The sequence below is a fragment of the Struthio camelus genome, chromosome 21 (genome assembly GCF_040807025.1).
Source record: "Struthio camelus isolate bStrCam1 chromosome 21, bStrCam1.hap1, whole genome shotgun sequence".
Classification (NCBI taxonomy): domain Eukaryota; kingdom Metazoa; phylum Chordata; class Aves; order Struthioniformes; family Struthionidae; genus Struthio; species Struthio camelus.
In genome coordinates, this window is record NC_090962.1 from 7,885,173 (window position 1) to 7,949,012 (window position 63,840).

Genomic DNA, 63,840 nt, shown 5'->3' on the forward strand with positions numbered 1-63,840 from the left:
GGCCTCGGAGTGGCTTTCGGGGAGGGCGAGGGGCCTCCGAGTGGCTTTCGGGGTGGGCGAGGGGCCCCCGAGTGGCTTTCGGGGAGGGCGAGGGGCCTCGGAGTGTCTTTCGGGGAGGGCGAGGGGCCTCCGAGTGGCTTTCGGGGTGGGCGAGGGGCCTCCGAGTGTCTTCCGGGGTGGGCGAGGGGCCTCTGAGTGTCTTTCGGGGTGGGCGATGGTCCTCCGAGTGGCTTTCGGGGAGGGCGAGGGGCCTCCGAGTGGCTTTCAGGGAGGGCGAGGGGCCTCCGAGTGTGTTTCGGGCAGGGCGAGGGGCCTCCGAGTGTCTTTCGGGGTGGGCGAGGGGCCACCGAGTGGCTTTCAGGGAGGACTAGGGGCCTCCGAGTGGCTTTCGGGGAGGGCGAGGGTCCTCCGAGTGTCTTTCGGGGAGGGCGAAGGGCCTCCGAGTGTCTTTCGGGGAGGGCGAGGGGCCTCCGAGTGGCATTCGGGGAGGGCGAGGGGCCTCCGAGTGGCTTTCGGGGAGGGCAAGGGGCCTCCGAGTGGCTTTCGGTGTGGGCGAGGGGCCTCCGAGTGGCTTTCGGGGAGGGCGAGTGGCCTCCGAGTGGCTTTCGGGGAGGGCGAGGGGCCTCCGAGTGGCTTTCGGGGTGGGCGAGGGGCCTCCGAGTGTCTTTCGGGGAGGGCGAGGGGCCTCCGAGTGGCTTTCGGGGTGGGCGAGGGGCCTCCGAGTGGCTTTCAGTGTGGGCGAGGGGCCTCAGAGTGGCTTTCGGGGAGGGCGAGGGGCCTCCGAGTGTCTTTCGGGGTGGGCGAGGGGCCTCCGAGTGTCTTTCGGTGTGGGCGAGGGGCCTCCGAGTGTCTTTCGGGGTGGGCGAGGGGCCTCCGAGTGTCTTTCGGGGTTGGCGAGGGGCCTCCGAGTGGCTTTCGGGGAGGGCGAGGGGCCTCCGAGTGGCTTTCGGGGTGGGCGAGGGGCCTCCGAGTGGCTTTCGGTGTGGGCGAGGGGCCTCCGAGTGGCTTTCGGGGTGGCCGAGGGTCCTCCGAGTGTCTTTCGGGGAGGGCGAGGGGCCTCCGAGTGTCTTTCGGGGTGGGCGAGGGGCCTCCGAGTGGCTTTCGGTGTGGGCGAGGGGCCTCCGAGTGTCTTTCGGGGTGGGCGAGGGGCCTCGGAGTGGCTTTCGGGGTGGGCGAGGGGCCTCGGAGTGGCTTTCGGGGTGGGCGAGGGGCCTCCGCGTGTCTTTCGGTGTGGGCGAGGGGCCTCCGAGTGGCTTTCGGGGAGGGCGAGGGGCCTCCGAGTGGCTTTCGGGGTGGGCGAGGGGCCTCCGAGTGTCTTTCGGGGAGGGCGAGGGGCCTCCGAGTGGCTTTCGGGGTGGGCGAGGGGCCTCCGAGTGGCTTTCGGGGAGGGCGAGGGGCCTCCGAGTGGCTTTCGGGGTGGGCGAGGGGCCTCCGAGTGTCTTTCGGTGTGGGCGAGGGGCCTCCGAGTGTCTTTCGGGGTGGGCGAGGGGCCTCCGAGTGTCTTTCGGGGAGGGCGAGGGGCCTCCGAGTGTCTTTCGGTGTGGGCGAGGGGCCTCCGAGTGTGTTTCGGGGAGGGCGAGGGGCCTGCGAGTGTCTTTCGCGGAGGGCGAGGTGCCTCCGAGTGTCTTTCGGGGAGGGCGAGGGGCCTCCGAGTGGCTTTCGGGGTGGGTGAGGGGCCTCCGAGTGGCTTTCGGGGAGGGCGAGGGGCCTCCGAGTGTCTTTCGGGGTGGGCGAGGGGCCTCCGAGTGTCTTTCGGGGAGGGTGTGGTGCCTCCGAGTGTGTTTCGGGGAGGGCGAGGGGCCTCGGAGTGTCTTTCGGGGAGGGCGAGGGGCCTCGGAGTGTCTTTCGGGGAGGGCGAGGGGCCTCGGAGTGGCTTTCGGGGTGGGCGAGGGGCCTCCGAGTGGCTTTCGGGGTGGGCGAGGGGCATCCGAGTGTCTTTCGGGGAGGGCGAGGGTCCTCCGAGTGTCTTTCGGGGAGGGCGAGGGGCCTCCGAGTGCCTTTCGGGGTGGGCGAGGGGCCTCCGAGTGGCTTTTGGGGAGGGCGAGGGGCCTCCGAGTGTCTTTCGGGGTGGGCGAGGGGCCTCCGAGTGTCTTTCGGGGAGGGCGAGGGGCCTCCGAGTGGCTTTCGGGGAGGGCGAGGGGCCTCCGAGTGGCTTTCGGGGTGGGCGAGGGGCCTCGGAGTGGCTTTCGGGGAGGGCGAGGGGCCTCCGAGTGGCTTTCGGGGTGGGCGAGGGGCCCCCGAGTGGCTTTCGGGGAGGGCGAGGGGCCTCCGAGTGGCTTTCGGGGAGGGCGAGGGGCCTCCGAGTGGCTTTCGGGGTGGGCGAGGGGCCTCCGAGTGTCTTTCGGGGTGGGCGAGGGGCCTCTGAGTGTCTTTCGGGGTGGGCGATGGTCCTCCGAGTGGCTTTCGGGGAGGGCGAGGGGCCTCCGAGTGGCTTTCAGGGAGGGCGAGGGGCCTCCGAGTGTCTTTCGGGGAGGGCGAGGGGCCTCCGAGTGTCTTTCGGGGTGGGCGAGGGGCCTCGGAGTGGCTTTCGGGGAGGGCGAGGGGCCTCGGAGTGTCTTTCGGGGAGGGCGAGGGGCCTCCGAGTGTCTTTCGGGGAGGGCGAGGGGCCTCGGAGTGTCTTTCGGGGAGGGCGAGGGGCCTCGGAGTGTCTTTCGGGGTGGGCGAGGGGCCTCCGAGTGTCTTTCGGGGAGGGCGAGGGGCCTCCGAGTGTGTTTCGGGCAGGGCGAGTGGCCTCCCAGTGTGTTTCGGGCAGGGCGAGGGGCCTCCGAGTGTCTTTCGGGGAGGGCGAGGGGCCTCGGAGTGTCTTTCGGGGAGGGCGAGGGGCCTCCGAGTGTCTTTCGGGTAGAGCGAGGGGCCTCCGAGTGTCTTTCGGGGAGGGCGAGGGGCCTCCGAGTGTCTTTCGGGGAGGGCGAGGGGCCTCCGAGTGTCTTTCGGGGTGGGCGAGGGGCCTCCGAGTGTCTTTCGGTGTGGGCGAGGGGCCTCGGAGTGTCTTTCGGGGTGGGCGAGGGGCCTCCGAGTGTCTTTCGGGGTTGGCGAGGGGCCTCCGAGTGGCTTTCGGGGAGGGCGAGGGGCCTCCGAGTGGCTTTCGGGGTGGGCGAGGGGCCTCCGAGTGGCTTTCGGGGTGGGCGAGGGGCCTCCGAGTGGCTTTTGGGTAGGGCGAGGGGCCTGCGAGTGTCTTTCGCGGAGGGCGAGGTGCCTCCGAGTGTGTTTTGGGGAGGGCGAGGGGCCTCCGAGTGGCTTTCGGGGTGGGTGAGGGGCCTCCGAGTGGCTTTCGGGGAGGGCGAGGGGCCTCCGAGTGTCTTTCGGGGTGGGCGAGGGGCCTCCGAGTGTCTTTCCGGGAGGGCGTGGTGCCTCCGAGTGTGTTTCGGGGAGGGCGAGGGGCCTCGGAGTGGCTTTCGGGGAGGGCGAGGGGCCTCTGAGTGTCTTTCGGGGAGGGCGAGGGGCCTCCGAGTATCTTTCGGGGAGGGCGAGGGGCCTCCGAGTGGCTTTCGGGGTGGGCGAGGGGCCTCCGAGTGGCTTTTGGGTAGGGCGAGGGGCCTCCGAGTGGCTTTCGCGGAGGGCGAGGTGCCTCCGAGTGTGTTTTGGGGAGGGCGAGGGGCCTCCGAGTGTCTTTCGGGGTGGGTGAGGGGCCTCCGAGTGGCTTTCGGGGTGGGCGAGGGGCCTCCGAGTGTCTTTCGGTGTGGGCGAGGGGCCTCCGAGTGTCTTTCGGGGTGGGCGAGGGGCCTCCGAGTGGCTTTCGGGGAGGGCGAGGGGCCTCCGAGTGTCTTTCGGTGTGGGCGAGGGGCCTCCGAGTGTGTTTCGGGGAGGGCGAGGGGCCTCCGAGTGTCTTTCGCGGAGGGCGAGGTGCCTCCGAGTGGCTTTCGGGGAGGGCGAGGGGCCTCCGAGTGGCTTTCGGGGTGGGTGAGGGGCCTCCGAGTGGCTTTCGGGGAGGGCGAGGGGCCTCCGAGTGTCTTTCGGGGTGGGCGAGGGGCCTCCGAGTGTCTTTCGGGGAGGGTGTGGTGCCTCCGAGTGTGTTTCGGGGAGGGCGAGGGGCCTCGGAGTGGCTTTCGGGGAGGGCGAGGGGCCTCCGAGTGTCTTTCGGGGAGGGCGAGGGGCCTCGGAGTGTCTTTCGGGGTGGGCGAGGGGCCTCCGAGTGGCTTTCGGGGTGGGCGAGGGGCATCCGAGTGTCTTTCGGGGAGGGCGAGGGTCCTCCGAGTGTCTTTCGGGGAGGGCGAGGGGCCTCCGAGTGCCTTTCGGGGTGGGCGAGGGGCCTCCGAGTGGCTTTTGGGGAGGGCGAGGGGCCTCCGAGTGTCTTTCGGGGAGGGCGAGGGGCCTCCGAGTGGCTTTCGGGGTGGGCGAGGGGCCTCGGAGTGGCTTTCGGGGAGGGCGAGGGGCCTCCGAGTGTCTTTCGGGGAGGGCGAGGGGCCTCCGAGTGTCTTTCGGGGAGGGCGAGGGGCCTCCGAGTGTCTTTCGGGCAGTGCGACGGTCCTCCACGTGTCTTTCGGGGTGGGCGAGGGTCCTCCGAGTGTCTTTCGGGGAGGGCGAGGGGCCTCCGAGTGTCTTTCGGGGAGGGCGAGGGGCCTCGGAGTGGCTTTCGGTGTGGGCGAGGGGCCTCCGAGTGTCTTTCGGGGTGGGCGAGGGGCCTCCGAGTGGCTTCCGGGGAGGGCGAGGGGCCTCCGAGTGTCTTTCGGGGTGGGCGAGGGGCCTCCGAGTGGCTTTCGGTGTGGGCGAGGGGCCTCCGAGTGTCTTTCGGGGTGGGCGAGGGGCCTCGGAGTGGCTTTCGGGGTGGGCGAGGGGCCTCGGAGTGGCTTTCGGGGTGGGCGAGGGGCCTCCGCGTGTCTTTCGGTGTGGGCGAGGGGCCTCCGAGTGGCTTTCGGGGAGGGCGAGGGGCCTCCGAGTGGCTTTCGGGGTGGGCGAGGGGCCTCCGAGTGTCTTTCGGGGAGGGCGAGGGGCCTCCGAGTGGCTTTCGGGGTGGGCGAGGGGCCTCCGAGTGGCTTTCGGGGAGGGCGAGGGGCCTCCGAGTGGCTTTCGGGGTGGGCGAGGGGCCTCCGAGTGTCTTTCGGTGTGGGCGAGGGGCCTCCGAGTGTCTTTCGGGGTGGGCGAGGGGCCTCCGAGTGGCTTTCGGGGAGGGCGAGGGGCCTCCGAGTGTCTTTCGGGGTGGGCGAGGGGCCTCCGAGTGTGTTTCGGGGAGGGCGAGGGGCCTCCGAGTGTCTTTCGCGGAGGGCGAGGTGCCTCCGAGTGTCTTTCGGGGAGGGCGAGGGGCCTCCGAGTGTCTTTCGGGGTGGGCGAGGGGCCTCCGAGTGGCTTTCGGGGAGGGCGAGGGGCCTCCGAGTGTCTTTCGGGGTGGGCGAGGGGCCTCCGAGTGTCTTTCGGGGAGGGTGTGGTGCCTCCGAGTGTGTTTCGGGGAGGGCGAGGGGCCTCGGAGTGGCTTTCGGGGAGGGCGAGGGGCCTCCGAGTGTCTTTCGGGGAGGGCGAGGGGCCTCGGAGTGTCTTTCGGGGTGGGCGAGGGGCCTCCGAGTGGCTTTCGGGGTGGGCGAGGGGCATCCGAGTGTCTTTCGGGGAGGGCGAGGGTCCTCCGAGTGTCTTTCGGGGAGGGCGAGGGGCCTCCGAGTGCCTTTTGGGGTGGGCGAGGGGCCTCCGAGTGGCTTTTGGGGAGGGCGAGGGGCCTCCGAGTGTCTTTCGGGGTGGGCGAGGGGCCTCCGAGTGTCTTTCGGGGAGGGCGAGGGGCCTCCGAGTGGCTTTCGGGGAGGGCGAGGGGCCTCCGAGTGGCTTTCGGGGTGGGCGAGGGGCCTCGGAGTGGCTTTCGGGGAGGGCGAGGGGCCTCCGAGTGGCTTTCGGGGTGGGCGAGGGGCCCCCGAGTGGCTTTCGGGGAGGGCGAGGGGCCTCCGAGTGGCTTTCGGGGAGGGCGAGGGGCCTCCGAGTGGCTTTCGGGGTGGGCGAGGGGCCTCCGAGTGTCTTTCGGGGTGGGCGAGGGGCCTCTGAGTGTCTTTCGGGGTGGGCGATGGTCCTCCGAGTGGCTTTCGGGGAGGGCGAGGGGCCTCCGAGTGGCTTTCAGGGAGGGCGAGGGGCCTCCGAGTGTCTTTCGGGGAGGGCGAGGGGCCTCCGAGTGTCTTTCGGGGTGGGCGAGGGGCCACCGAGTGGCTTTCAGGGAGGACTAGGGGCCTCCGAGTGGCTTTCGGGGAGGGCGAGGGTCCTCCGAGTGGCTTTCGGGGAGGGCGAGGGGCCTCCGAGTGTCTTTCGGGGAGGGCGAGGGGCCTCCGAGTGGCATTCGGGGAGGGCGAGGGGCCTCCGAGTGGCTTTCGGGGAGGGCAAGGGGCCTCCGAGTGGCTTTCGGTGTGGGCGAGGGGCCTCCGAGTGGCTTTCGGGGAGGGCGAGTGGCCTCCGAGTGGCTTTCGGGGAGGGCGAGGGGCCTCCGAGTGGCTTTCGGGGTGGGCGAGGGGCCTCCGAGTGTCTTTCGGGGAGGGCGAGGGGCCTCCGAGTGGCTTTCGGGGTGGGCGAGGGGCCTCCGAGTGGCTTTCAGTGTGGGCGAGGGGCCTCAGAGTGGCTTTCGGGGAGGGCGAGGGGCCTCCGAGTGTCTTTCGGGGTGGGCGAGGGGCCTCCGAGTGTCTTTCGGTGTGGGCGAGGGGCCTCCGAGTGTCTTTCGGGGTGGGCGAGGGGCCTCCGAGTGTCTTTCGGGGTTGGCGAGGGGCCTCCGAGTGGCTTTCGGGGAGGGCGAGGGGCCTCCGAGTGGCTTTCGGGGTGGGCGAGGGGCCTCCGAGTGGCTTTCGGTGTGGGCGAGGGGCCTCCGAGTGGCTTTCGGGGTGGCCGAGGGTCCTCCGAGTGTCTTTCGGGGAGGGCGAGGGGCCTCCGAGTGTCTTTCGGGGTGGGCGAGGGGCCTCCGAGTGGCTTTCGGTGTGGGCGAGGGGCCTCCGAGTGTCTTTCGGGGTGGGCGAGGGGCCTCGGAGTGGCTTTCGGGGTGGGCGAGGGGCCTCGGAGTGGCTTTCGGGGTGGGCGAGGGGCCTCCGCGTGTCTTTCGGTGTGGGCGAGGGGCCTCCGAGTGGCTTTCGGGGAGGGCGAGGGGCCTCCGAGTGGCTTTCGGGGTGGGCGAGGGGCCTCCGAGTGTCTTTCGGGGAGGGCGAGGGGCCTCCGAGTGGCTTTCGGGGTGGGCGAGGGGCCTCCGAGTGGCTTTCGGGGAGGGCGAGGGGCCTCCGAGTGGCTTTCGGGGTGGGCGAGGGGCCTCCGAGTGTCTTTCGGTGTGGGCGAGGGGCCTCCGAGTGTCTTTCGGGGTGGGCGAGGGGCCTCCGAGTGTCTTTCGGGGAGGGCGAGGGGCCTCCGAGTGTCTTTCGGTGTTTGCGAGGGGCCTCCGAGTGTGTTTCGGGGAGGGCGAGGGGCCTCGGAGTGTCTTTCGCGGAGGGCGAGGTGCCTCCGAGTGTCTTTCGGGGAGGGCGAGGGGCCTCCGAGTGGCTTTCGGGGTGGGTGAGGGGCCTCCGAGTGGCTTTCGGGGAGGGCGAGGGGCCTCCGAGTGTCTTTCGGGGTGGGCGAGGGGCCTCCGAGTGTCTTTCGGGGAGGGTGTGGTGCCTCCGAGTGTGTTTCGGGGAGGGCGAGGGGCCTCCGAGTGGCTTTCGGGGAGGGCGAGGGGCCTCCGAGTGTCTTTCGGGGAGGGCGAGGGGCCTCGGAGTGTCTTTCGGGGTGGGCGAGGGGCCTCCGAGTGGCTTTCGGGGTGGGCGAGGGGCATCCGAGTGTCTTTCGGGGAGGGCGAGGGTCCTCCGAGTGTCTTTCGGGGAGGGCGAGGGGCCTCCGAGTGCCTTTCGGGGTGGGCGAGGGGCCTCCGAGTGGCTTTTGGGGAGGGCGAGGGGCCTCCGAGTGTCTTTCGGGGAGGGCGAGGGGCCTCCGAGTGGCTTTCGGGGAGGGCGAGGGGCCTCCGAGTGGCTTTCGGGGAGGGCGAGGGGCCTCCGAGTGGCTTTCGGGGTGGGCGAGGGGCCTCGGAGTGGCTTTCGGGGAGGGCGAGGGCCCTCCGAGTGGCTTTCGGGGTGGGCGAGGGGCCCCCGAGTGGCTTTCGGGGAGGGCGAGGGGCCTCCGAGTGGCTTTCGGGGAGGGCGAGGGGCCTCCGAGTGGCTTTCGGGGTGGGCGAGGGGCCTCCGAGTGTCTTTCGGGGTGGGCGAGGGGCCTCTGAGTGTCTTTCGGGGTGGGCGATGGTCCTCCGAGTGGCTTTCGGGGAGGGCGAGGGGCCTCCGAGTGGCTTTCAGGGAGGGCGAGGGGCCTCCGAGTGTCTTTCGGGGAGGGCGAGGGGCCTCCGAGTGTCTTTCGGGGTGGGCGAGGGGCCACCGAGTGGCTTTCAGGGAGGACTAGGGGCCTCCGAGTGGCTTTCGGGGAGGGCGAGGGTCCTCCGAGTGTCTTTCGGGGAGGGCGAGGGGCCTCCGAGTGTCTTTCGGGGAGGGCGAGGGGCCTCCGAGTGGCATTCGGGGAGGGCGAGGGGCCTCCGAGTGGCTTTCGGGGAGGGCAAGGGGCCTCCGAGTGGCTTTCGGTGTGGGCGAGGGGCCTCCGAGTGGCTTTCGGGGAGGGCGAGTGGCCTCCGAGTGGCTTTCGGGGAGGGCGAGGGGCCTCCGAGTGGCTTTCGGGGTGGGCGAGGGGCCTCCGAGTGTCTTTCGGGGAGGGCGAGGGGCCTCCGAGTGGCTTTCGGGGTGGGCGAGGGGCCTCCGAGTGGCTTTCAGTGTGGGCGAGGGGCCTCAGAGTGTCTTTCGGGGAGGGCGAGGGGCCTCCGAGTGTCTTTCGGGGTGGGCGAGGGGCCTCCGAGTGTCTTTCGGTGTGGGCGAGGGGCCTCCGAGTGTCTTTCGGGGTGGGCGAGGGGCCTCCGAGTGTCTTTCGGGGTTGGCGAGGGGCCTCCGAGTGTCTTTCGGGGAGGGCGAGGGGCCTCCGAGTGGCTTTCGGGGTGGGCGAGGGGCCTCCGAGTGGCTTTCGGGGTGGGCGAGGGGCCTCCGAGTGGCTTTTGGGTAGGGCGAGGGGCCTGCGAGTGTCTTTCGCGGAGGGCGAGGTGCCTCCGAGTGTGTTTTGGGGAGGGCGAGGGGCCTCCGAGTGGCTTTCGGGGTGGGTGAGGGGCCTCCGAGTGGCTTTCGGGGAGGGCGAGGGGCCTCCGAGTGTCTTTCGGGGTGGGCGAGGGGCCTCCGAGTTTCTTTCCGGGAGGGCGTGGTGCCTCCGAGTGTGTTTCGGGGAGGGCGAGGGGCCTCGGAGTGGCTTTCGGGGAGGGCGAGGGGCCTCTGAGTGTCTTTCGGGGAGGGCGAGGGGCCTCCGAGTATCTTTCGGGGAGGGCGAGGGGCCTCCGAGTGGCTTTCGGGGTGGGCGAGGGGCCTCCGAGTGGCTTTTGGGTAGGGCGAGGGGCCTCCGAGTGGCTTTCGCGGAGGGCGAGGTGCCTCCGAGTGTGTTTTGGGGAGGGCGAGGGGCCTCCGAGTGTCTTTCGGGGTGGGTGAGGGGCCTCCGAGTGGCTTTCGGGGTGGGCGAGGGGCCTCCGAGTGTCTTTCGGGGAGGGCGAGGGGCCTCCGAGTGTCTTTCCGGGAGGGCGTGGTGCCTCCAAGTGTGTTTCGGGGAGGGCGAGGGGCCTCGGAGTGGCTTTCGGGGAGGGCGAGGGGCCTCCGAGTGTCTTTCGGGGAGGGCGAGGGGCCTCCGAGTGTCTTTCGGGGAGGGCGAGGGGCCTCCGAGTGGCTTTCGGGCAGTGCGACGGTCCTCCACGTGTCTTTCGGGGTGGGCGAGGGTCCTCCGAGTGTCTTTCGGGGAGGGCGAGGGGCCTCCGAGTGTCTTTCGGGGAGGGCGAGGGGCCTCCAAGTGGCTTTCGGTGTGGGCGAGGGGCCTCCGAGTGTCTTTCGGGGTGGGCGAGGGGCCTCCGAGTGGCTTCCGGGGAGGGCGAGGGGCCTCCGAGTGTGTTTCGGGGAGGGCGAGGGGCCTCCGAGTGTCTTTCGGGGAGGGCGAGGGGCCTCCGAGTGTCTTTCGGGGTGGGCGAGGGGCCTCTGAGTGTCTTTCGGTGTGGGCGAGGGGCCTCCGAGTGTCTTTCGGGGTGGGCGAGGGGCCTCCGAGTGTCTTTCGGGGTGGGCGAGGGGCCTCCGAGTGTCTTTCGGGGAGGGCGAGGGGCCTCCGAGTGTCTTTCGGGGAGGGCGAGGGGCCTCCGAGTGTCTTTCGGGGTGGGCGAGGGGCCTCCGAGTGGCTTTTGGGTAGGGCGAGGGGCCTGCGAGTGTCTTTCGCGGAGGGCGAGGTGCCTCCGAGTGTGTTTTGGGGAGGGCGAGGGGCCTCCGAGTGTCTTTCGGGGTGGGTGAGGGGCCTCCGAGTGGCTTTCGGGGAGGGCGAGGGGCCTCCGAGTGTCTTTCGGGGAGGGCGAGGGTCCTCCGAGTGTCTTTCCGGGAGGGCGTGGTGCCTCCGAGTGTGTTTCGGGGAGGGCGAGGGGCCTCGGAGTGGCTTTCGGGGAGGGCGTGGGGCCTCCGAGTGTCTTTCGGGGCGGGCGAGGGGCCTCCGAGTGGCTTTCGGGGTGGGCGAGGGGCCTCCGAGTGGCTTTCGGGCAGTGCGACGGTCCTCCACGTGTCTTTCGGGGTGGGCGAGGGGCCTCCGAGTGGCTTTCGGGGAGGGCGAGGGGCCTCCGAGTGTCTTTCGGGGTGGGCGAGGGGCCTCGGAGTGGCTTTCGGTGTGGGCGAGGGGCCTCCGAGTGTCTTTCGGGGTGGGCGAGGGGCCTCCGAGTGTCTTTCGGTGTGGGCGAGGGGCCTCCGAGTGGCTTTCGGGGAGGGCGAGGGGCCTCCGAGTGTCTTTCAGGGAGGGCGAGGGGCCTCCGAGTGTCTTTCGGGGAGGGCGAGGGGCCTCCGAATGTCTTTCGGGGTGGGCGAGGGGCCTCCGAGTGGCTTTCGGGGAGGGCGAGGGGCCTCAGAGTGGCTTTCGGGGTGGGCGAGGGGCCTCCGAGTGTCTTTCGGGGTGGGCGAGGGGCCTCCGAGTGTCTTTCGGGGAGGGCGAGGGGCCTCCGAGTGGCTTTCGGGGAGGGCGAGGGGCCTCGGAGTGTCTTTCGGGGTGGGCGAGGGGCCTCCGAGTGTCTTTCGGGGAGGGCGAGGGGCCTGCGAGTGTCTTTCGCGGAGGGCGAGGTGCCTCCGAGTGTGTTTTGGGGAGGGCGAGGGGCCTCCGAGTGGCTTTCGGGGTGGGTGAGGGGCCTCCGAGTGCCTTTCGGGGAGGGCGAGGGGCCTCCGAGTGTCTTTCGGGGTGGGCGAGGGGCCTCCGAGTGTCTTTCGGGGAGGGTGTGGTGCCTCCGAGTGTGTTTCGGGGAGGGCGAGGGGCCTCCGAGTGGCTTTCGGGGAGGGCGAGGGGCCTCCGAGTGTCTTTCGGGGTGGGCGAGGGGCCTCCGAGTGTCTTTCGGGGTGGGCGAGGGGCCTCCTAGTGGCTTTCGGGCAGAGCGACGGTCCTCCACGTGTCTTTCGGGGAGGGCGAGGGTCCTCCGAGTGTCTTTCGGGGTGGGCGAGGGGCCTCCGAGTGGCTTTCGGGGTGGGCGAGGGGCCTCCGAGTGTGTTTCGGGGTGGGCGAGGGGCCTCCGAGTGTCTTTCGGTGTGGGCGAGGGGCCTCCGAGTGTCTTTCAGGGAGGGCGAGGGGCCTCGGAGTGGCTTTCGGGCAGGGCGAGGGGCCTCCGAGTGGCTTTCGGGGAGGGCGAGGGGCCTCCGAGTGTCTTTCGGGGTGGGCGAGTGGCCTCCGAGTGTGTTTCGGGGAGGGCGAGGGGCCTCCGAGTGTGTTTCTGTGTGGGCGAGGGGCCTCCGAGTGTCTTTCGGGGTGGGCGAGGGGCCTCCGAGTGGCTTTCAGGGTGGGCGAGGGGCCTCCGAGTGGCTTTCGGGGAGGGCGAGGGGCCTCCGAGTGGCTTTCAGGGAGGGCGAGGGGCCTCCGAGTGTCTTTCGGGGTGGGCGAGGGGCCTCCGAGTGGCTTTCGGGGTGGGCGAGGGTCCTCTGAGTGTCTTTCGGGGTGGGCGAGGGGCCTCCGAGTGTCTTTCGGGGAGGGCGAGGGGCCTCCGAGTGTGTTTCGGGCAGGGCGAGTGGCCTCCGAGTGTGTTTCGGGGAGGGCGAGGGGCCTCCGAGTGTCTTTCGGGGAGGGCGAGGGGCCTCGGAGTGTCTTTCGGGGTGGGCGAGGGGCCTCCGAGTGTCTTTCGGGTAGAGCGAGGGGCCTCCGAGTGTCTTTCGGGGAGGGCGAGGGGCCTCCGAGTGTCTTTCGGGGTGGGCGAGGGGCCTCCGAGTGTGTTTCGGGGTGGGCGAGGGGCCTCGGAGTGTGTTTTGGGGAGGGCGAGGGGCCTCCGAGTGTCTTTCGGGGAGGGCGAGGGGCCTCCGAGTGGCTTTCGGGGAGGGCGAGGGGCCTCCGAGTGTCTTTCGGGGAGGGCGAGGGGCCTCCGAGTGTCTTTCGGGGTGGGCGAGGGGCCTCCGAGTGTCTTTCGGGGAGGGCGAGGGGCCTCCGAGTGTCTTTCGGGGTGGGCGATGGGCCTCGGAGTGTCTTTCGGGGTGGGCGAGGGGCCTCCGAGTGGCTTTCGGTGAGGGCGAGGGGCCTCGGAGTGTCTTTCGGGGTGGGCGAGGGGCCTCCGAGTGTCTTTCGGGGAGGGCGAGGGGCCTCGGAGTGTCTTTCGGGGAGGGCGAGGGGCCTCCGAGTGGCTTTCGGGGAGGGCGAGGGGCCTCGGAGTGTCTTTCGGGGAGGGCGAGGGCCCTCCGAGTGTCTTTCGGGGAGGGCGAGGGGCCTCGGAGTGTCTTTCGGGGAGGGCGAGGGGCCTCCGAGTGTCTTTCGGGGTGGGCGAGGGGCCTCCGAGTGTCTTTCGGGGAGGGCGAGGGGCCTCCGAGTGTCTTTCGGGGAGGGCGAGGGGCGTCGGAGTGGCTTTCGGGGAGGGCGAGGGGCCTCCGAGTGTCTTTCGGGGAGGGCGAGGGGCCTCCGAGTGTCTTTCGGGGTGGGCGAGGGGCCTCCGAGTGGCTTTCGGGGTGGGCGAGGGGCCTCCGAGTGTCTTTCGGGGAGGGCGAGGGGCCTCCGAGTGTCTTTCGGGGAGGGCGAGGGGCCTCGGAGTGTCTTTCGGGGTGGGCGAGGGGCCTCGGAGTGTCTTTCGGGGAGGGCGAGGGGCCTCCGAGTGTGTTTCGGGGAGGGCGAGGGGCCTCCGAGTGTCTTTCGGGGAGGGCGAGGGGCCTCCGAGTGTCTTTCGGGGTGGGCGAGGGGCCTCCGAGTGGCTTTCGGGCAGGGCGAGGGGCCTCCGAGTGGCTTTCGGGGTGGGCGAGGGGCCTCCGAGTGGCTTTCGGGGAGGGCGAGGGGCCTCCGAGTGTCTTTCGGGGAGGGCGAGGGGCCTCCGAGTGTCTTTCGGGGTGGGCGAGGGGCCTCCGAGTGTCTTTCGGGGAGGGCGAGGGGCCTCCGAGTGGCTTTCGGGGAGGGCGAGGGGCCTCCGAGTGTCTTTCGGGGAGGGCGAGGGGCCTCGGAGTGTCTTTCGGGGAGGGCGAGGGGCCTCCGAGTGTCTTTCGGGGTGGGCGAGGGGCCTCCGAGTGTCTTTCGGGCAGGGCGAGGGGCCTCCGAGTGGCTTTCGGCGAGGGCGAGGGGCCTCCGAGTGTCTTTCGGGGAGGGCGAGGGGCCTCCGAGTGTCTTCCGGGGAGGGCGAGGGGCCTCGGAGTGTCTTTCGGGGAGGGCGAGGGGCCTCCGAGTGTCTTTCGGGGAGGGCGAGGGGCCTCCGAGTGTCTTTCTGTGTGGGCGAGGGGCCTCCGAGTGTCTTTCGGGGAGGGCGAGGGGCCTCCGAGTGTCTTTCGGGGAGGGCGAGTGGCCTCCGAGTGTGTTTCGGGGAGGGCGAGGGGCCTCCGAGTGTCTTTCGGGGAGGGCGAGGGGCCTCCGAGTGTCTTTCGGGGAGGGCGAGGGGCCTCCGAGTGTCTTTCGGGGAGGGCGAGGGGCCTCGGAGTGGCTTTCGGGGAGGGCGAGGGGCCTCGGAGTGTCTTTCGGGGTGGGCGAGGGGCCTCCGAGTGTCTTTCGGGGAGGGCGAGGGGCCTCCGAGTGTCTTTCGGGGAGGGCGAGGGGCCTCGGAGTGTCTTTCGGGGAGGGCGAGGGGCCTCGGAGTGTCTTTCGGGGAGGGCGAGGGGCCTCGGAGTGTGTTTCGGGGAGGGCGAGTGCCCTCCGAGTGTCTTTCGGGGTGGGCGAGGGGCCTCGGAGTGTCTTTCGGGGTGGGCGAGGGGCCTCCGAGTGTCTTTCGGGCAGGGCGAGGGGCCTCGGAGTGGCTTTCGGGGTGGGCGAGGGGCCTCCGAGTGGCTTTCGGGGTGGGTGAGGGGCCTCGGAGTGTCTTTCGGGGAGGGCGAGGGGCCTCCGAGTGTCTTTCGGGGAGGGCGAGGGGCCTCCGAGTGGCTTTCGGGGAGGGCGAGGGGCCTCCGAGTGTCTTTCGGGGAGGGCGAGGGGCCTCCGAGTGTCTTTCGGGGTGGGCGAGGGGCCTCCGAGTGTCTTTCGGGGAGGGCGAGGGGCCTCGGAGTGTCTTTCGGGGAGGGCGAGGGGCCTCCGAGTGTCTTTCGGGGTGGGCGAGGGGCCTCCGAGTGGCTTTCGGGGAGGGCGAGGGGCCTCGGAGTGGCTTTCGGGGTGGGCGAGGGGCCTCCGAGTGTCTTTCGGGGAGGGCGAGGGTCCTCCGAGTCGCTTTTGGAGAGGGCGAGGGGCCTCGGAGTGGCTTTCGGGGTGTGCGAGGGACCTCGGAGTGGCTTTCGGGGTGTGCGAGGGGCCTCCGAGTGTCTTTCGGGCAGGGCGAGGGGCCTCCGAGTGTCTTTCGGGGAGGGCGAGGGGCCTCCGAGTGTCTTTCGGGGAGGGCGAGGGGCCTCCGAGTGTCTTTCGGGGTGGGCGAGGGGCCTCCGAGTGTCTTTCGGGGAGGGCGAGGGGCCTCTGAGTGTGTTTCGGGGAGGGCGAGGGGCCTCGGAGTGTCTTTCGGGGTGGGCGAGGGGCCTCCGAGTGTCTTTCGGGCAGGGCGAGGGGCCTCGGAGTGGCTTTCGGGGTGGACGAGGGGCCTCCGAGTGGCTTTCGGGGTGGGCGAGGGGCCTCGGAGTGTCTTTCGGGGAGGGCGAGGGGCCTCCGAGTGTCTTTCGGGGAGGGCGAGGGGCCTCCGAGTGCCTTTCGGGGAGGGCGAGGGGCCTCCGAGTGTTTTTCGGGGAGGGCGAGGGGCCTCCGAGTGTCTTTCGGGGAGGGCGAGGGGCCTCCGAGTGTCTTTCGGTGAGGGCGAGGGGCCTCCGAGTGGCTTTCGGGCAGGGCGAGGGGCCTCCGAGTGTCTTTCGGGGAGGGCGAGGGGCCTCCGAGTGTCTTTCGGGGAGGGCGAGGGGCCTCGGAGTGGCTTTCGGGGTGTGCGAGGGGCCTCCGAGTGTCTTTCGGGGTGGGCGAGGGGCCTCCGAGTGTCTTTCGGGCAGGGCGAGGGGCCTCCGAGTGTGTTTCGGGGAGGGCGAGGGGCCTCCGAGTGTGTTTCGGGGAGGGCGAGGGGCCTCCGAGTGTCTTTCGGGGTGGGCGAGGGGCCTCCGAGTGTCTTTCGGGGTGGGCGAGGGGCCTCGGAGTGTCTTTCGGGGAGAGCGAGGGGCCTCGGAGTGGCTTTCGGGGAGGGCGAGGGGCCTCCGAGTGTCTTTCGGGGTGGGCGAGGGGCCTCCGAGTGTCTTTCGGGGAGGGCGAGGTGCCTCCGAGTGTCTTTCGGGGTGGGCGAGGGGCCTCGGAGTGGCTTTCGGGGAGGGCGAGGGGCCTCGGAGTGTCTTTCGGGGAGGGCGAGGGGCCTCCGAGTGTCTTTCGGGGAGGGCGAGGGGCCTCGGAGTGTCTTTCGGGGAGGGCGAGGGGCCTCGGAGTGTCTTTCGGGGTGGGCGAGGGGCCTCCGAGTGTCTTTCGGGGAGGGCGAGGGGCCTCCGAGTGTGTTTCGGGCAGGGCGAGTGGCCTCCCAGTGTGTTTCGGGCAGGGCGAGGGGCCTCCGAGTGTCTTTCGGGGAGGGCGAGGGGCCTCGGAGTGTCTTTCGGGGAGGGCGAGGGGCCTCCGAGTGTCTTTCGGGTAGAGCGAGGGGCCTCCGAGTGTCTTTCGGGGAGGGCGAGGGGCCTCCGAGTGTCTTTCGGGGAGGGCGAGGGGCCTCCGAGTGTCTTTCGGGGTGGGCGAGGGGCCTCCGAGTGTCTTTCGGGGAGGGCGAGGGGCCTCCGAGTGTCTTTCGGGGAGGGCGAGGGGCCTCGGAGTGTCTTTCGGGGAGGGCGAGGGGCCTCGGAGTGTGTTTCGGGGTGGGCGAGGGGCCTCCGAGTGTGTTTCGGGGTGGGCGAGGGGCCTCCGAGTGTCTTTCGGGGAGGGCGAGGGGCCTCCGAGTGTCTTTCGGGGAGGGCGAGGGGCCTCCGAGTGTCTTTCGGGGAGGGCGAGGGGCCTCGGAGTGTCTTTCGGGGAGGGCGAGGGGCCTCGGAGTGTCTTTCGGGGAGGGCGAGGGGCCTCCGAGTGTCTTTCGGGGTGGGCGAGGGGCCTCCGAGTGTCTTTCGGGGAGGGCGAGGGGCCTCCGAGTGTCTTTCGGTGTGGGCGAGGGGCCTCGGAGTGTCTTTCGGGGTGGGCGAGGGGCCTCCGAGTGGCTTTCGGTGAGGGCGAGGGGCTTCCGAGTGTCTTTCGGGGTGGGCGAGGGGCCTCCGAGTGTCTTTCGGGGTGGGCGAAGGGCCTCGGAGTGTCTTTCGGGGTGGGCGAGGGGCCTCCGAGTGTCTTTCGGGGTGGGCGAGGGGCCTCGGAGTGGCTTTCGGGGAGGGCGAGGGGCCTCCGAGTGTCTTTCGGGGAGGGCGAGGGGCCTCCGAGTGTCTTTCGGGGAGGGCGAGGGGCCTCGGAGTGGCTTTCGGGGAGGGCGAGGGGCCTCGGAGTGTCTTTCGGGGTGGGCGAGGGGCCTCCGAGTGCCTTTCGGGGAGGGCGAGGGGCCTCCGAGTGTGTTTCGGGCAGGGCGAGTGGCCTCCGAGTGTGTTTCGGGGAGGGCGAGGGGCCTCCGAGTGGCTTTCGGGGAGGGCGAGGGGCCTCGGAGTGTCTTTCGGGGAGGGCGAGGGGCCTCCGAGTGTCTTTCGGGTAGAGCGAGTGGCCTCGGAGTGTCTTTCGGGCAGGGCGAGGGGCCTCCGAGTGTCTTTCGGGGAGGGCGAGGGGCCTCCGAGTGTCTTTCGGGGTGGGCGAGGGGCCTCCGAGTGTCTTTCGGGGAGGGCGAGGGGCCTCCGAGTGTCTTTCGGGGAGGGCGAGGGGCCTCGGAGTGTCTTTCGGGGAGGGCGAGGGGCCTCCGAGTGTGTTTCGGGGTGGGCGAGGGGCCTCGGAGTGTGTTTCGGGGAGGGCGAGGGGCCTCCGAGTGTCTTTTTGGGAGGGCGAGGGGCCTCCGAGTGTCTTTCGGGGAGGGCGAGGGGCCTCGGAGTGTCTTTCGGGGAGGGCGAGGGGCCTCCGAGTGTCTTTCGGGGTGGGCGAGGGGCCTCCGAGTGGCTTTCGGGGTGGGCGAGGGTCCTCCGAGTGTCTTTCGGGGTGGGCGAGGGGCCTCCGAGTGTGTTTCGGGGTGGGCGAGGGGCCTCGGAGTGTCTTTCGGGGAGAGCGAGGGGCCTCGGAGTGGCTTTCGGGGAGGGCGAGGGGCCTCGGAGTGGCTTTCGGGGTGGGCGAGGGGCCTCCGAGTGTCTTTCGGGGAGGGCGAGGTGCCTCCGAGTGTCTTTCGGGGTGGGCGAGGGGCGTCGGAGTGGCTTTCGGGGAGGGCGAGGGGCCTCGGAGTGTCTGTCGGGGAGGGCGAGGGGCCTCCGAGTGTCTTTCGGGGAGGGCGAGGGGCCTCGGAGTGTCTTTCGGGGAGGGCGAGGGGCCTCGGAGTGTCTTTCGGGGTGGGCGAGGGGCCTCCGAGTGTCTTTCGGGGAGGGCGAGGGGCCTCCGAGTGTGTTTCGGGCAGGGCGAGTGGCCTCCGAGTGTGTTTCGGGGAGGGCGAGGGGCCTCCGAGTGTCTTTCGGGGAGGGCGAGGGGCCTCCGAGTGTCTTTCGGGGAGGGCGAGGGGCCTCCGAGTGTCTTTCGGGTAGAGCGAGGGGCCTCGGAGTGTCTTTCGGGGAGGGCGAGGGGCCTCCGAGTGTCTTTCGGGGAGGGCGAGGGGCCTCCGAGTGTCTTTCGGGGTGGGCGAGGGGCCTCCGAGTGTCTTTCGGGGAGGGCGAGGGGCCTCCGAGTGTCTTTCGGGGAGGGCGAGGGGCCTCGGAGTGTCTTTCGGGGAGGGCGAGGGGCCTCCGAGTGTGTTTCGGGGTGGGCGAGGGGCCTCGGAGTGTCTTTCGGGGAGGGCGAGGGGCCTCGGAGTGTCTTTCGGGGAGGGCGAGGGGCCTCCGAGTGGCTTTCGGGGAGGGCGAGGGGCCTCCGAGTGTCTTTCGGGGAGGGCGAGGGGCCTCCGAGTGTCTTTCGGGGTGGGCGAGGGGCCTCCGAGTGTCTTTCGGGGAGGGCGAGGGGCCTCGGAGTGTCTTTCGGGGACGGCGATGGGCCTCGGAGTGTCTTTCGGGGTGGGCGAGGGGCCTCCGAGTGGCTTTCGGTGAGGGCGAGGGGCTTCCGAGTGTCTTTCGGGGTGGGCGAGGGGCCTCCGAGTGTCTTTCGGGGAGGGCGAGGGGCCTCGGAGTGTCTTTCGGGGAGGGCGAGGGGCGTCGGAGTGGCTTTCGGGGAGGGCGAGGGGCCTCCGAGTGTCTTTCGGGGTGGGCGAGGGCCCTCCGAGTGTCTTTCGGGGAGGGCGAGGGGCCTCGGAGTGTCTTTCGGGGAGGGCGAGGGGCCTCCGAGTGTCTTTCGGGGTGGGCGAGGGGCCTCCGAGTGTCTTTCGGGGAGGGCGAGGGGCCTCCGAGTGTCTTTCGGGGAGGGCGAGGGGCGTCGGAGTGTCTTTCGGGGAGGGCGAGGGGCCTCCGAGTGTCTTTCGGGGTGGGCGAGGGGCCTCCGAGTGTCTTTCGGGGAGGGCGAGGGGCCTCCGAGTGTCTTTCGGGGAGGGCGAGGGGCCTCGGAGTGTCTTTCGGGGAGGGCGAGGGGCCTCCGAGTGTGTTTCGGGGTGGGCGAGGGGCCTCGGAGTGTCTTTCGGGGAGGGCGAGGGGCCTCGGAGTGTCTTTCGGGGAGGGCGAGGGGCCTCCGAGTGGCTTTCGGTGTGGGCGAGGGGCCTCCGAGTGTCTTTCGGGGAGGGCGAGGGGCCTCCGAGTGTCTTTCGGGGTGGGCGAGGGGCCTCCGAGTGTCTTTCGGGGAGGGCGAGGGGCCTCCGAGTGTCTTTCGGGGTGGGCGATGGGCCTCGGAGTGTCTTTCGGGGTGGGCGAGGGGCCTCCGAGTGGCTTTCGGTGAGGGCGAGGGGCTTCCGAGTGTCTTTCGGGGTGGGCGAGGGGCCTCCGAGTGTCTTTCGGGGAGGGCGAGGGGCCTCGGAGTGTCTTTCGGGGAGGGCGAGGGGCGTCGGAGTGGCTTTCGGGGAGGGCGAGGGGCCTCCGAGTGTCTTTCGGGGTGGGCGAGGGCCCTCCGAGTGTCTTTCGGGGAGGGCGAGGGGCCTCGGAGTGTCTTTCGGGGAGGGCGAGGGGCCTCCGAGTGTCTTTCGGGGTGGGCGAGGGGCCTCCGAGTGTCTTTCGGGGAGGGCGAGGGGCCTCCGAGTGTCTTTCGGGGAGGGCGAGGGGCGTCGGAGTGGCTTTCGGGGAGGGCGAGGGGCCTCCGAGTGTCTTTCGGTGTGGGCGAGGGGCCTCCGAGTGTCTTTCGGGGTGGGCGAGGGGCCTCCGAGTGGCTTTCGGGGTGGGTGAGGGGCCTCCGAGTGGCTTTCGGGGAGGGCGAGGGGCCTCCGAGTGTCTTTCGGGGAGGGCGAGGGGCCTCCGAGTGTCTTTCGGGGAGGGCGAGGGGCCTCCGAGTGTCTTTCGGGGAGGGCGAGTGGCCTCGGAGTGTCTTTCGGGGAGGGCGAGGGGCCTCCGAGTGTCTTTCGGGGAGGGCGAGGGGCCTCCGAGTGTCTTTCGGGCAGGGCGAGGGGCCTCCGAGTGTCTTTCGGGGAGGGCGAGGGGCCTCCGAGTGTCTTTCGGGGAGGGCGAGTGGCCTCCGAGTGTCTTTCGGGGAGGGCGAGGGGCCTCGGAGTGTCTTTCGGGGAGGGCGAGGGGCCTCCGAGTGTCTTTCGGGGAGGGCGAGGGGCCTCCGAGTGTCTTTCGGGGTGGGCGAGGGGCCTCCGAGTGTCTTTCGGGGAGGGCGAGGGGCCTCCGAGTGTCTTTCGGGGAGGGCGAGGGGCCTCCGAGTGTCTTTCGGGGAGGGCGAGGGGCCTCCGAGTGTCTTTCGGGGAGGGCGAGGGGCCTCCGAGTGTCTTTCGGGGAGGGCGAGGGGCCTCGGAGTGGCTTTCGGGGAGGGCGAGGGGCCTCGGAGTGTCTTTCGGGGTGGGCGAGGGGCCTCCGAGTGTCTTTCGGGGAGGGCGAGGGGCCTCGGAGTGTCTTTCGGGGAGGGCGAGGGGCCTCCGAGTGTCTTTCGGGGAGGGCGAGGGGCCTCGGAGTGTCTTTCGGGGAGGGCGAGGGGCCTCCGAGTGTGTTTCGGGGAGGGCGAGTGCCCTCCGAGTGTCTTTCGGGGTGGGCGAGGGGCCTCGGAGTGTCTTTCGGGGTGGGCGAGGGGCCTCCGAGTGTCTTTCGGGCAGGGCGAGGGGCCTCGGAGTGTCTTTCGGGGTGGGCGAGGGGCCTCCGAGTGGCTTTCGGGGTGGGCGAGGGGCCTCCGAGTGTCTTTCGGGGAGGGCGAGGGGCCTCCGAGTGTCTTTCGGGGAGGGCGAGGGGCCTCCGAGTGTCTTTCGGGGAGGGCGAGGGGCCTCCGAGTGCCTTTCGGGGAGGGCGAGGGGCCTCCGAGTGTTTTTCGGGGAGGGCGAGGGGCCTCCGAGTGTCTTTCGGGGAGGGCGAGGGGCCTCGGAGTGTCTTTCGGGGAGGGCGAGGGGCCTCGGAGTGTCTTTCGGGGAGGGCGAGGGGCCTCCGAGTGGCTTTCGGTGTGGGCGAGGGGCCTCCGAGTGTCTTTCGGGGAGGGCGAGGGGCCTCCGAGTGTCTTTCGGGGTGGGCGAGGGGCCTCCGAGTGTCTTTCGGGGAGGGCGAGGGGCCTCCGAGTGTCTTTCGGGGTGGGCGAGGGGCCTCGGAGTGTCTTTCGGGGTGGGCGAGGGGCCTCCGAGTGTCTTTCGGGCAGGGCGAGGGGCCTCGGAGTGTCTTTCGGGGTGGGCGAGGGGCCTCCGAGTGGCTTTCGGGGTGGGCGAGGGGCCTCCGAGTGTCTTTCGGGGAGGGCGAGGAGCCTCCGAGTGTCTTTCGGGGAGGGCGAGGGGCCTCCGAGTGTCTTTCGGGGAGGGCGAGGGGCCTCCGAGTGCCTTTCGGGGAGGGCGAGGGGCCTCCGAGTGTTTTTCGGGGAGGGCGAGGGGCCTCCGAGTGTGTTTCGGGGTGGGCGAGGGGCCTCGGAGTGTCTTTCGGGGAGGGCGAGGGGCCTCGGAGTGTCTTTCGGGGAGGGCGAGGGGCCTCCGAGTGGCTTTCGGTGTGGGCGAGGGGCCTCCGAGTGTCTTTCGGGGAGGGCGAGGGGCCTCCGAGTGTCTTTCGGGGTGGGCGAGGGGCCTCCGAGTGTCTTTCGGGGAGGGCGAGGGGCCTCCGAGTGTCTTTCGGGGTGGGCGATGGGCCTCGGAGTGTCTTTCGGGGTGGGCGAGGGGCCTCCGAGTGGCTTTCGGTGAGGGCGAGGGGCTTCCGAGTGTCTTTCGGGGTGGGCGAGGGGCCTCCGAGTGTCTTTCGGGGAGGGCGAGGGGCCTCGGAGTGTCTTTCGGGGAGGGCGAGGGGCGTCGGAGTGGCTTTCGGGGAGGGCGAGGGGCCTCCGAGTGTCTTTCGGGGTGGGCGAGGGCCCTCCGAGTGTCTTTCGGGGAGGGCGAGGGGCCTCGGAGTGTCTTTCGGGGAGGGCGAGGGGCCTCCGAGTGTCTTTCGGGGTGGGCGAGGGGCCTCCGAGTGTCTTTCGGGGAGGGCGAGGGGCCTCCGAGTGTCTTTCGGGGAGGGCGAGGGGCGTCGGAGTGGCTTTCGGGGAGGGCGAGGGGCCTCCGAGTGTCTTTCGGTGTGGGCGAGGGGCCTCCGAGTGTCTTTCGGGGTGGGCGAGGGGCCTCCGAGTGGCTTTCGGGGTGGGTGAGGGGCCTCCGAGTGGCTTTCGGGGAGGGCGAGGGGCCTCCGAGTGTCTTTCGGGGAGGGCGAGGGGCCTCCGAGTGTCTTTCGGGGAGGGCGAGGGGCCTCCGAGTGGCTTTCGGGGAGGGCGAGGGGCCTCCGAGTGTCTTTCGGGGAGGGCGAGTGGCCTCGGAGTGTCTTTCGGGGAGGGCGAGGGGCCTCCGAGTGTCTTTCGGGGAGGGCGAGGGGCCTCCGAGTGTCTTTCGGGCAGGGCGAGGGGCCTCCGAGTGTCTTTCGGGGAGGGCGAGGGGCCTCCGAGTGTCTTTCGGGGAGGGCGAGTGGCCTCCGAGTGTCTTTCGGGGAGGGCGAGGGGCCTCGGAGTGTCTTTCGGGGAGGGCGAGGGGCCTCCGAGTGTCTTTCGGGGAGGGCGAGGGGCCTCCGAGTGTCTTTCGGGGTGGGCGAGGGGCCTCCGAGTGTCTTTCGGGGAGGGCGAGGGGCCTCGGAGTGTCTTTCGGGGAGGGCGAGGGGCCTCCGAGTGTCTTTCGGGGAGGGCGAGGGGCCTCCGAGTGTCTTTCGGGGAGGGCGAGGGGCCTCCGAGTGTCTTTCGGGGAGGGCGAGGGGCCTCGGAGTGGCTTTCGGGGAGGGCGAGGGGCCTCGGAGTGTCTTTCGGGGTGGGCGAGGGGCCTCCGAGTGTCTTTCGGGGAGGGCGAGGGGCCTCGGAGTGTCTTTCGGGGAGGGCGAGGGGCCTCCGAGTGTCTTTCGGGGAGGGCGAGGGGCCTCGGAGTGTCTTTCGGGGAGGGCGAGGGGCCTCCGAGTGTGTTTCGGGGAGGGCGAGTGCCCTCCGAGTGTCTTTCGGGGTGGGCGAGGGGCCTCGGAGTGTCTTTCGGGGTGGGCGAGGGGCCTCCGAGTGTCTTTCGGGCAGGGCGAGGGGCCTCGGAGTGTCTTTCGGGGTGGGCGAGGGGCCTCCGAGTGGCTTTCGGGGTGGGCGAGGGGCCTCCGAGTGTCTTTCGGGGTGGGCGAGGGGCCTCCGAGTGTCTTTCGGGGAGGGCGAGGGGCCTCCGAGTGTCTTTCGGGGAGGGCGAGGGGCCTCCGAGTGCCTTTCGGGGAGGGCGAGGGGCCTCCGAGTGTTTTTCGGGGAGGGCGAGGGGCCTCCGAGTGTCTTTCGGGGAGGGCGAGGGGCCTCCGAGTGTCTTTCGGGGAGGGCGAGGGGCCTCCGAGTGGCTTTCGGGCAGGGCGAGGGGCCTCCGAGTGGCTTTCGGGCAGGGCGAGGGGCCTCCGAGTGTCTTTCGGGGAGGGCGAGGGGCCTCGGAGTGGCTTTCGGGGTGTGCGAGGGGCCTCCGAGTGGCTTTCGGGCAGGGCGAGGGGCCTCCGAGTGTCTTTCGGGCAGGGCGAGGGGCCTCCGAGTGTCTTTCGGGGAGGGCGAGGGGCCTCCGAGTGTCTTTCGGGGAGGGCGAGGGGCCTCCGAGTGTCTTTCGGGCAGGGCGAGGGGCCTCCGAGTGTCTTTCGGGGAGGGCGAGGGGCCTCGGAGTGTCTTTCGGGGTGGGCGAGGGTCCTCGGAGTGTCTTTCGGGGTGGGCGAGGGGCCTCCGAGTGTCTTTCGGGCAGGGCGAGGGGCCTCGGAGTGGCTTTCGGGGTGGACGAGGGGCCTCCGAGTGGCTTTCGGGGTGGGCGAGGGGCCTCGGAGTGTCTTTCGGGGAGGGCGAGGGGCCTCCGAGTGTCTTTCGGGGTGGGCGAGGGGCCTCCGAGTGTCTTTCGGGGAGGGCGAGGGGCCTCCGAGTGCCTTTCGGGGAGGGCGAGGGGTCTCCGAGTGTTTTTCGGGGAGGGCGAGGGGCCTCCGAGTGTCTTTCGGGGAGGGCGAGGGGTCTCCGAGTGTCTTTCGGGGAGGGCGAGGGGCCTCCGAGTGTCTTTCGGGGTGGGCGAGGGGCCTCGGAGTGGCTTTCGGGGAGGGCGAGGGGCCTCCGAGTGTCTTTCGGGGAGGGCGAGGGGCCTCGGAGTGGCTTTCGGGGTGTGCGAGGGTCCTCCGAGTGGCTTTTGGAGAGGGCGAGGGGCCTCCGAGTGTCTTTCGGGCAGGGCGAGGGGCCTCCGAGTGTCTTTCGGGGAGGGCGAGGGGCCTCCGAGTGTCTTTCGGGGAGGGCGAGGGGCCTCCGAGTGTCTTTCGGGGTGGGCGAGGGGCCTCCGAGTGTCTTTCGGGGTGGGCGAGGGGCCTCGGAGTGTCTTTCGGGGAGAGCGAGGGGCCTCGGAGTGGCTTTCGGGGAGGGCGAGGGGCCTCCGAGTGTCTTTCGGGGAGGGCGAGGGGCCTCCGAGTGTCTTTCGGGGTGGGCGAGGGGCCTCCGAGTGTCTTTCGGGGTGGGCGAGGGGCCTCCGAGTGGCTTTCGGTGTGGGCGAGGGGCCTCGGAGTGTCTTTCGGGGAGGGCGAGGGGCCTCCGAGTGTCTTTCGGGGAGGGCGAGGGGCCTCGGAGTGTCTTTCGGGGTGGGCGAGGGGCCTCCGAGTGTCTTTCGGGGAGGGCGAGGGGCCTCCGAGTGTGTTTCGGGCAGGGCGAGTGGCCTCCGAGTGTGTTTCGGGGAGGGCGAGGGGCCTCCGAGTGTCTTTCGGGGAGGGCGAGGGGCCTCGGAGTGTCTTTCGGGGAGGGCGAGGGGCCTCCGAGTGTCTTTCGGGTAGAGCGAGGGGCCTCCGAGTGTCTTTCGGGGAGGGCGAGGGGCCTCCGAGTGTCTTTCGGGGTGGGCGAGGGGCCTCCGAGTGTCTTTCGGGGAGGGCGAGGGGCCTCCGAGTGTCTTTCGGGGAGGGCGAGGGGCCTCGGAGTGTCTTTCGGGGAGGGCGAGGGGCCTCCGAGTGTCTTTCGGGGTGGGCGAGGGGCCTCCGAGTGTCTTTCGGGGAGGGCGAGTGGCGTCGGAGTGTCTTTCGGGGAGGGCGAGGGGCCTCCGAGTGTCTTTCGGGGAGGGCGAGGGGCCTCGGAGTGTCTTTCGGGGAGGGCGAGGGGCCTCGGAGTGTCTTTCGGGGAGGGCGAGGGGCCTCGGAGTGTCTTTCGGGGAGGGCGAGGGGCCTCCGAGTGTCTTTCGGGGTGGGCGAGGGGCCTCCGAGTGTCTTTCGGGGAGGGCGAGGGGCCTCCGAGTGTCTTTCGGGGTGGGCGAGGGGCCTCGGAGTGTCTTTCGGGGAGGGCGAGGGGCCTCCGAGTGGCTTTCGGGGAGGGCGAGGGGCCTCCGAGTGTCTTTCGGGGAGGGCGAGGGGCCTCGGAGTGTCTTTCGGGGAGGGCGAGGGGCCTCCGAGTGGCTTTCGGGGAGGGCGAGGGGCCTCCGAGTGTCTTTCGGGGTGGGCGAGGGCCCTCCGAGTGTCTTTCGGGGAGGGCGAGGGGCCTCGGAGTGTCTTTCGGGGAGGGCGAGGGGCCTCCGAGTGTCTTTCGGGGTGGGCGAGGGGCCTCGGAGTGTCTTTCGGGGAGGGCGAGGGGCCTCCGAGTGGCTTTCGGGGTGGGCGAGGGGCCTCGGAGTGGCTTTCGGGGAGGGCGAGGGGCCTCCGAGTGTCTTTCGGGGAGGGCGAGGGGCCTCCGAGTGTCTTTCGGGGAGGGCGAGGGGCCTCGGAGTGTCTTTCGGGGAGGGCGAGGGGCCTCGGAGTGTCTTTCGGGGTGGGCGAGGGGCCTCCGAGTGCCTTTCGGGGAGGGCGAGGGGCCTCCGAGTGTGTTTCGGGCAGGGCGAGTGGCCTCCGAGTGTGTTTCGGGGAGGGCGAGTGCCCTCCGAGTGTCTTTCGGGGAGGACGAGGGGCCTCGGAGTGTCTTTCGGGGAGGGCGAGGGGCCTCCGAGTGTCTTTCGGGGAGGGCGAGGGGCCTCCGAGTGTCTTTCGGTGAGGGCGAGGGGCCTCCGAGTGTCTTTCGGGGAGGGCGAGGGGCCTCCGAGTGTCTTTCGGGGAGGGCGAGGGGCCTCGGAGTGTCTTTCGGGGAGGGCGAGGGGCCTCGGAGTGTCTTTCGGGGAGGGCGAGGGGCCTCCGAGTGTCTTTCGGGGTGGGCGAGGGGCCTCGGAGTGTCTTTCGGGGTGGGCGAGGGGCCTCCGAGTGTCTTTCGGGGTGGGCGAGGGGCCTCGGAGTGGCTTTCGGGGAGGGCGAGGGGCCTCCGAGTGTCTTTCGGGGAGGGCGAGGGGCCTCCGAGTGGCTTTCGGGGAGGGCGAGGGGCCTCGGAGTGTCTTTCGGGGAGGGCGAGGGGCCTCCGAGTGTCTTTCGGGGAGGGCGAGGGGCCTCGGAGTGTCTTTCGGGGAGGGCGAGGGGCCTCCAAGTGGCTTTCGGGGTGGGCGAGGGTCCTCCGAGTGGCTTTCGGGGTGGGCGAGGGGCCTCCGAGTGTCTTTCGGGGTGGGCGAGGGTCCTCCGAGTGTCTTTCGGGGAGGGCGAGGGGCCTCCGAGTGTCTTTCGGGGAGGGCGAGGGGCCTCGGAGTGGCTTTCGGGGAGGGCGAGGGGCCTCGGAGTGTCTTTCGGGGTGGGCGAGGGGCCTCCGAGTGTCTTTCGGGGAGGGCGAGGGGCCTCCGAGTGTCTTTCGGGGAGGGCGAGGGGCCTCCGAGTGTCTTTCGGGGTGGGCGAGGGGCCTCGGAGTGGCTTTCGGGCAGGGCGAGGTGCCTCCGAGTGTCTTTCGGGGAGGGCTAGGGGCCTCCGAGTGGCTTTCGGGGAGGGCGAGGGGCCTCCGAGTGTGTTTCGGGGAGGGCGAGGGGCCTCCGAGTGTCTTTCGGGGAGGGCGAGGGGCCTCGGAGTGTCTTTCGGGGAGGGCGAGGGGCCTCCGAGTGTCTTTCGGGGAGGGCGAGGGGCCTCGGAGTGTCTTTCGGGGAGGGCGAGGGGCCTCCGAGTGTCTTTCGGGGAGGGCGAGGGGCCTCGGAGTGTCTTTCGGGGAGGGCGAGGGGCCTCCGAGTGTGTTTCGGGGAGGGCGAGGGGCCTCCGAGTGTCTTTCGGGGAGGGCGAGGGGCCTCCGAGTGTCTTTCGGGGTGGGCGAGGGGCCTCGGAGTGGCTTTCGGGGAGGGCGAGGGGCCTCGGAGTGTCTTTCGGGGAGGGCGTGGGGCCTCGGAGTGTCTTTCGGGGTGGGCGAGGGGCCTCCGAGTGTCTTTCGGGGAGGGCGAGGGGCCTCGGAGTGTCTTTCGGGGTGGGCGAGGGGCCTCGGAGTGTCTTTCGGGGAGGGCGAAGGGCCTCCGAGTGTCTTTCGGGGAGGGCGAGGGGCCTCCGAGTGTCTTTCGGGGAGGGCGAGGGGCGTCGGAGTGTCTTTCGGGGAGGGCGAGGGGCCTCCGAGTGTCTTTCGGGGAGGGCGAGGGGCGTCGGAGTGGCTTTCGGGGAGGGCGAGGGGCCTCCGAGTGTCTTTCGGGGAGGGCGAGGGCCCTCCGAGTGTCTTTCGGGGTGGGCGAGGGGCCTCCGAGTGTCTTTCGGGGTGGGCGAGGGGCCTCCGAGTGTCTTTCGGGGAGAGCGAGGGTCCTCCGAGTGTCTTTCGGGGAGGGCGAGGGGCCTCCGAGTGTCTTTCGGGGAGGGCGAGGGGCCTCCGAGTGTCTTTCGGTGTGGGCGAGAGGCCTCCGAGTGTCTTTTGGGGAGGGCGAGGGGCCTCGGAGTGTCTTTCGGGGTGGGCGAGGGGCCTCCGAGTGTCTTTCGGGGTGGGCGAGGGGCCTCCGAGTGTCTTTCGGGGAGGGCGAGGGGCCTCCGAGTGTTTTTCGGGGAGGGCGATGGGCCTCGGAGTGTCTTTCGGGGTGGGCGAGGGGCCTCGGAGTGTCTTTCGGGGTGGGCGAGGGGCCTCCGAGTGTCTTTCAGGGAGGGCGAGGGGCCTCGGAGTGTCTTTCGGGGAGGGCGAGGGGCCTCCGAGTGGCTTTCGGGGTGGGCGAGGGGCCTCCGAGTGTCTTTCGGGGTGGGCGAGGGGCCTCCGAGTGTCTTTCGGGGAGGGCGAGGGGCCTCCGAGTGTTTTTCGGGGAGGGCGATGGGCCTCGGAGTGTCTTTCGGGGTGGGCGAGGGGCCTCGGAGTGTCTTTCGGGGTGGGCGAGGGGCCTCCGAGTGTCTTTCGGGGAGGGCGAGGGGCCTCGGAGTGTCTTTCGGGGAGGGCGAGGGGCCTCCGAGTGGCTTTCGGGCAGGGCGAGGGGCCTCCGAGTGTCTTTCGGGCAGGACGAGGGGCCTCCGAGTGTCTTTCGGGGAGGGCGAGGTGCCTCCGAGTGTCTTTCAGGGAGGGCGAGGGTCCTCCGAGTGGCTTTTGGGGAGGGCGAGGGGCGTCGGAGTGGCTTTCGGGGAGGGCGAGGGGCCTCAGAGTGGCTTTCGGGGTGAGCGAGGGGCCTCCGAGTGTCTTTCGGGGAGGGCGAGGGGCCTCCGAGTGTCTTTCGGGGAGGGCGAGGGGCCTCCGAGTGGCTTTCAGGGAGGGCGAGGGGCCTCGGAGTGTCTTTCGGGGAGGGCGAGGGGCGTCGGAGTGGCTTTCGGGGAGGGCGAGGGGCCTCGGAGTGTCTTTCGGGGTGGGCGAGGGGCCTCCGAGTGGCTTTCGGGGAGGGCGAGGGGCCTCGGAGTGTCTTTCGGGGAGGGCGAGGGGCCTCCGAGTGTCTTTCGGGGAGGGCGAGGGGCCTCCGAGTGGCTTTCGGGGAGGGCGAGGGGCCTCCGAGTGTCTTTCGGGGAGGGCGAGGGGCCTCCGAGTGTCTTTCGGGGAGGGCGAGGGGCCTCCGAGTGTCTTTCGGGGAGGGCGAGGGGCCTCCGAGTGTCTTTCGGGCAGGGCGAGGGGCCTCCGAGTGTCTTTCGGGGAGGGCGAGGGGCCTCGGAGTGTCTTTCGGGGAGGGCGAGGGGCCTCGGAGTGTGTTTCGGGGAGGGCGAGGGGCCTCCGAGTGGCTTTCGGGGAGGGCGAGGGCCCTCCGAGTGTCTTTCGGGGAGGGCGAGGGGCCTCGGAGTGTCTTTCGGGGTGGGCGAGGGGCCTCCGAGTGTCTTTCGGGGTGGGCGAGGGGCCTCCGAGTGTCTTTCGGGGAGGGCGAGGGGCCTCCGAGTGTCTTTCGGGGAGGGCGAGGGGCCTCCGAGTGGCTTTCGGGGAGGGCGAGGGGCCTCGGAGTGTCTTTCGGGGTGGGCGAGGGGCCTCGGAGTGTCTTTCGGGGAGGGCGAGGGGCCTCCGAGTGGCTTTCGGGGTGGGCGAGGGGCCTCCGAGTGTCTTTCGGGGTGGGCGAGGGGCCTCGGAGTGTCTTTCGGGGAGGGCGAGGGGCCTCCGAGTGGCTTTTGGGGTGGGCGACAGGACTCCGAGTGTCTTTCGGGGAGGGCGAGGGGCCTCCGAGTGGCTTTCGGGGTGGGCGAGGGGCCTCCGAGTGTCTTTCGGGGAGGGCGAGGGGCCTCCGAGTGTCTTTCGGGGTGGGCGAGGGGCCTCGGAGTGTCTTTCGGGGAGGGCGAGGGGCCTCCGAGTGTGTTTCGGGGAGGGCGAGGGGCGTCGGAGTGTCTTTCGGGGAGGGCGAGGGGCCTCCGAGTGTCTTTCGGGGTGGGCGAGGGGCCTCCGAGTGTCTTTCGGGGAGGGCGAGGGGCCTCGGAGTGGCTTTCGGGGTGGGCGAGGGGCCTCCGAGTGTCTTTCGGGGAGGGCGAGGGTCCTCCGAGTGGCTTTCGGGGAGGGTGAGGGGCCTCCGAGTGTCTTTCGGGGAGGGCGAGGGGCCTCGGAGTGTCTTTCGGGGAGGGCGAGGGGCCTCGGAGTGGCTTTCGGGGTGGGCGAGGGGCCTCCGAGTGTCTTTCGGGGAGGGCGAGGGGCCTCCGAGTGTCTTTCGGGCAGGGCGAGGGGCCTCCGAGTGTCTTTCGGGGAGGGCGAGGGGCCTCCGAGTGTCTTTCGGTGTGGGCGAGGGGCCTCCGAGTGTCTTTCGGGGTGGGCGAGGGGCCTCCGAGTGTCTTTCGGGGTGGGCGAGGGGCCTCCGAGTGGCTTTCGGGGAGGGCGAGGGGCCTCGGAGTGGCTTTCAGGCAGGGCGAGGGGCCTCCGAGTGTCTTTCGGGCAGGACGAGGGGCCTCCGAGTGTCTTTCGGGGAGGGCGAGGGGCCTCCGAGTGGCTTTCGGGGAGGGCGAGGGGCCTCGGAGTGGCTTTCAGGGAGGGTGAGGGGCCTCGGAGTGTCTTTCGGGGAGGGCGAGGGGCCTCGGAGTGGCTTTCGGGGAGGGCGAGGGGCCTCCGAGTGTCTTTCGGGGTGGGCGAGGGGCCTCCGAGTGGCTTTCGGTGTGGGCGAGGGGCCTCGGAGTGTGTTTCGGGGAGGGCGAGGGGCCTCGGAGTGTCTTTCGGGGAGGGCGAGGGGCCTCGGAGTGTCTTTCGGGGTGGGCGAGGGGCCTCCGAGTGGCTTTCGGGGAGGGCGAGGGGCCTCGGAGTGGCTTTCGGGGTGGGCGAGGGGCCTCCGAGTATCTTTCGGTGTGGGCGAGGGGCCTCCGAGTGTCTTTCGGGGTGGGCGAGGGGCCTCCGAGTGTCTTTCGGGGTGGGCGAGGGGCCTCCGAGTAGCTTTCGGGGAGGGCGAGGGGCCTCCGAGTGTCTTTCGGGGAGGGCGAGGGGCCTCGGAGTGTCTTTCGCGGTGGGCAAGGGGCCTCCGAGTGTCTTTGGGGGAGGGCGAGGGGCCTCGGAGTGTCTTTCGGGGAGGGCGAGGGGCCTCGGAGTGGCTTTCGGGGTGGGCGAGGGGCCTCCGAGTGTCTTTCGGGGAGGGCGAGGGTCCTCCGAGTGGCTTTTGGGGAGGGCGAGGGGCCTCCGAGTGGCTTTCGGGGAGGGCGAGGGGCCTCGGAGTGGCTTTCGGGGTGGGCGAGGGGCCTCCGAGTGTCTTTCGGGGAGGGCGAGGGGCCTCCGAGTGTCTTTCGGGGAGGGCGAGGGGCCTCCGAGTGGCTTTCGGGGAGGGCGAGGGGCCTCGGAGTGTCTTTCGGGGAGGGCGAGGGGCCTCGGAGTGTCTTTCGGGGAGGGCGAGGGGCCTCCGAGTGTCTTTCGGGGTGGGCGAGGGGCCTCCGAGTGTCTTTCGGTGTGGGCGAGGGTCCTCCGAGTGGCTTTCGGGGAGGGCGAGGGGCCTGCGAGTGTCTTTCGGGGAGGGCGAGGGGCCTCGGAGTGTCTTTCGGGGTGGGCGAGGGGCCTCCGAGTGTCTTTCGGGGAGGGCGAGGGGCCTCGGAGTGGCTTTCGGGGAGGGCGAGGGGCCTCCGAGTGTCTTTCGGGGAGGGCGAGGGGCCTCCGAGTGGCTTTCGGGGAGGGCGAGTGGCCTCCGAGTGTCTTTCGGGGAGGGCGAGGGGCCTCCGAGTGTCTTTCGGGGTGGGCGAGGGGCCTCGGAGTGTCTTTCGGGGAGGGCGAGGGGCCTCGGAGTGGCTTTCGGGGTGGGCGAGGGGCCTCCGAGTGTCTTTCGGGGAGGGCGAGGGGCCTCCGAGTGTCTTTCGGGGAGGGCGAGGGGCCTCGGAGTGGCTTTCGGGGAGGGCGAGGGGCCTCGGAGTGGCTTTCGGGGAGGGCGAGGGGCCTCCGAGTGGCTTTCGGGGAGGGCGAGGGGCCTCCGAGTGGCTTTCGGTGTGGGCGAGGGGCCTCCGAGTGGCTTTCGGGGAGGGCGAGGGCCCTCCGAGTGTCTTTCGGGGTGGGCGAGGGGCCTCGGAGTGTCTTTCGGGGAGGGCGAGGGGCCTCCGAGTGTCTTTCGGGGTGGGCGAGGGGCCTCCGAGTGGCTTTCGGGGAGGGCGAGGGGCCTCCGAGTGTCTTTCGGGGAGGGCGAGGGGCCTCTGAGTGTGTTTCGGGGAGGGCGAGGGGCCTCCGAGTGTCTTTCGGGGTGGGCGAGGGGCCTCCGAGTGTCTTTCGGGGAGGGCGAGGGGCCTCGGAGTGTCTTTCGGGGAGGGCGAGGGGCCTCGGAGTGTCTTTCGGGGAGGGCGAGGGGCCTCCGAGTGTCTTTCGGGGTGGGCGAGGGGCCTCCGAGTGTCTTTCGGGGAGGGCGAGGGGCCTCCGAGTGTCTTTCGGGGTGGGCGAGGGGCCTCCGAGTGTCTTTCGGGGAGGGCGAGGGGCCTCCGAGTGGCTTTCGGTGTGGGCGAGGGGCCTCGGAGTGTCTTTCGGGGAGGGCGAGGGGCCTCGGAGTGTCTTTCGGGGAGGGCGAGGGGCGTCGGAGTGGCTTTCGGGGAGGGCGAGGGGCCTCCGAGTGTCTTTCGGGGTGGGCGAGGGGCCTCCGAGTGGCTTTCGGGGAGGGCGAGGGGCCTCCGAGTGTCTTTCGGGGAGGGCGAGGGGCCTCCGAGTGTCTTTCGGGGAGGGCGAGGGGCCTCGGAGTGGCTTTCGGGGTGGGCGAGGGGCCTCCGAGTGTCTTTCGGGGAGGGCGAGGGTCCTCCGAGTGGCTTTTGGAGAGGGCGAGGGGCCTCGGAGTGGCTTTCGGGGAGGGCGAGGGGCCTCGGAGTGGCTTTCGGGGTGGGCGAGGGGCCTCGGAGTGGCTTTCGGGGTGGGCGAGGGGCCTCGGAGTGTCTTTCGGGGAGGGCGAGGGGCCTCCGAGTATCTTTCGGGGAGGGCGAGGGGCCTCCGAGTGGCTTTCGCGGTGGGCGAGGGGCCTCCGAGTGTCTTTCGGGGTGGGCGAGGGGCCTCCGAGTGGCGTTCGGGGAGGGCGAGGGGCCTCGGAGTGGCTTTCGGGCAGGGCGTGGGGCCTCGGAGTGTCTTTCGGGGAGGGCGAGGGGCCTCCGAGTGTCTTTCGGGGAGGGCGAGGGGCCTCCGAGTGGCTTTTGGAGAGGGCGAGGGGCCTCGGAGTGTGTTTTGGGGAGGGCGAGGGGCCTCGGAGTGGCTTTCGGGGAGGGCGAGGGGCCTCCGAGTGGCTTTCGGTGTGGGCAAGGGGCCTCCGAGTGTCTTTCGGGGAGGGCGAGGGGCCTCGGAGTGGCTTTCGGGGAGGGCGAGGGGCCTCGGAGTGGCTTTCGGGGTGGGCGAGGGGCCTCCGAGTGTCTTTCAGGGAGGGCGAGGGTCCTCCGAGTGGCTTTTGGGGAGGGCGAGGGGCCTCGGAGTGTCTTTCGGGGAGGGCGAGGGGCCTCCGAGTGTGTTTCGGGGTGAGCGAGGGACCTCCGAGTGTCTTTCGGGGAGGGCGAGGGGCCTCCGAGTGTCTTTCGGGGTGGGCGAGGGGCGTCGGAGTGTGTTTCGGGCAGGGCGAGGGGCCTCGGAGTGTCTTTCGGGGAGGGCGAGGGGCCTCGGAGTGTCTTTCGGGGAGGGCGAGGGGCCTCGGAGTGTCTTTCGGGGTGGGCGAGGGGCCTCCGAGTGGCTTTCGGGGTGGGCGAGGGGCCTCCGAGTGGCTTTCGGGGTGGGCGAGGGGCCTCCGAGTGGCTTTCGGGGAGGGCGAGGGGCCTCGGAGTGGCTTTCGGGGAGGGCGAGGGGCCTCCGAGTGGCTTTCGGGGAGGGCGAGGGGCCTCGGAGTGGCTTTCGGGGAGGGCGAGGGGCCTCCGAGTGTCTTTCGGGGAGGGCGAGGGGCCTCCGAGTGTCTTTCGGGGAGGGCGAGGGGCCTCGGAGTGTCTTTCGGGGAGGGCGAGGGGCGTCGGAGTGGCTTTCGGGGAGGGCGAGGGGCCTCCAAGTGTCTTTCGGGGAGGGCGAGGGGCCTCCGAGTGTCTTTCGGGGAGGGCGAGGGGCCTCCGAGTGTCTTTCGGGGTGGGCGAGGGGCCTCGGAGTGTCTTTCGGGGAGGGCGAGGGGCCTCGGAGTGTGTTTCGGGGAGGGCGAGGGGCCTCGGAGTGTCTTTCGGGGAGGGCGAGGGGCCTCCGAGTGTCTTTCGGGGTGGGCGAGGGGCCTCCGAGTGTCTTTCGGGGAGGGCGAGGGGCCTCCGAGTGTCTTTCGGGCAGGGCGAGGGGCCTCGGAGTGTCTTTCGGGGAGGGCGAGGGGCCTCCGAGTGTCTTTCGGTGTGGGCGAGGGGCCTCCGAGTGTCTTTCGGGGTGGGCGAGGGGCCTCCGAGTGTCTTTCGGGGTGGGCGAGGGGCCTCCGAGTGTCTTTCGGGGAGGGCGAGGGGCCTCGGAGTGGCTTTCAGGCAGGGCGAGGGGCCTCCGAGTGGCTTTCGGTGTGGGCGAGGGGCCTCCGAGTGTCTTTCGGGGAGGGCGAGGGGCCTCGGAGTGTCTTTCGGGGAGGGTGAGGGGCCTCGGAGTGGCTTTCAGGGAGGGTGAGGGGCCTCGGAGTGTCTTTCGGGGAGGGCGAGGGGCCTCGGAGTGGCTTTCGGGGAGGACGAGGGGCCTCGGAGTGTCTTTCGGGGAGGGCGAGGGGCCTCCGAGTGGCTTTCGGTGTGGGCGAGGGGCCTCGGAGTGTCTTTCGGGGAGGGCGAGGGGCCTCGGAGTGTCTTTCGGGGAGGGCGAGGGGCCTCGGAGTGTCTTTCGGGGTGGGCGAGGGGTTTCCGAGTGGCTTTCGGGGAGGGCGAGGGGCCTCGGAGTGGCTTTCGGGGTGGGCGAGGGGCCTCCGAGTATCTTTCGGTGTGGGCGAGGGGCCTCCGAGTGTCTTTCGGGGTGGGCGAGGGGCCTCCGAGTGTCTTTCGGGGTGGGCGAGGGGCCTCGGAGTGTCTTTCGGGGAGGGCGAGGGGCCTCCGAGTGTCTTTCGGGGAGGGCGAGGGGCCTCGGAGTGTCTTTCGCGGTGGGCAAGGGGCCTCCGAGTGTCTTTGGGGGAGGGCGAGGGGCCTCCGAGTGTCTTTCGGGGAGGGCGAGGGGCCTCGGAGTGTCTTTCGGTGTGGGCGAGGGGCCTCCGAGTGTCTTTCGGGGAGGGCGAGGGTCCTCCGAGTGGCTTTTGGGGAGGGCGAGGGGCCTCCGAGTGGCTTTCGGGGAGGGCGAGGGGCCTCGGAGTGGCTTTCGGGGTGGGCGAGGGGCCTCCGAGTGTCTTTCGGGGAGGGCGAGGGGCCTCCGAGTGTCTTTCGGGGAGGGCGAGGGGCCTCCGAGTGGCTTTCGGGGAGGGCGAGGGGCCTCGGAGTGTCTTTCGGGGAGGGCGAGGGGCCTCGGAGTGGCTTTCGGGGAGGGCGAGGGGCCTCCGAGTGTCTTTCGGGGTGGGCGAGGGGCCTCCGAGTGTCTTTCGGTGTGGGCGAGGGTCCTCCGAGTGGCTTTCGGGGAGGGCGAGGGGCCTCCGAGTGTCTTTCGGGGAGGGCGAGGGGCCTCGGAGTGTCTTTCGGGGTGGGCGAGGGGCCTCCGAGTGTCTTTCGGGGAGGGCGAGGGGCCTCGGAGTGTCTTTCGGGGAGGGCGAGGGGCCTCCGAGTGTCTTTCGGGGAGGGCGAGGGGCCTCGGAGTGTCTTTCGGGGAGGGCGAGTGGCCTCCGAGTGTCTTTCGGGGAGGGCGAGGGGCCTCAGAGTGTCTTTCGGGGTGGGCGAGGGGCCTCGGAGTGTCTTTCGGGGAGGGCGAGGGGCCTCGGAGTGGCTTTCGGGGTGGGCGAGGGGCCTCCGAGTGTCTTTCGGGGTGGGCGAGGGGCCTCCGAGTGTCTTTCGGGCAGGGCGAGGGGCCTCGGAGTGGCTTTCGGGGAGGGCGAGGGGCCTCCGAGTGGCTTTCGGGGAGGGCGAGGGGCCTCCGAGTGGCTTTCGGTGTGGGCGAGGGGCCTCCGAGTGTCTTTCGGGGAGGGCGAGGGGCCTCCGAGTGGCTTTCGGGGAGGGCGAGGGCCCTCCGAGTGTCTTTCGGGGAGGGCGAGGGGCCTCGGAGTGTCTTTCGGGGTGGGCGAGGGGCCTCCGAGTGTCTTTCGGGGTGGGCGAGGGGCCTCCGAGTGGCTTTCGGGGAGGGCGAGGGGCCTCCGAGTGGCTTTCGGGGAGGGCGAGGGGCCTCTGAGTGTGTTTCGGGGAGGGCGAGGGGCCTCCGAGTGTCTTTCGGTGTGGGCGAGTGGCCTCCGAGTGTCTTTCGGTGTGGGCGAGTGGCCTCCGAGTGTCTTTCGGGGAGGGCGAGGGGCCTCGGAGTGTCTTTCGGGGAGGGCGAGGGGCCTCCGAGTGTCTTTCGGGGTGGGCGAGGGGCCTCCGAGTGTCTTTCGGGGTGGGCGAGGGGCCTCCGAGTGTCTTTCGGGGAGGGCGAGGGGCCTCCGAGTGTCTTTCGGGGTGGGCGAGGGGCCTCCGAGTGGCTTTCGGTGTGGGCGAGGGGCCTCGGAGTGTCTTTCGGGGAGGGCGAGGGGCCTCCGAGTGTCTTTCGGGGAGGGCGAGGGGCGTCGGAGTGGCTTTCGGGGAGGGCGAGGGGCCTCCGAGTGTCTTTCGGGGTGGGCGAGGGGCCTCCGAGTGTCTTTCGGGGAGGGCGAGGGGCCTCCGAGTGTCTTTCGGGGAGGGCGAGGGGCCTCCGAGTGTCTTTCGGGGAGGGCGAGGGGCCTCGGAGTGTCTTTCGGGGAGGGCGAGGGTCCTCCGAGTGTCTTTCGGGGTGGGCGAGGGGCCTCCGAGTGTCTTTCGGGGAGGGCGAGGGGCCTCGGAGTGTCTTTCGGGGTGGGCGAGGGGCCTCGGAGTGTCTTTCGGGGAGGGCGAGGGGCCTCCGAGTGTCTTTCGGGGAGGGCGAGGGGCCTCCGAGTGTCTTTCGGGGTGGGCGAGGGGCCTCGGAGTGTCTTTCGGGGTGGGCGAGGGGCCTCCGAGTGTCTTTCGGGCAGGGCGAGGGGCCTCGGAGTGTCTTTCGGGGAGGGCGAGGGGCCTCCGAGTATCTTTCGGTGTGGGCGAGGGGCCTCCGAGTGTCTTTCGCGGTGGGCGAGGGGCCTCCGAGTGTCTTTCGGGGTGGGCGAGGGGCCTCCGAGTGGCGTTTGGGGAGGGCGAGGGGCCTCCGAGTGTCTTTCGGGGAGGGCGAGGGGCCTCCGAGTGGCTTTCGGGGAGGGCGAGGGGCCTCCGAGTGGCTTTCGGAGAGGGCGAGGGGCCTCGGAGTGTGTTTTGGGGAGGGCGAGGGGCCTCGGAGTGGCTTTCGGGGAGGGCGAGGGGCCTCCGAGTGTGTTTCGGGGAGGGCGAGGGGCCTCCGAGTGTCTTTCGGGGAGGGCGAGGGGCCTCCGAGTGTCTTTCGGGGAGGGCGAGGGGCCTCGGAGTGGCTTTCGGGGAGGGCGAGGGGCCTCGGAGTGGCTTTCGGGGTGGGCGAGGGGCCTCCGAGTGTCTTTCAGGGAGGGCGAGGGTCCTCCGAGTGGCTTTCGGGGAGGGCGAGGGGCCTCGGAGTGTCTTTCGGGGAGGGCGAGGGGCCTCGGAGTGGCTTTCGGGGTGAGCGAGGGGCCTCCGAGTGTCTTTCGGGGTGGGCGAGGGGCCTCCGAGTGTCTTTCGGGGTGGGCGAGGGGCGTCGGAGTGTGTTTCGGGCAGGGCGAGGGGCCTCGGAGTGTCTTTCGGGGAGGGCGAGGGGCCTCCGAGTGGCTTTCGGGGAGGGCGAGGGGCCTCGGAGTGTCTTTCGGGGAGGGCGAGGGGCCTCGGAGTGTCTTTCGGGGAGGGCGAGGGGCCTCCGAGTGGCTTTCGGGGTGGGCGAGGGGCCTCCGAGTGGCTTTCGGGGAGGGCGAGGGGCCTCGGAGTGGCTTTCGGGGAGGGCGAGGGGCCTCCGAGTGTCTTTCGGGGAGGGCGAGGGGCCTCGGAGTGGCTTTCGGGGAGGGCGAGGGGCCTCCGAGTGTCTTTCGGGGAGGGCGAGGGGCCTCCGAGTGTCTTTCGGGGAGGGCGAGGGGCCTCCGAGTGTCTTTCGGGGAGGGCGAGGGGCCTCGGAGTGTCTTTCGGGGAGGGCGAGGGGCCTCGGAGTGTCTTTCGGGGAGGGCGAGGGGCCTCGGAGTGTCTTTCGGGGAGGGCGAGGGGCCTCCGAGTGTCTTTCGGGCAGGGCGAGGGGCCTCGGAGTGTCTTTCGGGGAGGGCGAGGGGCCTCGGAGTGTCTTTCGGGGAGGGCGAGGGGCCTCCGAGTGTCTTTCGGGGTGGGCGAGGGGCCTCCGAGTGGCTTTCGGTGTGGGCGAGGGGCCTCCGAGTGGCTTTCGGGGAGGGCGAGGGGCCTCCGAGTGGCTTTCGGTGTGGGCGAGGGGCCTCGGAGTGGCTTTCGGGGAGGGCGAGGGGCCTCCGAGTGTCTTTCGGGGAGGGCGAGGGGCCTCGGAGTGTCTTTCGGGGTGGGCGAGGGGCCTCGGAGTGGCTTTCAGGGAGGGCGAGGGGCCTCCGAGTAGCTTTCGGGGAGGGCGAGGGGCCTCGGAGTGTCTTTCGGGGAGGGCGAGGGGCCTCGGAGTGTCTTTCAGGCAGGGCGAGGGGCCTCGGAGTGTCTTTCGCGGTGGGCAAGGGGCCTCCGAGTGTCTTTCGGGGAGGGCGAGGGGCCTCGGAGTGGCTTTCGGGGTGGGCGAGGGGCCTCGGAGTGGCTTTCGGGGAGGGCGAGGGTCCTCCGAGTGGCTTTTGGGGAGGGCGAGGGGCCTCGGAGTGTCTTTCGGGGAGGGCGAGGGTCCTCCGAGTGGCTTTTGGGGAGGGCGAGGGGCCTCGGAGTGTCTTTCGGGGTGGGCGAGGGGCCTCCGAGTGTCTTTCGGGGAGGGCGAGGGGCCTCGGAGTGGCTTTCAGGGAGGGCGAGGGGCCTCGGAGTGTCTTTCGGGGAGGGCGAGGGGCCTCGGAGTGTCTTTCGGGGAGGGCGAGGGGCCTCCGAGTGTCTTTCGGGGTGGGCGAGGGGCCTCCGAGTGGCTTTCGGGGAGGGCGAGGGGCCTCCGAGTGGCTTTCGGGGAGGGCGAGGGGCCTCCGAGTGGCTTTCGGGGAGGGCGAGGGGCCTCCGAGTGTCTTTCGGGGTGGGCGAGGGGCCCCCGAGTGGCTTTCGGGGTGGGCGAGGGGCCTCCGAGTGGCTTTCGGGGAGGGCGAGGGGCCTCCGAGTGGCTTTCGGTGTGGGCGAGGGGCCTCCGAGTGGCTTTCGGGGAGGGCGAGGGGCCTCCGAGTGGCTTTCGGGGAGGGCGAGGGGCCTCGGAGTGTCTTTCGGGGTGGGCGAGGGGCGTCGGAGTGGCTTTCGGGGAGGGCGAGGGGCCTCGGAGTGTCTTTCGGGGAGGGCGAGGGGCCTCCGAGTGGCTTTCGGGGAGGGCGAGGGGCCTCCGAGTGTCTTTCGGGGTGGGCGAGGGGCCTCCGAGTGTCTTTCGGGGAGGGCGAGGGGCCTCGGAGTGGCTTTCGGGGAGGGCGAGGGGCCTCGGAGTGTCTTTCGGGGTGGGCGAGGGGCCTCGGAGTGTCTTTCGGGGTGGGCGAGGGGCCTCCGAGTGTCTTTCGGGGAGGGCGAGGGGCCTCGGAGTGGCTTTCGGGGTGGGCGAGGGGCCTCCGAGTATCTTTCGGTGTGGGCGAGGGGCCTCCGAGTGTCTTTCGGGGAGGGCGAGGGGCCTCCGAGTGTCTTTCGGGGTGGGCGAGGGGCCTCCGAGTAGCTTTCGGGGAGGGCGAGGGGCCTCCGAGTGGCTTTCAGGCAGGGCGAGGGGCCTCGGAGTGGCTTTCGCGGTGGGCAAGGGGCCTCCGAGTGTCTTTCGGGGAGGGCGAGGGGCCTCGGAGTGTCTTTCGGGGAGGGCGAGGGGCCTCGGAGTGGCTTTCGGGGTGGGCGAGGGGCCTCCGAGTGTCTTTCGGGGAGGGCGAGGGTCCTCCGAGTGGCTTTTGGGGAGGGCGAGGGGCGTCGGAGTGTCTTTCGGGGAGGGCGAGGGGCCTCGGAGTGGCTTTCGGGGTGGGCGAGGGGCCTCCGAGTGTCTTTCGGGGTGGGCGAGGGGCCTCCGAGTGTCTTTCGGGGAGGGCGAGGGGCCTCGGAGTGGCTTTCAGGGAGGGCGAGGGGCCTCGGAGTGTCTTTCGGGGAGGGCGAGGGGCCTCGGAGTGGCTTTCGGGGTGGGCGAGGGGCCTCCGAGTGTCTTTCGCGGTGGGCGAGGGTCCTCCGAGTGGCTTTCGGGGTGGGCGAGGGGCCTCCGAGTGTCTTTCGGGGAGGGCGAGGGTCCTCCGAGTGGCTTTTGGAGAGGGCGAGGGGCCTCGGAGTGGCTTTCGGGGAGGGCGAGGGGCCTCGGAGTGGCTTTCGGGGAGGGCGAGGGGCCTCGGAGTGTCTTTCGGGCAGGGCGAGGGGCCTCGGAGTGTCTTTCGGGGAGGGCGAGGGGCCTCCGAGTATCTTTCGGTGTGGGCGAGGGGCCTCCGAGTGTCTTTCGGGGAGGGCGAGGGGCCTCGGAGTGTCTTTCGGGGTGGGCGAGGGGCCTCCGAGTAGCTTTCGGGGAGGGCGAGGGGCCTCCGAGTGGCTTTCAGGCAGGGCGAGGGGCCTCGGAGTGTCTTTCGGGGTGGGCAAGGGGCCTCCGAGTGTCTTTCGGGGAGGGCGAGGGGCCTCGGAGTGTCTTTCGGGGAGGGCGAGGGGCCTCGGAGTGGCTTTCGGGGTGGGCGAGGGGCCTCCGAGTGTCTTTCGGGGAGGGCGAGGGTCCTCCGAGTGGCTTTTGGGGAGGGCGAGGGGCCTCGGAGTGGCTTTCGGGGAGGGCGAGGGGCCTCGGAGTGGCTTTCGGGGTGGGCGAGGGGCCTCCGAGTGTCTTTCGGGGAGGGCGAGGGGCCTCCGAGTGTCTTTCGGGGAGGGCGAGGGGCCTCGGAGTGGCTTTCAGGGAGGGCGAGGGGCCTCGGAGTGTCTTTCGGGGAGGGCGAGGGGCCTCGGAGTGGCTTTCGGGGTGGGCGAGGGCCCTCCGAGTGTCTTTCGGGGAGGGCGAGGGTCCTCCGAGTGTCTTTCGGGGAGGGTGAGGGGCCTCCGAGTGTCTTTCGGGGAGGGCAAGGGGCCTCGGAGTGGCTTTCGGGGTGGGCGAGGGGCCTCGGAGTGGCTTTCGGGGTGGGCGAGGGGCCTCCGAGTGTCTTTCGGGGAGGGCGAGGGGCCTCCGAGTGTCTTTCGGGGTGGGCGAGGGGCCTCGGAGTGTCTTTCGGGGAGGGCGAGGGGCCTCCGAGTATCTTTCGGTGTGGGCGAGGGGCCTCCGAGTGTCTTTCGCGGTGGGCGAGGGGCCTCCGAGTGTCTTTCGGGGTGGGCGAGGGGCCTCCGAGTGGCTTTCGGGGAGGGCGAGGGGCCTCGGAGTGGCTTTCAGGCAGGGCGAGGGGCCTCGGAGTGTCTTTCGGGGAGGGCGAGGGGCCTCCGAGTGTCTTTCGGGGAGGGCGAGGGGCCTCGGAGTGTCTTTCGGGGAGGGCGAGGGGCCTCGGAGTGTCTTTCAGGGAGGGCGAGGGGCCTCGGAGTGTCTTTCGGGGAGGGCGAGGGGCCTCGGAGTGGCTTTCGGGGTGGGCGAGGGGCCTCCGAGTGTCTTTCGGGGAGGGCGAGGGGCCTCGGAGTGTCTTTCGGGGTGGGCGAGGGGCCTCCGAGTGTCTTTCGGGGAGGGCGAGGGGCCTCGGAGTGTCTTTCGGGGAGGGCGAGGGGCCTCCGAGTGGCTTTCGGGGAGGGCGAGGGGCCTCGGAGTGGCTTTCGGGGTGGGCGAGGGGCCTCCGAGTATCTTTCGGTGTGGGCGAGGGGCCTCCGAGTAGCTTTCGGTGAGGGCGAGGGGCCTCCGAGTGTCTTTCGGGGAGGGCGAGGGGCCTCGGAGTGTCTTTCGCGGTGGGCAAGGGGCCTCCGAGTGTCTTTCGAGGAGGGCGAGGGGCCTCGGAGTGTCTTTCGGGGAGGGCGAGGGGCCTCCGAGTGGCTTTCGGGGTGGGCGAGGGGCCTCCGAGTGTCTTTCGGGGAGGGCGAGGGTCCTCCGAGTGGCTTTTGGGGAGGGCGAGGGGCCTCGGAGTGTCTTTCGGGGAGGGCGAGGGGCCTCGGAGTGGCTTTCGGGGTGGGCGAGGGGCCTCCGAGTGTCTTTCGGGGAGGGCGAGGGGCCTCCGAGTGGCTTTCGGTGTGGGCGAGGGGCCTCGGAGTGTCTTTCGGGGAGGGCGAGGGGCCTCCGAGTGTCTTTCGGGGAGGGCGAGGGGCGTCGGAGTGGCTTTCGGGGAGGGCGAGGGGCCTCCGAGTGTCTTTCGGGGTGGGCGAGGGGCCTCCGAGTGTCTTTCGGGGAGGGCGAGGGGCCTCCGAGTGTCTTTCGGGGAGGGCGAGGGGCCTCCGAGTGTCTTTCGGGGAGGGCGAGGGGCCTCGGAGTGTCTTTCGGGGAGGGCGAGGGGCCTCCGAGTGTCTTTCGGGGTGGGCGAGGGGCCTCCGAGTGTCTTTCGGGGAGGGCGAGGGGCCTCGGAGTGTCTTTCGGGGAGGGCGAGGGGCCTCCGAGTGGCTTTCGGGGAGGGCGAGGGGCCTCGGAGTGTGTTTCGGGGAGGGCGAGGGGCCTCCGAGTGTGTTTCGGGGAGGGCGAGTGCCCTCCGAGTGTCTTTCGGGGTGGGCGAGGGGCCTCGGAGTGTCTTTCGGGGTGGGCGAGGGGCCTCCGAGTGTCTTTCGGGCAGGGTGAGGGGCCTCGGAGTGTCTTTCGGGGTGGGCGAGGGGCCTCGGAGTGTCTTTCGGGGAGGGCGAGGGGCCTCCGAGTATCTTTCGGTGTGGGCGAGGGGCCTCCGAGTGTCTTTCGCGGTGGGCGAGGGGCCTCCGAGTGTCTTTCGGGGTGGGCGAGGGGCCTCCGAGTGGCGTTTGGGGAGGGCGAGGGGCCTCGGAGTGGCTTTCAGGCAGGGCGAGGGGCCTCGGAGTGTCTTTCGGGGAGGGCGAGGGGCCTCGGAGTGGCTTTCGGGGTGGGCGAGGGGCCTCCGAGTGTCTTTCGGGGAGGGCGAGGGTCCTCCGAGTGGCTTTCGGGGAGGGTGAGGGGCCTCCGAGTGTCTTTCGGGGAGGGCGAGGGGCCTCGGAGTGGCTTTCGGGGTGGGCGAGGGGCCTCGGAGTGGCTTTGGGGGTGGGCGAGGGGCCTCCGAGTGTCTTTCGGGCAGGGCGAGGGGCCTCGGAGTGTCTTTCGGGGAGGGCGAGGGGCCTCCGAGTATCTTTCGGTGTGGGCGAGGGGCCTCCGAGTGTCTTTCGCGGTGGGCGAGGGGCCTCCGAGTGGCTTTCGGGGTGGGCGAGGGGCCTCCGAGTGGCTTTCGGTGTGGGCGAGGGGCCTCGGAGTGGCTTTCAGGCAGGGCGAGGGGCCTCGGAGTGTCTTTCGGGGAGGGCGAGGGGCCTCCGAGTGTCTTTCGGGGAGGGCGAGGGGCCTCCGAGTGGCTTTCGGGGAGGGCGAGGGGCCTCGGAGTGGCTTTCAGGGAGGGTGAGGGGCCTCGGAGTGTCTTTCGGGGAGGGCGAGGGGCCTCGGAGTGTCTTTCGGGGAGGGCGAGGGGCCTCCGAGTGTCTTTCGGGGTGGGCGAGGGGCCTCCGAGTGGCTTTCGGTGTGGGCGAGGGGCCTCGGAGTGTGTTTCGGGGAGGGCGAGGGGCCTCCGAGTGGCTTTCGGGGAGGGCGAGGGGCCTCGGAGTGTCTTTCGGGGTGGGCGAGGGGCCTCCGAGTGTGTTTCGGGGAGGGCGAGGGGCCTCGGAGTGGCTTTCGGGGTGGGCGAGGGGCCTCCGAGTATCTTTCGGTGTGGGCGAGGGGCCTCCGAGTGTCTTTCGGGGTGGGCGAGGGGCCTCCGAGTGTCTTTCGGGGTGGGCGAGGGGCCTCCGAGTAGCTTTCGGGGTGGGCGAGGGGCCTCCGAGTGTCTTTCGGGGAGGGCGAGGGGCCTCGGAGTGGCTTTCGCGGTGGGCAAGGGGCCTCCGAGTGTCTTTCGGGGAGGGCGAGGGGCCTCGGAGTGTCTTTCGGGGAGGGCGAGGGGCCTCGGAGTGTCTTTCGGGGTGGGCGAGGGGCCTCCGAGTGTCTTTCGGGGAGGGCGAGGGTCCTCCGAGTGGCTTTTGGGGAGGGCGAGGGGCCTCCGAGTGTCTTTCGGGGAGGGCGAGGGGCCTCGGAGTGGCTTTCGGGGTGGGCGAGGGGCCTCCGAGTGTCTTTCGGGGAGGGCGAGGGGCCTCCGAGTGGCTTTCGGGGAGGGCGAGGGGCCTCGGAGTGTCTTTCGGGGAGGGCGAGGGGCCTCGGAGTGGCTTTCGGGGAGGGCGAGGGGCCTCCGAGTGTCTTTCGGGGTGGGCGAGGGGCCTCCGAGTGTCTTTCGGTGTGGGCGAAGGTCCTCCGAGTGGCTTTCGGGGAGGGCGAGGGGCCTCCGAGTGTCTTTCGGGGAGGGCGAGGGGCCTCGGAGTGTCTTTCGGGGTGGGCGAGGGGCCTCCGAGTGTCTTTCGGGGAGGGCGAGGGGCCTCCGAGTGTCTTTCGGGGAGGGCGAGGGGCCTCCGAGTGTCTGTCGGGGAGGGCGAGTGGCCTCCGAGTGTCTTTCGGGGAGGGCGAGGGGCCTCAGAGTGTCTTTCGGGGTGGGCGAGGGGCCTCGGAGTGTCTTTCGGGGAGGGCGAGGGGCCTCGGAGTGGCTTTCGGGGTGGGCGAGGGGCCTCCGAGTGTCTTTCGGGGAGGGCGAGGGGCCTCCGAGTGTCTTTCGGGGAGGGCGAGGGGCCTCGGAGTGGCTTTCGGGGAGGGCGAGGGGCCTCGGAGTGTCTTTCGGGGAGGGCGAGGGGCCTCGGAGTGGCTTTCGGGGAGGGCGAGGGGCCTCCGAGTGGCTTTCGGTGTGGGCGAGGGGCCTCCGAGTGGCTTTCGGGGAGGGCGAGGGCCCTCCGAGTGTCTTTCGGGGAGGGCGAGGGGCCTCGGAGTGTCTTTCGGGGTGGGCGAGGGGCCTCCGAGTGTCTTTCGGGGTGGGCGAGGGGCCTCCGAGTGGCTTTCGGGGAGGGCGAGGGGCCTCCGAGTGGCTTTCGGGGAGGGCGAGGGGCCTCTGAGTGTGTTTCGGGGAGGGCGAGGGGCCTCCGAGTGTCTTTCGGGGTGGGCGAGGGGCCTCCGAGTGGCTTTCGGGGATGGCGAGGGGCCTCGGAGTGTCTTTCGGGGAGGGCGAGGGGCCTCGGAGTGTCTTTCGGGGAGGGCGAGGGGCCTCGGAGTGTCTTTCGGGGAGGGCGAGGGGCCTCCGAGTGTCTTTCGGGGTGGGCGAGGGGCCTCCGAGTGTCTTTCGGGGTGGGCGAGGGGCCTCCGAGTGGCTTTCGGGGAGGGCGAGGGGCCTCGGAGTGTCTTTCGGGGAGGGCGAGGGGCCTCCGAGTGTCTTTCGGGGAGGGCGAGGGGCGTCGGAGTGGCTTTCGGGGAGGGCGAGGGGCCTCCGAGTGTCTTTCGGGGTGGGCGAGGGGCCTCCGAGTGTCTTTCGGGGAGGGCGAGGGGCCTCCGAGTGTCTTTCGGGGAGGGCGAGGGGCCTCCGAGTATCTTTCGGTGTGGGCGAGGGGCCTCCGAGTGTCTTTCGGGGTGGGCGAGGGGCCTCCGAGTGTCTTTCGGGGAGGGCGAGGGGCCTCCGAGTAGCTTTCGGGGAGGGCGAGGGGCCTCCGAGTGGCTTTCGGGGTGGGCGAGGGGCCTCGGAGTGTCTTTCGCGGTGGGCAAGGGGCCTCCGAGTGTCTTTCGGGGAGGGCGAGGGGCCTCGGAGTGTCTTTCGGGGAGGGCGAGGGGCCTCCGAGTGGCTTTCGGGGTGGGCGAGGGGCCTCCGAGTGTCTTTCGGGGAGGGCGAGGGGCCTCCGAGTGTCTTTCGGGGTGGGCGAGGGGCCTCCGAGTGTCTTTCGGGGTGGGCGAGGGGCCTCCGAGTGGCTTTCGGTGTGGGCGAGGGGCCTCGGAGTGTCTTTCGGGGAGGGCGAGGGGCCTCCGAGTGTCTTTCGGGGAGGGCGAGGGGCGTCGGAGTGGCTTTCGGGGAGGGCGAGGGGCCTCCGAGTGTCTTTCGGGGTGGGCGAGGGGCCTCCGAGTGTCTTTCGGGGAGGGCGAGGGGCCTCCGAGTGTGTTTCGGGCAGGGCGAGTGGCCTCCGAGTGTGTTTCGGGGAGGGCGAGGGGCCTCCGAGTGTCTTTCGGGGAGGGCGAGGGGCCTCGGAGTGTCTTTCGGGGAGGGCGAGGGGCCTCCGAGTGTCTTTCGGGTAGAGCGAGGGGCCTCCGAGTGTCTTTCGGGGAGGGCGAGGGGCCTCCGAGTGTCTTTCGGGGAGGGCGAGGGGCCTCCGAGTGTCTTTCGGGGTGGGCGAGGGGCCTCGGAGTGTCTTTCGGGGAGGGCGAGGGGCCTCCGAGTGTCTTTCGGGGAGGGCGAGGGGCCTCGGAGTGTCTTTCGGGGAGGGCGAGGGGCCTCCGAGTGTGTTTCGGGGTGGGCGAGGGGCCTCCGAGTGTGTTTCGGGGTGGGCGAGGGGCCTCCGAGTGTCTTTCGGGGAGGGCGAGGGGCCTCCGAGTGTCTTTCGGGGAGGGCGAGGGGCCTCGGAGTGTCTTTCGGGGAGGGCGAGGGGCCTCGGAGTGTCTTTCGGGGAGGGCGAGGGGCCTCGGAGTGTCTTTCGGGGAGGGCGAGGGGCCTCCGAGTGTCTTTCGGGGAGGGCGAGGGGCCTCCGAGTGTCTTTCGGGGTGGGCGAGGGGCCTCCGAGTGTGTTTCGGGGAGGGCGAGGGGCCTCCGAGTGTCTTTCGGGGTGGGCGAGGGGCCTCGGAGTGTCTTTCGGGGTGGGCGAGGGGCCTCCGAGTGGCTTTCGGTGAGGGCGAGGGGCTTCCGAGTGTCTTTCGGGGTGGGCGAGGGGCCTCCGAGTGTCTTTCGGGGAGGGCGAGGGGCCTCGGAGTGTCTTTCGGGGAGGGCGAGGGGCCTCCGAGTGGCTTTCGGGGAGGGCGAGGGGCCTCCGAGTGTCTTTCGGGGTGGGCGAGGGCCCTCCGAGTGTCTTTCGGGGAGGGCGAGGGGCCTCGGAGTGTCTTTCGGGGAGGGCGAGGGGCCTCCGAGTGTCTTTCGGGGTGGGCGAGGGGCCTCGGAGTGTCTTTCGGGGTGGGCGAGGGGCCTCCGAGTGTCTTTCGGGGAGGGCGAGGGGCCTCGGAGTGTCTTTCGGGGTGGGCGAGGGGCCTCCGAGTGGCTTTCGGTGTGGGCGAGGGGCCTCGGAGTGGCTTTCGGGGAGGGCGAGGGGCCTCCGAGTGTCTTTCGGGGAGGGCGAGGGGCCTCGGAGTGTCTTTCGGGGTGGGCGAGGGGCCTCGGAGTGTCTTTCGGGGAGGGCGAGGGGCCTCGGAGTGGCTTTCGGGGTGGGCGAGGGGCCTCCGAGTGTCTTTCGGGGAGGGCGAGGGTCCTCCGAGTGGCTTTTGGGGAGGGCGAGGGGCCTCGGAGTGGCTTTCGGGGAGGGCAAGGGGCCTCCAAGTGGCTTTCGGGGTGGGCGAGGGGCCTCCGAGTGTCTTTCGGGGAGGGCGAGGGGCCTCCGAGTGTCTTTCGGGGAGGGCGAGGGGCCTCCGAGTGGCTTTCAGGGAGGGCGAGGGGCCTCGGAGTGTCTTTCGGGGAGGGCGAGGGGCCTCGGAGTGTCTTTCGGGGAGGGCGAGGGGCCTCCGAGTGTCTTTCGGGGTGGGCGAGGGGCCTCCGAGTGGCTTTCGGTGTGGGCGAGGGGCCTCGGAGTGGCTTTCGGGGAGGGCGAGGGGCCTCCGAGTGTCTTTCGGGGAGGGCGAGGGGCCTCGGAGTGTCTTTCGGGGTGGGCGAGGGGCCTCCGAGTGTCTTTCGGGGAGGGCGAGGGGCCTCGGAGTGGCTTTCGGGGAGGGCGAGGGGCCTCCGAGTGTGTTTCGGGGAGGGCGAGGGGCCTCGGAGTGGCTTTCGGGGTGGGCGAGTGGCCTCCGAGTGTCTTTCGGGGAGGGCGAGGGGCCTCGGAGTGTCTTTCGGGGTGGGCGAGGGGCCTCGGAGTGTCTTTCGGGGAGGGCGAGGGGCCTCGGAGTGGCTTTCGGGGTGGGCGAGGGGCCTCCGAGTGTCTTTCGGTGTGGGCGAGGGGCCTCCGAGTGTCTTTCGGGGAGGGCGAGGGGCCTCCGAGTGTCTTTCGGGGAGGGCGAGGGGCCTCGGAGTGGCTTTCGGGGAGGGCGAGGGGCCTCCGAGTGGCTTTCGGTGAGGGCGAGGGGCCTCCGAGTGTCTTTCGGGGAGGGCGAGGGGCCTCCGAGTGGCTTTCGGGGTGGGCGAGGGGCCTCCGAGTGGCTTTCGGGGAGGGCGAGGGCCCTCCGAGTGTCTTTCGGGGAGGGCGAGGGGCCTCGGAGTGTCTTTCGGGGTGGGCGAGGGGCCTCCGAGTGTCTTTCGGGGTGGGCGAGGGGCCTCCGAGTGTGTTTCGGGGTGGGCGAGGGGCCTCCGAGTGTCTTTCGGGGAGGGCGAGTGGCCTCCGAGTGTCTTTCGGGGAGGGCGAGGGGCCTCCGAGTGTCTTTCGGGGTGGGCGAGGGTCCTCCGAGTGTCTTTCGGGGAGGGCGAGGGGCCTCCGAGTGTCTTTCGGGGTGGGCGAGGGGCCTCCGAGTGTCTTTCGGGGTGGGCGAGGGTCCTTGGAGTGTCTTTCGGGGAGGGCGAGGGGCCTCGGAGTGTCTTTCGGGGAGGGCGAGGGGCCTCCGAGTGTCTTTCGGGGAGGGCGAGGGGCGTCGGAGTGGCTTTCGGGGAGGGCGAGGGGCCTCGGAGTGTCTTTCGGGGTGGGCGAGGGCCCTCCGAGTGTCTTTCGGGGAGGGCGAGGGGCCTCCGAGTGGCTTTCGGGGAGGGCGAGGGGCCTCGGAGTGTCTTTCGGGGAGGGCGAGGGGCCTCGGAGTGTCTTTCGGGGTGGGCGAGGGGCCTCCGAGTGTCTTTCGGGGAGGGCGAGGGGCCTCGGAGTGGCTTTCGGGGTGGGCGAGGGGCCTCCGAGTGTCTTTCGGGGAGGGCGAGGGTGCTCCTAGTGGCTTTTGGAGAGGGCGAGGGGCCTCGGAGTGTCTTTCGGGGAGGGCGAGGGGCCTCGGAGTGGCTTTCGGGGTGGGCGAGGGGCCTCGGAGTGGCTTTCGGGGTGGGCGAGGGGCCTCGGAGTGGCTTTCGGGGTGGGCGAGGGGCCTCCGAGTGTCTTTCGGGGAGGGCGAGGGGCCTCCGAGTGTCTTTCGGGCAGGGCGAGGGGCCTCGGAGTGGCTTTCGGGGAGGGCGAGGGGCCTCCGAGTATCTTTCGGTGTGGGCGAGGGGCCTCCGAGTGTCTTTCGCGGTGGGCGAGGGGCCTCCGAGTGTCTTTCGGGGTGGGCGAGGGGCCTCCGAGTGGCGTTCGGGGAGGGCGAGGGGCCTCGGAGTGGCTTTCAGGCAGGGCGAGGGGCCTCGGAGTGTCTTTCGGGGAGGGCGAGGGGCCTCCGAGTGTCTTTCGGGGAGGGCGAGGGGCCTCCGAGTGGCTTTCGGGGAGGGCGAGGGGCCTCCGAGTGGCTTTCGGGGAGGGCGAGGGGCCTCGGAGTGTCTTTCGGGGAGGGCGAGGGGCCTCCGAGTGGCTTTCGGGGAGGGCGAGGTGCCTCCGAGTGTCTTTCGGGGAGGGCGAGGGGCCTCGGAGTGGCTTTCGGGGAGGGCGAGGAGCCTCGGAGTGGCTTTCGGGGTGGGCGAGGGGCCTCCGAGTGTCTTTCAGGGAGGGCGAGGGTCCTCCGAGTGGCTTTTGGGGAGGGCGAGGGGCCTCCGAGTGTCTTTCGGGGAGGGCGAGGGGCCTCGGAGTGGCTCTCGGGGTGAGCGAGGGGCCTCCGAGTGTCTTTCGGGGAGGGCGAGGGGCCTCCGAGTGTCTTTCGGGCAGGGCGAGGGGCCTCGGAGTGGCTTTCGGGGAGGGCGAGGGGCCTCGGAGTGTCTTTCGGGGAGGGCGAGGGGCCTCGGAGTGGCTTTCGGGGAGGGCGAGGGGCCTCGGAGTGTCTTTCGGGGTGGGCGAGGGGCCTCGGAGTGTCTTTCGGGGAGGGCGAGGGGCCTCGGAGTGTCTTTCGGGGAGGGCGAGGGGCGTCGGAGTGTCTTTCGGCGTGAGCGAGGGGCCTCCGAGTGGCTTTCGGGGTGGGCGAGGGGCCTCCGAGTGGCTTTCGGGGAGGGCGAGGGGCCTCGGAGTGGTGTTCGGGGAGGGCGAGGGGCCTCCGAGTGTCTTTCGGGGAGGGCGAGGGGCCTCCGAGTGGCTTTCGGTGTGGGCGAGGGGCCTCCGAGTGTCTTTCGGGGAGGGCGAGGGGCCTCCGAGTGTCTTTCGGGAAGGGCGAGGGGCCTCGGAGTGTGTTTCGGGGAGGGCGAGGGGCCTCGGAGTGTCTTTCGGGGACGGCGAGGGGCCTCCGAGTGTCTTTCGGTGTGGGCGAGGGGCCTCCGAGTGGCTTTCGGGGAGGGCGAGGGCCCTCCGAGTGTCTTTCGGGGAGGGTGAGGGGCCTCCGAGTGTCTTTCGGGGTGGGCGAGGCGCCTCCGAGTGTCTTTCGGGGAGGGCGAGGGGCCTCCGAGTGTCTTTCGGGGAGGGCGAGGGGCCTCCGAGTGTCTTTCGGGGAGGGCGAGGGGCGTCGGAGTGTCTTTCGGGGTGGGCGAGGGGCCTCCGAGTGTCTTTCGGGGAGGGCGAGGGGCCTCCGAGTGGCTTTCAGGGAGGGCGAGGGGCCTCCGAGTGTCTTTCGGGGTGGGCGAGGGTCCTCGGAGTGTCTTTCGGGGAGGGCGAGGGGCCTCCGAGTGTCTTTCGGGGAGGGCGAGGGGCGTCGGAGTGGCTTTCGGGGAGGGCGAGGGGCCTCCGAATGTCTTTCGGGGTGGGCGAGGGGTCTCCGAGTGTCTTTCGGGGAGGGCGAGGGACCTCGGAGTGGCTTTCGGGGTGGGCGAGGGGCCTCCGAGTATCTTTCGGTGTGGGCGAGGGGCCTCCGAGTGTCTTTCGGGGAGGGCGATGGGCCTCCGAGTGCCTTTCGGGGAGGGCGAGGGGCCTCCGAGTGTTTTTCGGGGAGGGCGAGGGGCCTCCGAGTGTCTTTCGGGGAGGGCGAGGGGCCTCCGAGTGGCTTTCGGGGTGGGCGAGGGGCCTCCGAGTGGCTTTCGGGCAGGGCGAGGGGCCTCCGAGTGGCTTTTGGAGAGGGCGAGGGGCCTCGGAGTGGCTTTCGGGGAGGGCGAGGGGCCTCGGAGTGGCTTTCGGGGTGGGCGAGGGGCCTCGGAGTGGCTTTCGGGGAGGGCGAGGGGCCTCCGAGTGTCTTTCGGGGAGGGCGAGGGTCCTCCGAGTGTCTTTCGGGGTGGGCGAGGGGCCTCGGAGTGTCTTTCGGGGAGGGCGAGGGGCCTCCGAGTATCTTTCGGGGAGGGCGAGGGGCCTCCGAGTGTCTTTCGGGGTGGGCGAGGGGCCTCGGAGTGTCTTTCGGGGAGGGCGAGGGGCCTCGGAGTGTCTTTCGGGGAGGGCGAGGGGCCTCCGAGTGGCTTTCGGGGAGGGCGAGGGGCCTCGGAGTGGCTTTCAGGGAGGGCGAGGGGCCTCGGAGTGTCTTTCGGGGAGGGCGAGGGGCCTCGGAGTGTCTTTCGGGGTGTGCGAGGGGCCTCCGAGTGGCTTTCGGGGAGGGCGAGGGGCCTCCGAGTGTCTTTCGGGGTGGGCGAGGGGCCTCCGAGTGGCTTTCGGTGTGGGCGAGGGGCCTCCGAGTGGCTTTCGGGGAGGGCGAGGGGCCTCCGAGTGTCTTTCGGGGAGGGCGAGGGGCCTCGGAGTGTCTTTCGGGGTGGGCGAGGGGCCTCCGAGTGTCTTTCGGGGTGGGCGAGGGGCCTCGGAGTGGCTTTCGGGGAGGGCGAGGGGCCTCCGAGTGTGTTTCGGGGAGGGCGAGGGGCCTCCGAGTGTCTGTCGGGGAGGGCGAGGGGCCTCCGAGTGTCTTTCGGGGAGGGCGAGGGGCCTCGGAGTGTGTTTCGGGGAGGGCGAGGGGCCTCGGAGTGTCTTTCGGGGAGGGCGAGGGGCCTCCGAGTGTCTTTCGGGGTGGGCGAGGGGCCTCGGAGTGTCTTTCGGGGAGGGCGAGGGGCCTCCGAGTGTCTTTCGGGGAGGGCGAGGGGCCTCGGAGTGGCTTTCGGGGAGGGCGAGGGGCCTCCGAGTGTCTTTCGGGGAGGGCGAGGGGCCTCCGAGTGGCTTTCGGGGAGGGCGAGGGGCCTCCGAGTGTCTTTCGGGGTGGGCGAGGGGCCTCGGAGTGTCTTTCGGGGAGGGCGAGGGCCCTCCGAGTGTCTTTCGGGGAGGGCGAGGGGCCTGGGAGTGTCTTTCGGGGTGGGCGAGGGGCCTCCGAGTGTCTTTCGGGGTGGGCGAGGGGCCTCCGAGTGGCTTTCGGGGAGGGCGAGGGGCCTCCGAGTGGCTTTCGGGGAGGGCGAGGGGCCTCGGAGTGTCTTTCGGGGTGGGCGAGGGGCCTCCGAGTGTCTTTCGGGGTGGGCGAGTGGCCTCCGAGTGTCTTTCGGGGAGGGCGAGGGGCCTCGGAGTGTCTTTCGGGGAGGGCGAGGGGCCTCCGAGTGTCTTTCGGGGAGGGCGAGGGGCCTCCGAGTGTCTTTCGGGGAGGGCGAGGGGCCTCCGAGTGTCTTTCGGGGTGGGCGAGGGTCCTCCGAGTGTCTTTCGGGGTGGGCGAGGGTCCTTGGAGTGTCTTTCGGGGAGGGCGAGGGGCCTCGGAGTGTCTTTCGGGGAGGGCGAGGGGCCTCCGAGTGTCTTTCGGGGAGGGCGAGGGGCGTCGGAGTGGCATTCGGGGTGGGCGAGGGGCCTCCGAGTGTCTTTCGGGGAGGGCGAGGGGCCTCGGAGTGGCTTTCGGGGAGGGCGAGGGGCCTCCGAGTGGCTTTCGGGGAGGGCGAGGGGCCTCCGAGTGTCTTTCGGGGAGGGCGAGGGGCCTCCGAGTGTGTTTCGGGGAGGGCGAGGGGCCTCGGAGTGGCTTTCGGGGTGGGCGAGGGGCCTCCGAGTGTCTTTCGGGGAGGGCGAGGGTCCTCCGAGTGGCTTTTGGAGAGGGCGAGGGGCCTCGGAGTGGCTTTCGGGGTGGGCGAGGGGCCTCGGAGTGGCTTTCGGGGTGGGCGAGGGGCCTCGGAGTGGCTTTCGGGGTGGGCGAGGGGCCTCCGAGTGTCTTTCGGGGAGGGCGAGGGGCCTCCGAGTGTCTTTCGGGCAGGGCGAGGGGCCTCGGAGTGTCTTTCGGGGAGGGCGAGGGGCCTCCGAGTATCTTTCGGTGTGGGCGAGGGGCCTCCGAGTGTCTTTCGCGGTGAGCGAGGGGCCTCCGAGTGTCTTTCGGGGAGGGCGAGGGGCCTCCGAGTGGCGTTCGGGGAGGGCGAGGGGCCTCGGAGTGGCTTTCAGGCAGGGCGAGGGGCCTCGGAGTGTCTTTCGGGGAGGGCGAGGGGCCTCCGAGTGTCTTTCGGGGAGGGCGAGGGGCCTCCGAGTGGCTTTCGGGGAGGGCGAGGGGCCTCGGAGTGTGTTTTGGGGAGGGCGAGGGGCCTCGGAGTGTCTTTCGGGGAGGGCGAGTGCCCTCCGAGTGTCTTTCGGGGAGGGCGAGGGGCCTCGGAGTGGCTTTCGGGGTGGGCGAGGGGCCTCCGAGTGTCTTTCAGGGAGGGCGAGGGTCCTCCGAGTGGCTTTTGGGGAGGGCGAGGGGCCTCGGAGTGGCTTTCGGGGAGGGCGAGGGGCCTCGGAGTGGCTTTCGGGGTGAGCGAGGGGCCTCCGAGTGTCTTTCGGGGAGGGCGAGGGGCCTCCGAGTGTCTTTCGGGCAGGGCGAGGGGCCTCGGAGTGGCTTTCAGGGAGGGCGAGGGGCCTCGGAGTGTCTTTCGGGGAGGGCGAGGGGCGTCGGAGTGGCTTTCGGGGAGGGCGAGGGGCCTCTGAGTGTCTTTCGGGGTGGGCGAGGGGCCTCCGAGTGTCTGTCGGGGAGGGCGAGGGGCCTCGGAGTGTCTTTCGGGGAGGGCGAGGGGCCTCCGAGTGTCTTTCGGGGTGGGCGAGGGGCCTCCGAGTGGCTTTCGGGGAGGGCAAGGGGCCTCCGAGTGTCTTTCGGGGAGGGCGAGGGGCCTCGGAGTGGCTTTCGGGGAGGGCGAGGGGCCTCCGAGTGTCTTTCGGGGAGGGCGAGGGGCCTCGGAGTGGCTTTCGGGGAGGGCGAGGGGCCTCGGAGTGTCTTTCGGGGAGGGCGAGGGGCCTCCGAGTGTCTTTCGGGGAGGGCGAGGGGCCTCGGAGTGGCTTTCGGGGAGGGCGAGGGGCCTCGGAGTGTCTTTCGGGGAGGGCGAGGGGCCTCCGAGTGGCTTTCGGTGTGGGCGAGGGGCCTCCGAGTGTCTTTCGGGGAGGGCGAGGGGCCTCCGAGTGTCTTTCGGGGAGGGCGAGGTGCCTCCGAGTGTGCTTTGGGGAGGGCGTGGGGCCTCCGAGTGTCTTTCGGGGAGGGCGAGGGGCCTCCGAGTGTCTTTCGGGGTGGGCGAGGGGCCTCCGAGTGTCTTTCGGGGTGGACGAGGGGCCTCCGAGTGGCTTTCGGGGTGGGCGAGGGGCCTCCGAGTGTCTTTCGGGGAGGGCGAGGGGCCTTGGAGTGTCTTTCGGGGAGGGCGAGGGGCCTCCGAGTGTCTTTCGGGGAGGGCGAGGGGCCTCCGAGTGTCTTTCAGGGAGGGCGAGGGGCGTCGGAGTCGCTTTCGGGGAGGGCGAGGGGCCTCCGAGTGTCTTTCGGGGTGGGCGAGGGCCCTCCGAGTGTCTTTCGGGGAGGGCGAGGGGCCTCCGAGTGTCTTTCGGGGTGGGCGAGGGGCCTCGGAGTGTCTTTCGGGGAGGGCGAGGGGCCTCGGAGTGTCTTTCGGGGAGGGCGAGGGGCCTCCGAGTGTCTTTCGGGGAGGGCGAGGGGCCTCCGAGTGTCTTTCGGGGTGGGCGAGGGGCCTCCGAGTGTCTTTCGGGGAGGGCGAGGGGCCTCGGAGTGGCTTTCGGGGTGGGCGAGGGGCCTCCGAGTGTCTTTCGGGGAGGGCGAGGGTCCTCCGAGTGGCTTTTGGAGAGGGCGAGGGGCCTCGGAGTGGCTTTCGGGGAGGGCGAGGGGCCTCGGATTGGCTTTCGGGGTGGGCGAGGGGCCTCGGAGTGGCTTTCGGGGTGGGCGAGGGGCCTCCGAGTGTCTTTCGGGGAGGGCGAGGGGCCTCGGAGTGTCTTTCGGGCAGGGCGAGGGGCCTCGGAGTGTCTTTCGGGGAGGGCGAGGGGCCTCCGAGTGTCTTTCGGTGTGGGCGAGGGGCCTCCGAGTGTCTTTCGCGGTGGGCGAGGGGCCTCGGAGTGTCTTTCGGGGTGGGCGAGGGGCCTCGGAGTGTCTTTCGGGGAGGGCGAGGGGCCTCGGAGTGGCTTTCAGGCAGGGCGAGGGGCCTCGGAGTGTCTTTCGGGGAGGGCGAGGGGCCTCCGAGTGTCTTTCGGGGAGGGCGAGGGGCCTCGGAGTGTGTTTTGGGGAGGGCGAGGGGCCTCGGAGTGTCTTTCGGTGTGGGCGAGGGGACTCCGAGTGGCTTTCGGTGTGGGCGAGGGGCCTCCGAGTGTCTTTCGGGGAGGGCGAGGGGCCTCGGAGTGTCTTTCGGGGAGGGCGAGGGGCCTCGGAGTGTCTTTCGGGGAGGGCGAGGGGCCTCGGAGTGTCTTTCGGGGTGGGCGAGGGGCCTCCGAGTGGCTTTCAGGGAGGGCGAGGGGCCTCGGAGTGGCTTTCGGGGAGGGCGAGGGGCCTCGGAGTGTCTTTCGGGGAGGGCAAGGGGCCTCCGAGTGGCTTTCGGGGAGGGCGAGGGGCCTCCGAGTGTCTTTCGGGGAGGGCGAGGGGCCTCCGAGTGTCTTTCGGGGAGGGCGAGGGGCCTCGGAGTGTCTTTCGGGGAGGGCGAGGGGCCTCGGAGTGTCTTTCGGGGAGGGCGAGGGGCCTCCGAGTGGCTTTCGGTGTGGGCGAGGGGCCTCCGAGTGTCTTTCGGGGTGGGCGAGGGGCCTCGGAGTGGCTTTCGGGGAGGGCGAGGGGCCTCGGAGTGTCTTTCGGGGTGGGCGAGGGGCCTCCGAGTGTCTTTCGGGGAGGGCGAGGGGCCTCGGAGTGTCTTTCGGGGAGGGCGAGGGGCCTCGGAGTGCCTTTCGGGGAGGGCGAGGGGCCTCCGAGTGTGTTTCGGGGAGGGCGAGGGGCCTCCGAGTGTCTGTCGGGGAGGGCGAGGGGCCTCCGAGTGGCTTTCGGGGAGGGCGAGGGGCCTCCGAGTGGCTTTCGGGGTGGGCGAGGGCCCTCCGAGTGTCTTTCGGGGAGGGCGAGGGCCCTCCGAGTGGCTTTCGGGGAGGGCGAGGGGCCTCCGAGTGTCTTTCGGGGTGGGCGAGGGGCCTCCGAGTGTCTTTCGGGGAGGGCGAGGGGCCTCGGAGTGTCTTTCGGGGTGGGCGAGGGGCCTCCGAGTGTCTTTCGGGGAGGGCGAGGGGCCTCCGAGTGTCTTTCGGGGAGGGCGAGGGGCCTCCGAGTGTCTTTCGGGGAGGGCGAGGGGCCTCGGAGTGGCTTTCGGGGAGGGCGAGGGGCCTCGGAGTGGCTTTCGGGGTGGGCGATGGCCCTCCGAGTGTCTTTCGGGGAGGGCGAGGGGCCTCCGAGTGGCTTTCGGGGAGGGCGAGGGGCCTCCGAGTGTCTTTCGGGGTGGGCGAGGGGCCTCCGAGTGTCTTTCGGGCAGGACGAGGGGCCTCGGAGTGTCTTTCGGGGAGGGCGAGGGGCCTCCGAGTGTCTTTCGGGGAGGGCGAGGGGCCTCCGAGTGGCTTTCGGGCAGGGCGAGGGTCCTCCGAGTGTCTTTCGGGGAGGGCGAGGGGCCTCCGAGTGTCTTTCAGGGTGGGCGAGGGGCCTCGGAGTGTCTTTCGGGGTGGGCGAGGGGCCTCCGAGTGTCTTTCGGGCAGGGCGAGGGTCCTTCGAGTGTCTTTCGGGCAGGGCGAGGGGCCTCCGAGTGTCTTTCGGGGAGGGCGAGGGGCGTCGGAGTGGCTTTCGGGGAGGGCGAGGGGCCTCTGAGTGGCTTTTGTGGAGGGCGAGGGGCCTCCGAGTGGCTTTCGGGGTGGGCGAGGGGCCTCCGAGTGTCTTTCAGGGTGGGCGAGGGGCCTCCGAGTGTCTTTCGGGGAGGGCGAGGGACCTCCGAGTGTCTTTTGGGGAGGGCGAGGGGCCTCCGAGTGTCTTTCGGGGAGGGCGAGGGGCCTCCGAGTGGCTTTCGGGGTGGGCGAGGGGCCTCCGAGTGTCTTTCGGGGAGGGCGAGGGGCCTCCGAGTGGCTTTCGGGGTGGGCGAGGGGCCTCCGAGTGTCTTTCGGGGAGGGCGAGGGTCCTCCGAGTGGCTTTTGGGGAGGGCGAGGGGCCTCGGAGTGGCTTTCGGGGAGGGCGAGGGGCCTCCGAGTGGCTTTCGGGGTGAGCGAGGGGCCTCCGAGTGTCTTTCGGGGAGGGCGAGGGGCCTCGGAGTGTCTTTCGGGGTGGGCGAGGGGCCTCGGCGTGGCTTTCAGGGAGGGCGAGGGGCCTCGGAGTGGCTTTCGGGGAGGGCGAGGGGCCTCGGAGTGTCTTTCGGGGTGGGCGAGGGGCCTCCGAGTGTCTTTCGGGGAGGGCGAGGGGCCTCCGAGTGTCTTTCGGGGAGGGCGAGGGGCCTCCAAGTGTCTTTCGGGCAGGACGAGGGGCCTCCGAGTGTCTTTCGGGGTGGGCGAGGGGCCTCGGAGTGTCTTTCGGGGTGGGCGAGGGGCCTCGGAGTGTCTTTCGGGGAGGGCGAGGGGCCTCCGAGTGGCTTTCGGTGTGGGCGAGGGGCCTCCGAGTGTCTTTCGGGGTGGGCGAGGCGCCTCCGAGTGTCTTTCGGGGTGGGCGAGGGGCCTCCGAGTGTCTTTCGGGGAGAGCGAGGGGCCTCCGAGTGTCTTTCGGGGAGGGCGAGGGGCCTCGGAGTGTCTTTCGGGGAGGGCGAGGGGCCTCGGAGTGCCTTTCGGGGAGGGCGAGGGGCCTCCGAGTGTGTTTCGGGGAGGGCGAGGGGCCTCCGAGTGTCTTTCGGGGAGGGCGAGGGGCCTCGGAGTGGCTTTCGGGGTGTGCGAGGGGCCTCGGAGTGTCTTTCGGGGAGGGCGAGGGGCCTCCGAGTGTCTTTCGGGGAGGGCGAGGGGCCTCGGAGTGGCTTTCGGGGAGGGCGAGGGGCCTCGGAGTGGCTTTTGGTGTGGGCGAGGGGCCTCCGAGTGTCTTTCGGGCAGGCCGAGGGGCGTCGGAGTGGCTTTCGGGGTGGGCGAGGGGCCTCCGAGTATCTTTCGGGCAGGGCGAGGGGCCTCCGAGTGTCTTTCGGGGAGGGCGAGGGGCCTCGGAGTGGCTTTCGGGGTGGGCGAGGGGCCTCCGAGTGGCTTTCGGGGAGGGCGAGGGGCCTCGGAGTGGCTTTCGGGGAGGGCGAGGGGCCTCGGAGTGTCTTTCGGGGAGGGCGAGGGGCCTCCGAGTGTCTGTCGGGGAGGGCGAGGGGCGTCGGAGTGTCTTTCGGGGAGGGCGAGGGGCCTCGGAGTGTCTTTCGGGGAGGGCGAGGGCCCTCCGAGTGTCTTTCGGTGTGGGCGAGGGGCCTCCGAGTGGCTTTCGGGGAGGGCGAGGGGCCTCGGAGTGGCTTTCGGGGTGGGCGAGGGGCCTCCGAGTGTCTTTCGGGGAGGGCGAGGGGCCTCCGAGTGGCTTTTGGGGAGGGCGAGGGGCCTCCGAGTGGCTTTCGGGGAGGGCGAGGGGCCTCGGAGTGGCTTTCGGGGAGGGCGAGGGGCCTCCGAGTGTCTTTCGGGGAGGGCGAGGGTCCTCCGAGTGGCTTTCGGGGAGGGCAAGGGGCCTCGGAGTGGCTTTCAGGGAGGGCGAGGGGCCTCGGAGTGTCTTTCGGGGAGGGCGAGGGGCGTCGGAGTGGCTTTCGGGGAGGGCGAGGGGCCTCCGAGTGTCTTTCGGGGTGGGCGAGGGGCCTCCGAGTGGCTTTCGGGGAGGGCGAGGGGCCTCGGAGTGTCTTTCGGGGAGGGCGAGGGGCCTCCGAGTGTCTTTCGGGGTGGGCGAGGGGCCTCCGAGTGTCTTTCGGGGTGGGCGAGGGGCCTCCGAGTGGCTTTCGGGGAGGGCGAGGGGCCTCCGAGTGTCTTTCGGGGAGGGCGAGGGGCCTCTGAGTGTCTTTCGGGGAGGGCGAGGGGCCTCCGAGTGGCTTTCGGTGTGGGCGAGGGGCCTCCGAGTGTCTTTCGGGGAGGGCAAGGGCCCTCCGAGTGTCTTTCGGGGAGGGCGAGGGGCCTTGGAGTGTCTTTCGGGGTGGGCGAGGGGCCTCCGAGTGTCTTTCGGGTAGGGCGAGGGGCGTCGGAGTGGCTTTCGGGGAGGGCGAGGGGCCTCCGAGTGTGTTTCGGGGAGGGCGAGGGGCCTCGGAGTGTCTTTCGGGGAGGGCGAGGGGCCTCGGAGTGTCTTTCGGGGAGGGCGAGGGGCCTCGGAGTGTCTTTCGGGGAGGGCGAGGGGCCTCCGAGTGTCTTTCGGGGAGGGCGAGGGGCCTCGGAGTGTCTTTCGGGGTGGGCGAGGGGCCTCGGAGTGTCTTTCGGGGAGGGCGAGGGGCCTCCGAGTGTCTTTCGGGGTGGGCGAGGGGCCTCGGAGTGTCTTTCGGGGTGGGCGAGGGGCCTCCGAGTGGCTTTCGGTGAGGGCGAGGGGCTTCCGAGTGTCTTTCGGGGTGGGCGAGGGGCCTCCGAGTGTGTTTCGGGGAGGGCGAGGGGCCTCGGAGTGTCTTTCGGGGAGGGCGAGGGGCCTCGGAGTGTCTTTCGGGGAGGGCGAGGGGCCTCCGAGTGTCTTTTGGGGTGGGCGAGGGCCCTCCGAGTGTCTTTCGGGGAGGGCGAGGGGCCTCGGAGTGTCTTTCAGGGAGGGCGAGGGGCCTCCGAGTGTCTTTCGGGGTGGGCGAGGGGCCTCCGAGTGTCTTTCGGGGAGGGCGAGGGGCCTCCGAGTGTCTTTCGGGGAGGGCGAGGGGCGTCGGAGTGGCTTTCGGGGAGGGCGAGGGGCCTCCGAGTGTCTTTCGGTGTGGGCGAGGGGCCTCCGAGTGTCTTTCGGGGTGGGCGAGGGGCCTCCGAGTGGCTTTCGGGGTGGGCGAGGGGCCTCCGAGTGTCTTTCGGGGTGGGCGAGGGCCCTCCGAGTGTCTTTCGGGCAGGGCGAGGGGCCTCGGAGTGTCTTTCGGGGTGGGCGAGGGGCCTCGGAGTGTCTTTCGGGGAGGGCGAGGGGCCTCCGAGTGTCTTTCGGGGAGGGCGAGGGGCCTCCGAGTGTCTTTCGGGGAGGGCGAGGGGCCTCCGAGTGTCTTTCGGGGAGGGCGAGGGGCCTCCGAGTGTCTTTCGGTGTGGGCGAGGGGCCTCGGAGTGTCTTTCGGGGAGGGCGAGGGGCCTCCGAGTGTCTTTCGGGGTGGGCGAGGGGCCTCCGAGTGTCTTTCGGGCAGGGCGAGGGGCCTCCGAGTGTCTTTCGGGGAGGGCGAGGGGCCTCCGAGTGTCTTTCGGGGAGGGCGAGTGGCCTCCGAGTGTCTTTCGGGGAGGGCGAGGGGCCTCCGAGTGTCTTTCGGGGAGGGCGAGGGGCCTCCGAGTGTCTTTCGGGGAGGGCGAGGGGCCTCCGAGTGTCTTTCGGGGTGGGCGAGGGGCCTCCGAGTGTCTTTCGGGGAGGGCGAGGGGCCTCGGAGTGGCTTTCGGGGAGGGCGAGAGACCTCCGAGTGTGTTTCGGGCAGGGCGAGGTGCCTCCGAGTGTCTTTCGGGGAGGGCGAGGGGCCTCGGAGTGTCTTTCGGGGAGGGCGAGGGGCCTCGGAGTGGCTTTCGGGGAGGGCGAGGGGCCTCGGAGTGGCTTTCGGGGAGGGCGAGGGGCCTCCGAGTGTCTTTCGGGGTGGGCGAGGGGCCTCCGAGTGTCTTTCGGGGAGGGCGAGGGGCCTCGGAGTGTCTTTCGGGGAGGGCGAGGGGCCTCGGAGTGTCTTTCGGGGAGGGCGAGGGGCCTCCGAGTGTGTTTCGGGGAGGGCGAGTGCCCTCCGAGTGTCTTTCGGGGTGGGCGAGGGGCCTCGGAGTGTCTTTCGGGGAGGGCGAGGGGCCTCCGAGTGTGTTTCGGGGAGGGCGAGTGCCCTCCGAGTGTCTTTCGGGGTGGGCGAGGGGCCTCGGAGTGTCTTTCGGGGAGGGCGAGGGGCCTCCGAGTGTGTTTCGGGGAGGGCGAGTGCCCTCCGAGTGTCTTTCGGGGTGGGCGAGGGGCCTCGGAGTGTCTTTCGGGGTGGGCGAGGGGCCTCCGAGTGTCTTTCGGGGTGGGCGAGGGGCCTCGGAGTGGCTTTCGGGGTGGGCGAGGGGCCTCCGAGTGGCTTTCGGGGTGGGCGAGGGGCCTCGGAGTGTCTTTCGGGGAGGGCGAGGGGCCTCCGAGTGTCTTTCGGGGAGGGCGAGGGGCCTCCGAGTGTCTTTCGGGGAGGGCGAGGGGCCTCCGAGTGCCTTTCGGGGAGGGCGAGGGGCCTCCGAGTGTCTTTCGGGGAGGGCGAGGGGCCTCCGAGTGTCTTTCGGGGATGGCGAGGGGCCTCCGAGTGGCTTTCGGGCAGGGCGAGGGGCCTCCGAGTGGCTTTCGGGCAGGGCGAGGGGCCTCCGAGTGTCTTTCGGGGAGGGCGAGGGGCCTCGGAGTGTCTTTCGGGGTGTGCGAGGGGCCTCCGAGTGTCTTTCGGGCAGGGCGAGGGGCCTCCGAGTGTCTTTCGGGCAGGGCGAGGGGCCTCCGAGTGTCTTTCGGGGAGGGCGAGGGGCCTCCGAGTGTCTTTCGGGGAGGGCGAGGGGCCTCCGAGTGTCTTTCGGGGTGGGCGAGGGGCCTCCGAGTGTCTTTCGGGGTGGGCGAGGGGCCTCGGAGTGTCTTTCGGGGAGAGCGAGGGGCCTCCGAGTGGCTTTCGGGGAGGGCGAGGGGCCTCCGAGTGTCTTTCGGGGAGGGCGAGGTGCCTCCGAGTGTCTTTCGGGGTGGGCGAGGGGCCTCGGAGTGGCTTTCGGGGAGGGCGAGGGGCCTCGGAGTGTCTTTCGGGGAGGGCGAGGGGCCTGCGAGTGTCTTTCGGGGAGGGCGAGGGGCCTCGGAGTGTCTTTCGGGGAGGGCGAGGGGCCTCCGAGTGTCTTTCGGGGTGGGCGAGGGGCCTCCGAGTGTCTTTCGGGGAGGGCGAGGGGCCTCCGAGTGTGTTTCGGGGAGGGCGAGTGGCCTCCGAGTGTGTTTCGGGGAGGGCGAGGGGCCTCGGAGTGTCTTTCGGGGAGGGCGAGGGGCCTCCGAGTGTCTTTCGGGTAGAGCGAGGGGCCTCCGAGTGTCTTTCGGGGAGGGCGAGGGGCCTCGGAGTGTCTTTCGGGGAGGGCGAGGGGCCTCCGAGTGTCTTTCGGGGAGGGCGAGGGGCCTCGGAGTGTCTTTCGGGGAGGGCGAGGGGCCTCCGAGTGGCTTTCGGGGTGGGCGAGGGGCCTCCGAGTGTCTTTCGGGGAGGGCGAGGGGCCTCCGAGTGTCTTTCGGGGAGGGCGAGGGGCCTCCGAGTGGCTTTCGGGGTGGGCGAGGGGCCTCCGAGTGGCTTTCGGGGTGGGCGAGGGGCCTCCGAGTGTCTTTCGGGGTGGGCGAGGGGCCTCGGAGTGTCTTTCGGGGAGGGCGAGGGGCCTGCGAGTGTCTTTCGGGGAGGGCGAGGTGCCTCCGAGTGTCTTTCGGGGAGGGCGAGGGGCCTCCGAGTGTCTTTCGGGGAGGGCGAGGGGCCTCCGAGTGTCTTTCGGGGAGGGCGAGGGGCCTCGGAGTGGCTTTCGGGGAGGGCGAGGGGCCTCGGAGTGTCTTTCGGGGTGGGCGAGGGGCCTCCGAGTGTCTTTCGGGGAGGGCGAGGGGCCTCGGAGTGTCTTTCGGGGAGGGCGAGGGGCCTCCGAGTGTCTTTCGGGGAGGGCGAGGGGCCTCGGAGTGTCTTTCGGGGAGGGCGAGGGGCCTCCGAGTGTCTTTCGGGGTGGGCGAGGGGCCTCCGAGTGTCTTTCGGGCAGGGCGAGGGGCCTCGGAGTGGCTTTCGGGGTGGGCGAGGGGCCTCCGAGTGGCTTTCGGGGTGGGCGAGGGGCCTCGGAGTGTCTTTCGGGGAGGGCGAGGGGCCTCCGAGTGTCTTTCGGGGAGGGCGAGGGGCCTCCGAGTGTCTTTCGGGGAGGGCGAGGGGCCTCCGAGTGGCTTTCGGGGAGGGCGAGGGGCCTCCGAGTGTTTTTCGGGGAGGGCGAGGGGCCTCCGAGTGTCTTTCGGGGAGGGCGAGGGGCCTCCGAGTGGCTTTCGGGCAGGGCGAGGGGCCTCCGAGTGGCTTTCGGGCAGGGCGAGGGGCCTCCGAGTGTCTTTCGGGGAGGGCGAGGGGCCTCGGAGTGGCTTTCGGGGTGTGCGAGGGGCCTCCGAGTGGCTTTCGGGCAGGGCGAGGGGCCTCCGAGTGTCTTTCGGGGAGGGCGAGGGGCCTCCGAGTGTCTTTCGGGGAGGGCGAGGGGCCTCGGAGTGTCTTTCGGGGTGGGCGAGGGGCCTCCGAGTGTCTTTCGGGGTGGGCGAGGGGCCTCGGAGTGTCTTTCGGGGAGAGCGAGGGGCCTCGGAGTGGCTTTCGGGGAGGGCGAGGGGCGTCGGAGTATCTTTCGGGGTGGGTGAGGGGCCTCGGAGTGTCTTTCGGGGTGGGCGAGGGGCCTCCGAGTGTCTTTTGGGGAGGGCGAGGGGCCTCCGAGTGGCTTTCGGGGAGGGCGAGGGGCCTCCGAGTGTCTTTCGGGGAGGGCGAGGGGCCTCCGAGTGTCTTTCGGGGAGGGCGTGGGCCCTCCGAGTGTCTTTCGGGGAGGGCGAGGGGCTTCCGAGTGTCTTTCGGGGAGGGCGAGGGGCGTCGGAGTGTCTTTCGGGGAGGGCGAGGGGCCTCCGAGTGTCTTTCGGGGTGGGCGAGGGGCCTCCGAGTGGCTTTCGGGGAGGGCGAGGGGCCTCCGAGTGTCTTTCGGGGTGGGCGAGGGGCCTCCGAGTGTCTTTCGGGGAGAGCGAGCGGCCTCCGAGTGTCTTTCGGGGAGGGCGAGGGGCCTTGGAGTGTCTTTCGGGGAGGGCGAGGGGCCTCCGAGTGTCTTTCGGGGAGGGCGAGTGGCCTCAGAGTGTCTTTCGGGGTGGGCGAGGGGCCTCGGAGTGGCTTTCGGGGAGGGCGAGTGGCCTCGGAGTGTCTTTCGGGGAGGGCGAGGGGCCTCGGAGTGTCTTTCGGGGAGGGCGAGGGGCCTCCGAGTGTGTTTCGGGGTGGGCGAGGGGCCTCGGAGTGTGTTTCGGGGAGGGCGAGGGGCCTCGGAGTGTCTTTCGGGGAGGGCGAGGGGCCTCCGAGTGTCTTTCGGGGAGGGCGAGGGGCCTCGGAGTGTCTTTCGGGGAGGGCGAGGGGCCTCCGAGTGTCTTTCGGGGAGGGCGAGGGGCCTCCGAGTGTCTTTCGGGGTGGGCGAGGGGCCTCCGAGTGGCTTTCGGTGTGGGCGAGGGGCCTCCGAGTGTCTTTCGGGGTGGGCGAGGGGCCTCCGAGTGGCTTTCGGGGTGGGCGAGGGGCCTCGGAGTGTCTTTCGGGGAGGGCGAGGGGCCTCGGAGTGTCTTTCGGGGTGGGCGAGGGGCCTCCGAGTGTCTTTCGGGGAGGGCGAGGGGCCTCGGAGT